The sequence below is a fragment of the Cherax quadricarinatus genome, chromosome 72, assembly GCF_038502225.1.
Source record: "Cherax quadricarinatus isolate ZL_2023a chromosome 72, ASM3850222v1, whole genome shotgun sequence".
In the NCBI taxonomy this organism is placed as follows: Eukaryota; Metazoa; Arthropoda; class Malacostraca; order Decapoda; family Parastacidae; genus Cherax; species Cherax quadricarinatus.
In genome coordinates this window covers 5,421,674-5,491,320 of record NC_091363.1, presented here as the reverse complement: position 1 = coordinate 5,491,320, position 69,647 = coordinate 5,421,674, and the positions used below count along the sequence as shown (strand labels likewise).

General features: G+C 39.0%; 1 protein-coding gene and 1 long non-coding RNA gene across 7 annotated transcripts; one reads left to right on the top strand and one right to left on the bottom strand.

The window, feature by feature from the left end:
- Window positions 1-12,059: 12,059 nt before the first annotated feature.
- Hph (HIF prolyl hydroxylase) lies at window positions 12,060-49,623 on the bottom strand. Of its 4 annotated transcripts, none has more exons than XM_053795047.2 (6): window positions 49,552-49,623; window positions 30,339-30,603; window positions 27,977-28,245; window positions 26,930-27,049; window positions 20,755-20,891; window positions 12,060-17,888 (listed from the first exon to the last, which is right to left on the bottom strand). In XM_053795047.2, the coding sequence occupies exons 1-6, from the start codon at window positions 49,606-49,608 to the stop codon at window positions 17,801-17,803; spliced, it is 936 nt and encodes a 311-aa protein (XP_053651022.1). In that variant the 5' UTR covers window positions 49,609-49,623; the 3' UTR covers window positions 12,060-17,800. The 4 variants fall into 4 exon arrangements, with proteins under 4 accessions (XP_053651022.1, XP_053651020.1, XP_053651018.1 ...); XM_053795045.2 differs by having other exon boundaries at window positions 12,060-17,885; window positions 48,804-49,597; XM_053795043.2 differs by lacking the exon at window positions 49,552-49,623 and adding an exon at window positions 48,804-49,545.
- Window positions 32,836-52,484, top strand: LOC128701356 (uncharacterized). 3 transcript variants are annotated; one of them, XR_008408901.2, is made up of 3 exons: window positions 32,836-32,944; window positions 44,824-44,970; window positions 51,706-52,484. It is a non-coding gene; the product is annotated as an uncharacterized lncRNA (long non-coding RNA). The 3 variants fall into 3 exon arrangements; XR_008408902.2 differs by lacking the exon at window positions 32,836-32,944 and adding an exon at window positions 39,582-39,720; XR_008408900.2 differs by lacking the exon at window positions 32,836-32,944 and adding an exon at window positions 40,500-40,746.
- Window positions 52,485-69,647: the final 17,163 nt, after the last annotated feature.

The following is a 69,647-nucleotide window of genomic DNA, read 5'->3' as shown; positions in this document are numbered from 1 at the left end:
AAGGGTGTGATAAAAGAGAAAAAGATAGCTTATGAGAGGTTTTTACAAAGCAGAAGTGTTATAAGAAGAGCAGAGTATATGGAGAGTAAAAGAAAGGTGAAGAGAGTGGTGAGAGAGTGCAAAAGGAGAGCAGATGATAGAGTGGGAGAGGCACTGTCAAGAAATTTTAATGAAAATAAGAAAAAATTTTGGAGTGAGTTAAACAAGTTAAGAAAGCCTAGGGAAAGTATGGATTTGTCCATTAAAAACAGAGTAGGGGAGTTAGTAGATGGGGAGAGGGAGGTATTAGGTAGATGGCGAGAATATTTTGAGGAACTTTTAAATGTTGAGGAAGAAAGGGAGGCGGTAATTTCATGCACTGGTCAGGGAGGTATACCGTCTTTTAGGAGTGAAGAAGAGCAGAATGTAAGTGTGGGCGAGGTACGTGAGGCATTACGTAGAATGAAAGGGGGTAAAGCAGCTGGAACTGATGGGATCATGACAGAAATGTTAAAAGCAGGGGGGGATATAGTGTTGGAGTGGTTGGTACTTTTGTTTAATGAATGTATGAAAGAGGGGAAGGTACCTAGGGATTGGCGGAGAGCATGTATAGTCCCTTTATATAAAGGGAAAGGGGACAAAAGAGATTGTAAAAATTATAGAGGAATAAGTTTACTGAGTACAGTCACTACTAGGTATACAGATGTATACAAAAATGTGTTCTTTGAATGTTTTGTAATCCAGGTAGACCAGACTCGTGTAAATTATTATTATAATCAAAAAGAAGCGCTAAGCCACAAGGGCTATACAGCGACTCGTGTAAAACTGCACGAAGCAGAGAAATTTCACTCATCAGTGTGTATACAGTGTGAAAAATTATTATTAGCAAATCACCTGCAGGAGGCTTACAGGGCATTACCTGAATTATTACCTGCAAGAAATTTGGTTGAAGTAAGTGGGACTTAGTCACAGTAGGTCACCGAACTGCAACTCCTACAACTGCCCACTTTTATATCTGTTTCACAAAAAACTAGACCTGACATTAAATTAATAATTACAAAATTAAAACCAGCTACTCTGGTACATTGAAGTTTAGTAGAATGTATGAGATTATGTTTGCTGGGAACACCGAATATAATTACTATATATAAATTATTAGTGTTATTAAAAAGAACTTTATATTACCACTTACCATTTAATTACTGGAAGACACTTAATGCTGATGGAACACACCCTAACCTAACCCCTGGCAGCTAGAATTTACGATGGCCAATGCAAAAAATACTGTACATTATGGGTGGGCACTTAGCTAAAGTGTGTTGTTGGAGAGGTTTCATTAAAGTCCTTTATTTTCGTCCACACGCAATTCTTGAGGTCCCGCAAATGTCTTGTCCCAATTCATCAGGAACGTGCCAGCAATTTCTAAATTAAAAAATGAGGCCGATATACACCAGTTTAGTCCTCGGAAAATGCCAAATTATATTGCACCACCAAAGGACCAGCGTTCACATTAAATTTAACATGACGTCTCTACTGGCTGTTCCACACCCCTCCCCCCTTCACTTAAAATTTCTCGAAGGGTCCAAATAGCATCACATTTTAATACGCAATTATATTATTCATTTTGTTCTACATTTAGGAAATTATATAAAAAAATCCCACAGAGCCCATATATAATGAATTTATTTTGATCACTTTTCAAGTAGTTTAAATATTCTTGATTTAGTGCAGATAAATACTCATTTAATTTTAATAAGGAAAAAATGTTAAACCCATAGTCAATGGGAGGCATTCAACCTCCATCCAAGGGAAGGATAAGTCCAATTCCTTGGATCAAGAACGCATCACCGGCTTCAAAGTACCTCTATTGAGAGGTACAGGTAAGTAGCAGTCTCATTAACACTCGTTCACTTTAAATCTAACAAATTAACCATCTTAAGCCAAGAGTTACACTCGGAAAAAATTAGGAAATAGAGCTTGCTTCAAGAGGATTGCTTTGATGCTGGTGAAAGGATTTCAAGCCAAGGAATTGACGCTAACATTTTATTTTCTAAATAACAAAAAGGCACAATACCGTGACTGGAACGATACACAAATAACCCGCACATAAAAGAGAGAAGCTTACGACGACGTTTCGGTCCGACTTGGACCATTGACAAAGTGCGACACTTGAGGATTTAGCGCTCTCTTATGAACATAATTGACTATGAGGGGTAGTTAGTGTAGAAACAGCTGTGATATTTACAAAACACCGTGTAGGTCACTCAACGCTTTTAGCAACAAAAAATTATGTGCAGCAATAAGATAAAATGAAAGAATAGAAGCTAGGAACATGAATAAAACACAACACAAATAAATACTACCATACCTTGGGGCAAGAATAGGCTAAGCAAATTCCACGAGGCTCACGTCAACCGAATACACTCTGCCACCAATTCTCATAACACACCCATCTTTGAGTATGCACCTCTTCAAGGGGGGCTCCTTGGCGTGGTGAAGAGGCTCTTGGTCTGAGGAATTAGCCCTGTCGGTCTTCTTCCTCAGACCGAACCTAATTACCCCCCATTCTCCCCTCCCCTATCCCATCCTCCCCATCCTCCCCTTTTTCCATTCCTCCTCCTCCTCCTCACCCCTCCCTTTTGCCCTTCCTCTTCTTGGCCTTCGTGATTTCTCCCACAGGCGCACTAGTTCCTAGGTAGGGGAAAGGACACCGGGGTCCATCCCATTCCGTTGAGGTTTCTTGGCGGTGGCGTAGTTTGCCGTGGAATCTGGATTGCCTGGGGATGTCCCGATCCCTCTCCGGTATCCCGGAGTAGCTTTGGGTGTCTTTTGGGCGACGGGTGTATCTCTGGAAGCCACCTTTCGGATTCCGGGGGTGGTGGCTGAAGGAGGTATGCTTTGTGGCGGATATCCGGCCGCCCTCTCTTTTGTCCACCGAGGTAGCTCGGCAGATGTGAGGTTGCTATCCCAGATTGCTGGTTTACTGGCATGAAGGGTAGGGTATGGCACGGGTTCCATGCTGCATCTGCGCTACTAGCGGTGTCGAGTCCTCTTGGGCGCGGAGGGGGATTTCCGGCCCTTTCATTCCTCCTGGGAACTATTCCTCCCCGCTCCCCCCTTTTTTTATTCTTTTTTTTATTTTTATTTTCTTTTCTTCTTTCTTTTTTTTTCTTAAAAACAAAAAGCAAAGGAGTAACCTAACCATGGCAGCCCTAGTCCATGAAACCACTACCCCCGGGCCCCTTCTTGATACCGCACCCCATTCTGACCCTGCCTTGTGTTTAGACCACTCTTCGGACACTCCTGATGCCCCTGTACCTCTTGCTGGTGCTGTTTCCTCACCCGCTTCAGGTACCGGGGCTTCGACTGACTCCTTCGATTTGTCTGAACTCCGCTCTCCTTTGACTATGCTTCCGGCTTCTCCCTCTACGGTACGGCAATTTTCGAATCGCCCACCCATTTCCTGCCGGACCAACTCCGGTCCTACTCCTAAACGCCAACGTCAATCTCCTGATGATGCTCCGTCGTTACCTTCCCATTCTACTCGGAAACGACCGACACGTCAAGCACTCCCTCTCCACGCTCAGTTTCGGACCACACAATGGACTAAATTCTTTACTTTAAGACCTACTTCTTCTTCTGCCTACCTTTCTGACCATAGTATTGCCAAAGCGCTCCTGCGTCATGTTGGCAGAGATATTTCATTTCACGCTCTCAAGAGCGGTACACGCATCGTCACTGTCCAGAATGCTACCCAAGCTCATGATCTTTCTCTCCTTTCGAATATCGATACTACTCCTATCACTATTGAAAAACATCTTTCTCTCAATTCTTGTAGTGGTACTGTCATTCTGCCCCATACCATAGTCCAACAGAATTTCCAGTCATGTGGCAATGACATTTTTGAACAGCTGGAACTCCAGGATCTCCCAATCCTCAAAGTAGACACTTATGTCCTTCCTGCCCGGGGGCGGAGACGTTACCCTTGCAATGTGGCTCGTTTAACTTTTGACAGCCGAGAACTCCCGTCCTCTGTATATGTCGCGGGACATCGGTTACAAGTTCGAAAGGTGATACCTACACCGCAACAATGTAGAAATTGCTGGCGTTTTGGTCACCCAGCGAAATATTGCAGATCTATGGCCGAATGCCCAGTCTGTGGTGCCGACAACCATTCTAATACATCTTGCAGTCAACCTCCATCTTGCCTTAATTGTAATGAAGCTCACCCTTCGTACTCCCGCCGTTGCCAGGTCTACTTAAATGAACGTGAAATCCGTTGCCTCAAAGAGGCAGAAGGTCTCCCTTATGCTATGGCAGTTACTCATCTCCGCCTCCAAGGGAGACTACCCCGTGTTTCTTATTCTCGTGTTTCCAAACGTCCCCCCACTTCTGGGGTCCCATCTTCTGCAGCCTCCTCTGTTGTTACCCCTCCCATAGCCACTACGGCATCTAATCCTTTTGCTGTCCTTGGCTCTGACGTCCCGACTACAACTCAGTCTGTTCTCACATCTTCGCGTCCTTCCTCACAAGCCCCAGTATCGACAAGACCTCGTACGACACCTAATACCAATCGCCCCTCTACTCAGAAGTCCAAAAAATCCACATTGCTCAAATCTTCTTTGCCCCTTCCTTCCCTTCTTCCACCTCCACACGTTACCTTTCCAGTCTCTGTACCTAGTTCTTCCCCTCTCTCTGGCTCTATTACAAGTGTGGAGATTCACCCTCCTCCTCGTACCATGCCTTCCACCCCCGTCCCCTCCCAAGTTTCTCCCTCTTCTGTCACCTCCCAGGTTTCTACCTCTTCTGTCCCCCCCCACACTTCATCTCCAGTCCCTTACACTTTTCCCTCCCCCTCTACTTTGGTACAGTCCATTACTGTCCCAATCTTTACTCACCCTCCTCCTCCTATCTCCAATATGGTTTCCCATACATCTTTGAATTCAGAAACACTTGAAGCCATTTCAGAATATATTGCAGAGACTAAACCTTCAATGGACACTGATTCACTTCCTGTTCCTTCTCTTCCCTCTCCTCCATCTTCACAACCCCATTCTTCGCAACGCTCCGTTCCTTCGCTACTTGAACATCTTCCAATGCCACCACACGTTGACTTTTCTAACCCCTCTAGTCCGTAGGTGCCTTTACCTACAGATTCCTGATATTTTCTTCATCGCCAATCATGGCCTATTTACAGTGGAATATCCGCGGCCTCAGGGGTAATCGGGGTGAGCTTCAGATGTTGCTTTCCAGGTTTTCCCCTGTTGGTGCTTGCTTACAAGAACCAAAATTACACTCGGCTGTTTTCCAACCTATCTCAGGCTATAATTTATTGTATTCTTCGGATCCTTTCTCAGATGGGACCTTTAATGAAAGTGCCCTTCTTCTACGCAATGATATTCCGTACTGTCAACTATTTGTCCATACCTCGCTGCATTACACTGCAGCCCGTATCCACTTGAATAAGTGGTTTACAATATGTTCTTTATATCTCTCTCCTTCTCGAGCATTTTCTATCCCAGACTTTGCCTTTCTTGTTTCATCCTTACCACCACCACTTCTGTTACTTGGTGATTTTAATGCCCACCATTTCCTCTGGGGGGGGTCTCATTGTGACTCACGTGGCATTCAGTTGGAGGCTTTTCTTGCCTCTCACCCCCTCCATGTTTTAAATACGGGTACTCCCACCCATTTTGATCCTCGTACTCATACTCTCTCTTGCATCGATCTATCAGTCTGCTCTTCCTCCACTGCACTAGACTTCACCTGGTCTGTTCTACCAGACTTACATGACAGCGATCATTTTCCGATCATTCTTACTTCTCCTTCCTATTCACCACCTTCCCGTAACCCTCGCTGGCAATTTGATCGGGCAAATTGGGATCTTTACTCACACCTCACTGCTTTTAGTGAGGTTCCTTCTTCATCCTCCATTGATGAGCTCCTACACATCTTCTCGACATCAGTTTATACCGCAGCTTCTCATTCTATACCCCAAACCTCAGGCAGGCATTCTCAGAAGTGCGTGCCTTGGTGGTCTCCTGCTTGTGCTCGTGCAGTACGTTTGAAACGTGCTGCATGGGGCAGGTACCGGTACAATAGAACCGCTGAGAGACTTGTTGATTTTAAGCAGAAGCGTGCGATCGCTCGCCGTGTCATCCGTGAAGCTAAACGCACTTGTTGGCGAGACTATGTTTCCACCATCACCTCTGCTTCTTCTATGAGTGCAGTCTGGAAAAAAGTGAGGAAATTGAGTGGTAAATACTCTCCTGACCCGGCTCCTGTTCTACGGGTCACTGGTGTTGATATAGCAAACCCTCTCGACGTTGCCATTGAACTTGGCACACATCTGGTCCGTATTTCCCGAGGGCTCCATCTATGCCCCTCGTTTCTTTCCTCAAAGTCTGCCAGAGAGTTAGTACCCTTGGACTTTTCTTCTCTCGGAGAAGAACAGTATAATGTGCCTTTTACACTTCAAGAACTGGAGGCAACGCTCTCAGCCTGCCGATCATCGGCAGCTGGGCCTGATGACATTCATATTCGTATGTTACAACATTTACATCGGTCAGCCCTTGTAGTCCTCTTACACCTCTTCAATCTTATTTGGGCACAAGGAGTTCTTCCCCAGCTGTGGAAATCTGCCATTGTTCTCCCTTTCCGCAAACCGGGTACTACAGGACATGATGCCTCCCACTATCGCCCCATCGCTCTTACAAGTGCAGTTTGCAAAGTGATGGAACGCCTCGTAAATCGACGTTTAATGTGGTATTTAGAGACTCACAACAGTCTCTCCGCTAGTCAATATGGCTTTCGTAAGGGTCGTTCTACCATAGACCCCTTACTACGCTTGGATACGTATGTTCGTAATGCCTTTGCGAATAATCACTCAGTTATTGCCATATTTTTTGACCTTGAGAAGGCATATGACACAACTTGGAGGTATAATATTTTGGCCCAGGCCCATTCCTTAGGCCTCCGAGGCAATCTACCATCCTTCCTTAAGAACTTTTTAACTGACAGACATTTCCGTGTTCGAGTCAATAATGTTCTTTCCCCGGACTTCGTCCAAGCTGAAGGTGTCCCTCAGGGATGTGTTCTAAGCACAACACTTTTTCTCCTTGCTATAAATGATTTGGCCTCTGTTCTTCCACCCAATATTTGGTCATCACTCTATGTTGATGACTTCGCTATTGCTTGTGCAGGCGCTGACTGTCACCTTATTGCAGTTTCTCTCCAGCATGCGGTCGACCGTGTTTCCACTTGGGCCACCACACATGGGTTTAAATTTTCAAGTACCAAAACTCACCAAATTACTTTCACTAGACGCTCTGTTATCTCCGATCATCCTTTGTATCTCTATGGCTCCCGTATCCCCGAACGTGATACAGTCAGGTTTCTAGGCCTTCTCTTTGACCGTCGGTTAACCTGGAAACCTCACATTACCTCTTTGAAGGCAACTTGTCACAGCCGGCTAAACCTTCTTAAAACCCTTGCTCATCTTTCCTGGGGAGCTGATCGTCGAACTCTGCTTCGCCTACATTCAGCCCTCGTTTTATCGAAACTCGATTATGGTGACCAGATTTATTCTGCGGCCTCTCCTGCTACTCTCTCTAGCCTTAACTCTATCCATCACCAAGGCTTACGTTTGTGCCTTGGTGCTTTTCGCTCTTCCCCTGTTGAGAGCCTCTATACAGAAGCAAATGTTCCATCCTTGTCTGATCGCCGTGATGCCCATTGCCTTCGTTACTATGTACGCTCTCACGATCTACACAATCCTTCCATTTATAGAATGGTCACTGATATTAGTAGACATTCTTTATTCGTTCGCCGCCCCTGTTTGCTCCGTCCCTTTTCTCTTCGCCTACATTCACTCTTGTCTTCCCTTCAGTTACCACCTTTATATGTTCATGTAGCATCTCACTTTTCCCTGCCCCCCTGGGAAGTTCCAGCTGTTCGGGTCTGTTCTTTCTCACTCCCTTGCTCGAAAGCTCAACTGCCTACGGTGGCTTCCCGCTCTCTTTTTCTTGATCACTTCCACTCCCATTCTCATGCCACCGCTGTGTACACAGATGGCTCTAAGTCTTCAGACGGCGTCGGATTCGCAGCAGTGTTTCCTGACAGCGTCGTACGAGGGCATTTACTATCTTCAGCTAGCATTTTTACTGCTGAACTGTATGCCATTCTTGCAGCACTTATTCGTATTGCATCTATGCCTGTGTCATCATTTGTAGTAGTCTCAGACTCCCTTAGTGCTCTACAGGCTATACGAAAATTTGATACATCTCATCCCCTAGTTCTCCGTATCCAACTTTGGCTACGCCGTATCTCTACCAAACATAAAGATATTGTTTTTTGTTGGGTCCCTGGTCATGTCGACGTACAGGGCAATGAACAGGCAGACACTGCTGCGCGGTCAGCAGTATATGACCTACCAATTTCCTATCGAGGTGTTCCATTTCTGGACTATTTTGCTGCAATAGCTACCCACCTTCGCACCCGTTGGCAACAACGTTGGTCAACTCTGCTCGGTAACAAACTTCATTCTATTAAACCGAGCATAGGTTACTGGCCGTCTTCTTGTCATCAGTGCCGAAGTTGGGAGACCACTCTCTCCCGCCTTCGCATTGGCCACACTCGTCTTACTCATGGGTATCTCATGGAGAGGCACCCTGTTCCTCTCTGTGAGCAGTGTCAAGTTCCAGTATCGATTAGCCACATTCTGTTAGACTGCCCTCTCTATCAACGAGCACGCAGAATTTACCTCCAACGTCGTCTTCGTTCTACTACTCTCTCTTTACCTTCCCTTCTTGCTGATGGACCCTCCTTTAATCCTGACTCTCTCATTGACTTCTTGACAACGACCGATTTACTCCACAAACTCTGATGATACTTTTCGCACTCCCCTCAGCCCTTTCTGGCTCAGTCTCTTGCTGCCCTTTACCCTTTCACCATCCACTGCCCCGCTGTTATCCGTAACCTGTTGCTCATCCATCTCCCTTTTGCCACCTGATGCCCTCACTTCCTTCCTGCCCTGCAGCGCTGTATAGTCCTTGTGGCTTAGCGCTTCTTTTTGATTATAATAATAATTTGAGTATGCAGCACCAGCATGGAACCCACATGAAAGACAGCATGTTAAGAATCTGGATACTACACTTTGATCTCAGCCAGAAGAGATATTTAAGAATCTGGAGAAAGTGCAGGGGTGTGCAGACTAGTTTCAGAGGTGCGTGGTGTGAACTGAGGAGAGGCAAACGGAATTGAATCTAACATTAGAGGAGTGCTACCTGGAGTCAAGTCAATGTCTTACCTGGAGGGATAGTAAGATCAGAGTCGGTGTAGTAAAGCTATCACTGACAAAAAGTCAAAGAGGGAGTCTGTGTCAAAGGTAGGGCTGTCAGCGTTAAGAGCGGTGATGATTAGAGGTAAATCCTGTAGGCTCGTTGGTAGACAGGACAGTATATGACGAACTGAAAATGGAACTTTACAATTATCAGTGGCACTGGGCATTTCTCCATGATTATTATAATAAAAAAAGCACAATCTACAAGGGTCATACAGCGCCGCCGGGCAGGGAAGCAAGAGGGAGAGGAATGATTATTAGGTCATGGAGTGCAGCAGGGCAGTGGATAGTGCAGGGGTAGAGGGTAGCAAGAGATTGAGGTAGAAAGGGCTGTGAGTACTAGAGGCATCATCATCAGAGTTTGTGCAGGAAATCAGTTACTGTCCAAAAATCAACGAGAGTCTGGGTTCAAGGAAAGTCCATCAGATACCCATAAGGGAGACTGTGTCCAGTATATGGGGGGGGGATTATTATTATTATAATCATGGGGGAGCGCTAAACCCGTAGGATTATACAACTATGGGGGGGGGAGTAATCTCCCAAACATGACAGCAGATTAGAAAACCAGAAACCTAAATACGGTTTAATAGAATATAATTTGTCATGAATCAGCTCAGACTATCGTTTTTTGCCAACGGCTCTGAAGTTATCCAGAGATTACTGCAAAATAGTCTGAAAATGGAAGTCATGAAGAGCCGACTACACACCAGTCCGCCTGCTTATCTAACATCCACTTGTCCATGGACCCAGCAAAATTATTATTATAATCAAAAAGAAACCGGACCCAGCTAAAAAATTATATTTTTACTAGAAATGCAATGTGGGACAACCAAAGTTGCATACGAAGAACAATGGGATGCAAGATCCAGCAGACACAAAAAGTACTCGAGAGTAATTGATAGGAGTCAAGAACAAGCAGTTTTGATTATTATAATCAAGGGGGAAGCGCTAAACCCGTAGGATTATACAGCGCCTGTGGGGAGATGTGGAAGATATTCAGGTTTAATTTAGGGAAGTGGAGCACGGATCCAATTCCCTAGATCAAGAGCCCTCTCACCAGCATCAAGGAACCTTCCTTGAAGAGCAAGCGCTTTTGAGGGAGGAAACTGTTACGCTGGAGCACAGCTGGTAGACACAAGATGTCAGCAGCACACTAATCGGTCTGACAGGTCAGGAAATGGAGTGATCTTAAAGTTGTGGAGGCAGATTCTTTAATTTTAACAGAAGGTACAACAGGACCCATGAGTGTGAATGAGTATGCTGGCCTACATACATGCACATTATAATGAGTGCTAAACCTGTAGGGATTATACAGCGCCTGTAGGGGGGAGAGGATGGAAGGTATTCAGGCTCAATTCAGGGAATTGGAGCACAGATCCAGTTCCCTAGATCAAGAGCCCCCTTACCAGCATCAAGGATTATTAATAATCAAGGGGAGCATTAATTTATTATAATCTGAAAGAAGCGCTAAAGCACAAGGGGGAGCACAAAACCCGTAGAATTATGCAGCACCAGTGGGGGGATGCGGAAGGTATTCAGGCTTAATTCAGGGGACTGGAGCACAGATCCAATTCCCTAGATCAAGAGCCCCTCACCATCAAAGAACCTCCCTTGAGGGGTGCACACATGCACATGTGCTTTCACACACATTATTATAATCAAAAAGAAGCACTAAGCCACAAGGGCTATACAGCGCTGCAGGGTAGGGAAGGAAGCGAGGGTATCGGGCAGCAGAAGGGGGGAGGGATGATTAGTAGGTTACAGAAAACAGTGGGGCAAGGGATAGTGCAGGGGTAAAGGGTAGCAATTGATTGAGGTAGAAAGGGCTGAAGGTATCATCATCCGAGTTTGTGGAGTAAGTCAGTTGTCAAAAAGTGTCCGGATGAAAGGTGGGTCTATCAGCGAGAAGGGAAGGTAAAGAGAGAGCAGCGGAGCGAAGACAACGTTGGAGGTAAATTCTGCGTGCTTGTTGATAAAGTGGGCAGTCTAACAGAATGTGGCTGACCGATACTGGAACCTGACAATTCTCAGAGAGAGGAGCAGGGCGCCTCTCCATGAGATATCCACGAGTAAGACGAGTATGGCCAATGCGAAGGCGGGAGAGAGTAGTCTCCCAGCCTCGATACTGATGACAAGAAGACGGCCAGTAACCGATACTCGGTTTAATAGAACAAAGTTTATTGAGCAGAGCAGACCAATGTTGTTGCCAACGGGTGTGAAGGTGGGAAACTATAACAGTAAAACAGTCCATTAATGGAACACCTCTATATGAAACTGGAAGGTCATGTACTGCTGACCGCACAGCCTTTTCATTGCCCTGTACGTCAACATGACCAGGGACCCAACAAAAAAAAACAATATGCCGTAACCAAAGTTGGATATGAAGAACTAGGGGGCGAGGCGTGTCAAATTTTTGTATAGCCTGTAAAGCACTAAGGGAGTCTGAAACAACCACAAATGATGACACAGGCAAAGATGCAATACGGATAAGTGCTACAATAATGGCATACAATTCAGCAGTAAAAATGCTAGCCGAAGACAGTAAATGCCCTCGCACAACGCTGTCCACACACACACACAAAACCTACTATATCCATGGACAATCTTAATATTCTTTGCAAATAGCCGTAATTTTCAGTTTGCATCAACACACTCTTTGGGGTTTAGCACTACATTATGATTATAATTTCGGTTTGCATTCACTGGCTGGTCTTACTCTTCAAGGTAAATGAAAAAGCAATAGTGTAAAAGTTTCAATATGTATTCTTTGCACTGGAAAAAGACATTTGAGCTGAGGAAAAGCATGAATGTAAATCATATTTTGCATATGATAATCACAAATACAGTACTCTTAGCAGTACAGTGAATGTATATATAAAACAGTGTAAAACAAATATCCATTGATGAAAGACAAACTTAGGACAATAGTGATTTCTTGACATAATGAGGGCTAGTCGAAGTTTTCTGAGCCAGCAAAATATGCACTAAATAGTTATGTAATATGATCATTTAATGGACACACTATACAAGAAACTGTTGTATACTTATGTTCTCTTGCAGCATTTATGCATTCCCACTATGAAAGTGCTCATCCCAGAAATCACAAATGTTACCCTGCAAGGTAAGATATTCCTTCCATGTGGAATATGTTATTTAACGAAAACTGATACTTGACACTAACTACAGCATGTCAGAAACATGCAGAGTAACAACACATTTTTTGTCATGAATGCATGTAATGGTGGCATTATTATTGTTATTATTACTACATTTACAGAGCTCTAAACCCATAGGGGTCACAGCACCCAGGGGAATGAGATGCATCCTAGTTCTATCAAAGGACGAGGAATAAAGACCCAATTCCTTAGGCCAAGAGCCCCTCACTGACATAAAGGAACCTCCCTTGAGGGGAATTCGGTCTATATGGTATACTGTATATAGTAATTTCAGTATTTACACATTCAAGACATCAACACTACCTACCTTTTTCCTTCAAAGGAGAGGGGGAGGGGGGTATTCTTACTGTTGCAAAGCAGCTCATGATTCAAGACATGGGACCTCATCTCACTTTCCTCAAATCTAACCCTAATGCCCTAACCCTCATTCTATTTAAACTAAAATAATTTTTAGCTCTTCATTCAAGTACTGTGCCCAGGAAATGGTAGTCACCCCAAGCATAATCAACAGAGTACTTCCTCCCATCCCAATGTAAAACTGACCCAGAGAAAATCAGCATGAAGACAGATACATTACACAACAGAGGTTTTTCAACACTTCATAGGGCAGATAATGAAAATAAAGATTATGTCAGCTGCATTAAACAATAAAAGACTGTTGTAGCTATACGTTTAACCTAAGATAATCAGGGTTAAGTTACTCTTTATTACTTTGTCAAATATAAGAGGTGTTATAGTTTACTACTTCAATTTTAATAAACATTGTGAGTCTTAACTAGATACACATCTAATAGTGATTATATGCAATTCACCACAAAAATTCGCGACATCACCCTATGTATGGCTAGTTGCCAGCAGCACCTGTCAAGAAATAAGTAATATAGTACAATACTGTATATACAAACCCTCAAAAAAATCTAATTTTAAACAATACTTAAATTGCAGTGTATGTGATACCATATACTAAATGGCTCTATACAGTACTCATGCGTTTGCAAAATATCCATATTTGCTGTAACAAGAAAATGTTTTAAAAACTGAAAAAGTTGAGGATAGTGTAGTGTTAAGGTAACATTTTCATAATGGGAAATTGCACAGAAAAATCTACAACAGTACTGTATTTGCGAGGAAAGATTTCAGTTTTGACAGATTATTATTGACAAACTCCAATACAAGTGTCTTGTACTGAAGATATACAGTATTAACAATAATTAATAATAAATTAGACTTTCATGCTTATTGCAAACTACTATCTCAAAGGTGTACAATGATAAAGGTCATGTTTGAATGATCATAATGTATGGTACTTACTATGTCACTGTCAAAAGGTTTTTTTTACATAGACTATATGAGCTACAGTACTTCATTTTTGGGAGGAAAAATTTGATGATAATGCTATAACCACTTTTTTTTTTTTTAAATATAATTGTCATTATAAACATCTACTGTGTATTAATTTGCAAATGACTAAAAAAAAAATTAAGTCTGTAAAACAACTTCAATTTTGAGCTTTAATGAAAATTTCCAGATGGACGGATCTAATTACACACACATCACCCATGAACAGGTTGCATAATTTTTGTCTTAGTGCAGCTGAAAGCTTAAGAAAACATTGTGGGATGGAATAACATTAGGCAAAGAAAATCTGAGTATGTGAAAGAATTTAAAAATTAAAAGGAGTATTCAATATTTCAAGCTAATATTAAATATACAGCATAATACAATTAAATGGGAGATTCAAAATATATCCACAAAGATTTTAATTAGAAGTTGTTGAAGTTTGCACAGCTTAAAACCTTGTTATATACATAGTTAAACTATACTTTATCAAAAAAAAAGTAGAGCCTTTTGGTTATTAGATTCTAAATTTTAGAAGCATTGCAGCATTTTTAATTGGTTTGGTACATGAATTTAGTGAATTTTCCTCCAGTAAGTACTTTTGGGTTTAAGAAAAAATAAGATTATAGCTTAACGTCATTCAGTTCTGACTTAGAATGTCAAAAATATTATTGACGGTAATTTCTGAAGCAAACTTAAAATCATACCGGCCTCTAAAGTTGAATACAAAAGTAATGAAAAAGAACAACCACTTCATTCATTTTGTGGCTCAAATTCTTTGATCTGCCCTCAAAATTATTAACATTCATGAAATACAAATGTCATACAGAATGCCTACAAAATACTGGGTTATGTACAAACCAGTTGTTGCCCAGCAATTCATCTAAAATTGGCTGGTACAATGGAAAAAAACAACCAAGACCTTCTCTTCATTTAAAAACTTTTTTTTTTTTTTGGTTGAAAAATTTAATAAGAATGGAAGCACAGTACAGTACTTTTAATATAGTATATAGTGTGTGTGTGTAATAAATATATATATATATATATATATATATATATATATATATATATGTATATGTATATGTATATGTATATGTATATGTATATGTATATGTATGTATGTATGTATGTATGTATGTATGTATGTATGTATGTATGTTACACTTCAAAACATATTTATTGTTAAAGAATATTAATGTATGAATTGATAATTTTGGAAAGTTTCCAGTGCACAAGCCAAATCACAAGATGCATAATGGTATATTACTGTACATGCTATAGCACCAGGTATATGTAACAAACACTTTCAAATTTTCAGGCTTTGAGGCACAATAAAATTCACTGAACATTAGAGTGCCAATAAGCAGCACTGTGCTCTTGATACACTGACTACAAGCTGAAACTTATCAGCAACAATATATGAATCTGAATGTCCATGTGCAAGACTTTTCTGGATCCCCACCAGAAGTGTAACCAAGTTGCACATTTTACTGTTAAAAATAAGAAAATAACTTAATGTCTTCTTCACATACTCATTCTGCAAAAGTATTTGTAAAATATACATAATAAGTTACACATTCGATATACCTCTTTCATCATACACTATCAGACACCAATAGTTTATAGTTTTACCTTAACATTAGCAATTCCATTCTTGCATGCACAGCCATGTCCAATGATTATTAATGCATATCAGACATTAAAGTGAGCTAGTTTCCCTATCAAATGAGTCACCAGCTCTAAACGACCAGATTATTTTTGTATGGGAGAGAGAGAAAGGGAGAAAGAGAGCGAGAGGGAGGGTGAGACTCAGCACATGTGCAAAAGTGTCTAATTACTGGCAACAACCAATTAGCTATTTGTCCAATTACAAGGTAACTCTTGAAATCTACAGATTTCCTACGTTAATAAACGAAAGTTTTGTTTATGAACCTTTCTTGATATATGTATTGTATTTGAGTAAACCATATTAACATGGCTCATCATCAGTGGTGAAAATATTCCGGGCCCTAGGGAGAGGCATGAAACTTTTAATGAGCAAATCAATACATGGTTCGAATAATTCACAAAATACAAATCTGAAATGGAAACTACATATTTCACTCCATCCTGAACCTGATAATCTAGGTAGGACCAAATCTTCTCTACTTTTCATTTCCAGTGTGTAGGTTAGGTGTGAAATTTGCCATTAATTCTTTCAAACAAAGAAGGAAGACCAATCAATGCTAGACCTACTCAGATCTATTCAAGAGGGCAAATTTTTAGCTAGCTATGATTGTGCCATCCAAAGATGACTGGATACATATGCTGAAGGTAATCACCTGCATTAAGAGAAAATGATATTTAACCTGAGTAACTAAAACAAAATGATAACTACAGTATTATATTTTGCCTCAAAACAATCATAATAGACCTTGTATTAATAAATAAGGTCATCAATGCAGATATTAATGACTCCGAAGATAAACAAGTACAGTAAACCTGGATTCAATGGACTGCAATTGTATTTAACGGATAAAATTAATTTTCTGGAGAAAGTCGGAAAACAGTTTAGTCAGTTATATGCAGAATTGTGTGTAATTACGGACAGATGGGTAAATTTATTTTGGACTTGATGGACCAAGTCCATCAAATCCAGACCTATCCATTACTGTTACAATTGTGAAAAATCCTCTTCATTCAGATTTAACCAGCATTGATGGGAACCCTCTCCTATATTAGACCTTTTAATTAGGGTTTCACTGTATTCAATTTAATTAAACCAATGACCTATTAATACAATCCTTATCTGAACCTAAGCCTCTTGGGGCATGAAACATTTTCACCTTCATGAATATCTTTGGTACTCTTTAACAAAATTTGAACCTTATAATACTGAATTTATCACACAATTTGTGTAGACTTATCACAACCACTACTAGTCAATATAAATGGAATTTACACACAATTGCTATGGAAAATTGTAATATAAATCACAATACAGCAACACTGTAGTTATTCCCTAAGTACATGACATATGCAAACCTTGAGACGTTTGTATGAGGTATGACTGTTGGGTTTCAATACTAGAAACTAGTAACCTGACAAACAAATACCACAGAATGCTTTGCCTTAAAAACAGTGTGTGCAGGACTTCTCAAACTGAAAATTACACACCACAAATTTTTGGTATTTCAGGTTTCATGTGTGTTGATACTGTATTTTTAAGGCATTTGCTCAAAAAATATAAAAAAAAAAATGCCAATTAACATACTAAAATATTTATTTCCAATGTCAAATGGGAAGGCCATATAATTAAGTAGCATTTAATGCTGTGTTCAACCCATCACCACTAGTCACACATTATTATTTTACTGTGCACGAGGGTAAAATTTTACCACTTTCCAAGATAAATGCACATTCTCTGATTTGGCAGGGATTAAATCCTCTAAAAATATCCTAAAATAGGACAGAACAATGAAATAAAGGGTAGGAACTCAAAACCCCTGACATAGCAAGAAAGAACAAGGCAATAAAAGGTAGGAACTTGTGTGTTAATACAACACATATTGCCCATTATCTTTTTTGTCTGACAAAATGCACATATGCTGAGGTTGTTTTATTACGGATTTACTTGCTCAAAATAAATGATGCTTAATTAAAAAGAATTATTTATAACCAATCACTTTTAAATATGAGACCCTTTCATTGGGGCTCACAACTTCCTTTTTACCAATAACTTTTAAAATAGACGAAATTGGTTTTCTCTAGTGATAAGTTTTCACACAGTCTAGCATCATTATGGCACACATCACTCACTCTGTCTCAACACCTGTATATGTGATCAGTGTCACTGAATAAGGACCAAGCTTGTTAGTCTGGTAAACCCCAGTGTGACACTATCAAAAGGTTTGCATGACGGGGTAGCCACAGCTGCAGCAATTCAAGTATGTGGCCAGCTGGAAAAGCAGAGTGGAGCAGGATCTCGTCAAGTATTAGCAGAAGCATTATTTACACGAGCCAAATATTCCTCACGTTCTTTCTGGTCAAGGTACCACACAGTGATAGCATATCTGCTGAGAAAAGAAAACACTCCTATCAAATACTGTAGCTATGAACAATATTAATTACTATTTCAAAAAGTATTAGCTTACACAAGACCACTATCATACTGACTAGGCCAATACATATACAACATGTTTCACTTTAAATACTATGTGGTATAGTTGGTAAGGTAAGAGTTTTGAGTGAGGTTGCTAGCTGACCAACATTCCTTAACATTATACTGCCTTCATAATATTGCAAAGTTCTCATTGCAAGTACAGTGGTTCCTTGAGTTGTAATAGTAATCTGTTTCAGAAGATGTATCGTACCTAGGAACTATCGTAACTCAAAGCCTAAAATACAATTTTATGGAAATTTGGTCCAAGACCCATGAAGTGCAAATTTTACTATATTTTGAACTTGCACACTAACATATATAATGTACAGGCAATATCTCTATCTTCATCTGCTTCTTGCTTATCCACAATAACTTTCTTTCAATCTCTATGATAATTTCTCCGGCTTTTCTCACTAGCTTAGATTCGTCAGCCACTTTAATGCTCTTTCTAGTTTGTCTGGAGATGGTCAATTGTGGAAAGTCATACTCTTGTACTGATTTACTACTTCTAACTCCATCAATTTTTCACAATTTCTTGTTTGATGTTCAGAGAAATTGCCTGTTTACTGCACACTTTAGGGGCCATGATGACTTGATAACACAAAAGATGATGTAATTAAATTATTAATGCATATCTAATCTCAAATTTTCCATTGTAACTACAAACTAAATTAATTTATGAGAGCAAACCCTACAGGAGAACTTCTCATTAATGGATATCAGCAATTATAGGCAAAGAATTTGGCCAGACAAATGTTGGAAAACATTGGACAAATTTAAAAACAAATGCAATAATATCAGTAATAAAACTAGGATGAATTTAATTACCTTTTAATAGTTATTATAAAATCAAACTGTAACAAGGTAAAAGCACCAGATTCAAAGTAACAGTTTCAAAATTATCAGTGTGAAAGCAAATCATCAAATCAGTAATTTGATGCACAGCCTGGCATTAAGAAACAGGTGCTGCAACATCAATTGGTAGGAAGATTATACAGGTTGGCCATTACTAATCCAGCATCATCGGGACCTGTAGGGTGCCGGATTACCCAATTTACACCCTATTTTTGGCCCGTTCCCTTGTTCCAGTCTACCAAACCCACAGCTATTTTGCTAGTATTCATTCTGTAGTGCTATTTAAATTCAGCAAGGTTTATAGAAGTGTTGCACTGAACCTTCACCTCAGTGCAACTCTTGCAACTGTATTTGTGTATACCTGAATAAACTTACTTATTTACTTACTTCTATTCTCTCAACTGAGTACAAGACACTGCCCATTCACCTTTTTCAACTACCCAATGAAGTGGTCAGAAATTGGCAATTTGGCCAATTTCACACAAATTTCTAAAGATGCCAATTTCAAAATAGGGTCCAGAATAAACAATGCAGACATTCCTGGCACTAAAATAACATTTTCTCTGTCCATTAGTCACAGCTCCTGGCCCTTCTTATATTACTCTGCTTTCCATTTTGAATTTTTATTCACCCAAAAAACAGAAGATTTACTGTTATGCAGACTATTGCATTATTGTAATAATTGTATAAATAATGTCAACCCATTTGTGACTGTGTATTACACTGGCCAGTCAGACACATATTGGACGGTGACATCATTTGTTTACTCTTGAACATCGTCAAGGAATCGAACATTTCTGTTACTTTGAGCTCAATTTCAAGGTACCTTTCCTTGTGAAACGAATCAAAATCATATCTATTTCTGTAATATATCTTCCATTCTATCAAACGAGACCAAAAAACGAGAATATAACCATAAAAACTATACAAAAATATACTGCAAAGGGGCGACTAATGGCTGAGAAGTGAACTCTTCTTATTTATCGTCCATTACTTTCATTTTTGGTGTACGTTAAGAAGCATCTTTCCATCACATATTGCCCAAGTTTCAATAAGAGAGCCCAACAAATAACTGGGGAAAAAAAATATTTACCAAAAATTATATATGGCAAGCCCAAGCCAGGTACTGGAAATAAATCATTGACTTTTTTGGGTTATCCTAGGTTCTCTACACATATGCTATGTATGATAATCTATGCAGAGAAAATAGCTTTTTTGTTTCAGTTTTATGGTGCAGTACCAGTGCATATCACAGTTAGCCCTGTGCTATACTCTGTTTTCTCAAACATATGCCCCCAAGACAGGGATAGGAGGATGGTACTTGTATCCCATATCCACTTCATACCTCTGTCGAACCGCTCAGTATTATGGCAAATATTATTTCTGGAGTATTTACCATGTTTTTATGTTATTTATATTGTTTATTATGTCATATCAGATCAACTGTGATAGGTAAATAAGCTGTAGTGTTGATATTAGCATAATAATAAAGCATATTCCCCTGCATCACGAGACTGAGCTCATGGCAACCGACAGTGGCTTCAAAGCCACCTTATCTTTTATGGACAATGTACTATGTATGTGCTTTACACAACGAGAAGAATTTCTTTTATTCATTAGAACCATGGCTAGGGCTAAAAGTAAGCAGGTTATAACAATAAATAGGGAAAAAGAAGTTGGAATGACTTAAGCAGCAAGTAGTGACACCAAACAGTAGCAGCAGGTTGGTGTGGCGACCCTGGAAATTTGAACTTATGCTAGCTGAAATTAATGCCGGATAACCGATTGAACAGGATGACTGATTGCCAGATTAGTGAGTACCGACCTGTAATTCTTTTCACCAACCCATTAACACACCTTTCATCATTAAGAGAAAAAGTCAAATAATTTTGCCAACAATGTGTTCAAGCAGTACATGTACACACCTGGTAATTTTAGCAGGCAACACTTCATGAGGGTTGCGACGATCTGACCAGAAAAAGAGCATACGATCAAACAAAGGCTCAATTTCTGCAACTTTGTCACTGCAACCTTCAGGATAGATTCGTAGTACACCACCATCCTGCAGAGTCAAAGAACAAAAATTATTACTGTATACAACACAATTTCTGTTATCATAAGATAATGTATTAAAGAATGCAAAACACCTTTTATACACGTATTTGTTCTTTCATTGCATTGGCCGCATCCCACTGAAGCAGGGCGACCCAAAAAGATAAACAAAAGTTTCTCTTTTTTTAAATTTAGTAATGTATACAGGAAAAGGGGTTACTAGCCCCTTGCTCCCAGCATTTTAGTTGCCTATGATATGCACGGCTTATGGAGAAAGAATTCTGTTCCACTTTCCCATGGAGTTTTATACATATAAATACCTAAACTGAGACAATTCACTTGGATTACATTTTAACTAGTTCAAAACACTAAATAAAAATCTGATCAAAAACTGCAGAATGAAAGGTACTGTTGAACAAGACTTGCAAAGATATACAGAATAAGACTAAGGAATAGGCACAGCAGAATAAAACAGCAAGTGCTGCAGAACGAGCTCAGCAAAGCTGTCTCAAGAGCCTGCACAAGCCATTCTATGGAACTAATGTGTTGTAAATTTATAAATTGAGTAAGACCCTTAACACAGGATAGATAAATGAGAAAATGTAACTATAATAAACATCTTACTGATTACCAAACAATTCCATTGATTGGGGAAGGAGTGGGAAAGAGGGAGGGAAGAATTAAATCTGTAGGGATCATGTAGCACCTGGGAAAACTAGGAGGCAATTGAGCTCAAGCCAAGAAGGGGAGGACAAATCCAATTCCTTGGGTTAAGAGCCCTTCTCCAGTATCAAAGTACCTCCCTAGAGAAGTTTACAAGTATAAAAAATATTCCTCATTTGTAGTATTATCCTCAATATCACATGCAATAGAACTGTAAATGTGGCAATCTGCCAGGTACTGTACAACAGCCTTGGATCCTGTTCAGAATTTAAATTACTATACTTCTGGTGTAAGCAGAAACGTTAATGCAGTGTGTATTATATAAGATATAAAACTAGTCTGTCCCTTAAAAATTTATTGTAGTTCCACTAATTCATTTTGCTATTTTATATAAACATTGTTTACCTTTCACAACTAACATGCCAAGCTGCCATATACAAAACTTAAGAGTAAATTTATGGAACATTTATCCACAAATGTTTAGAACATATGAGCCAGCTGTTAAAAATACCTAATTACAATGTATATTTCTTCTGATGTTTATAGAATACGAATCAAGGCCTAGTTTAAAGTGTCATACACCTTTCAGTTTCACTTTTCTGTTTCTCTACCAATAATTTCCCCAATTACGATAACCACTCAAAAAGTAGAGTTGAAAGCATAAAGAAAGAATGACATTGTATTACTAATGTGCTCCAGATTTAATAATAAACTCATTAAAGGTGTCGGATTTGTACTGCAGCAGCTACACATTTCGTTTTAATAACCTTATGATTTGAAGTTGCTAAGCAATGTTTTGAGCCATTATCACTAAGAGAGCATGTTTCCTGGTACCTGTCGTCCCTTTTCACCTAGCAGCAAGTACCTGGGTGTAGACAACTTTTCTGGGCCGCACCCTAGGAAAGAGCAAAAGTACTTTACTCGAAATAAGGGCCAACAATGGCTTTCGAGAGTTGCCTTGAGTTACTAACCCACGAGTTAATAATCACAAGTATTTACAGTATTTGTGCAAGTTCCTAATTGGAAGAAATGTCAACTGTTAGAATAACGGCTAATTTGACATAGTTATTAACAGTTATACAGGCTTAAATTTATAAATATTCATCAGCATCATTCTGCACGAATATGTAGACATTGCATAAATACCGCGAGAATTAAAAGTATTGTTAATTAAAGCCCAGTTATTTCCGCGGCACCATGGATATAATACCAATCCATAAACCTTATTAACCAACAGGAATAAATCAATACTAGAGTTATTAAAACTGACGAATGGTAAGGAAGGCAGCAACCCCCCCCCCCTCCCCCAAGCCACCCCCACCTTCCTCTGATACTCCATGAACCAAATGAGTCAACACTCTTCTCTCACTTAAGACAAGTAGTTCTCCCACTCACTATCCTCTTAAGATAACGAAAACCACCACACCACTTATTACACAAAAGTTTAGCGCTCCCTCACGAATGTAATAATGCTTGCTCAGTTAAGGTAGAATACACAAATAATGGAATTTTAATGGTTACCTGGAGTTTAAACTCTCTCCAGGTAAACTCCAGGTAACCATTAAAATTCCATTATTTGTGTATTCTACCTTAACTGAGCAAGCATTATTACATTCGTGAGGGAGCGCTAAACCCGTAGATTATACAACTAGGGAAAAATGGAGGCAATCAGGTTCGATCCGAGAAAAGGGAAAGTTAGGTCGAACTCCCTGGTTGAATTCAAGAGCCCCGCACCAGCATCAAGGTACCTCACTCTAAGGAAGGGGGGCGGGGACAGTATCACTAACACAGTATTACTTCAAGGTGAGGCAAACTAATTCAGGGCAAGAGAAGAGCCCACATCATCGTTTTATACAAATGATCACATCACTATTCAGGTCAGTTTCTGAAATAAGCCGGTTACATTATCAGACGACAAATTAACTGCTCCAGCACTTGTCTACACGCGTCTTGGTGCATGACAAAGTAACTAATTTACAATAAAACTGGCTTGCAAAATCTATAAAAGTTTCGGTCATTTAATGAAACATCAATACAATTCTTAGTTGGATAATTAAAATGCAGCATATAATAACATTAAAGCAAACCCTGGATGTGGCGTACGTGACAGGCAGAGAGGCCTCGCACCAAGCATAACGCGGGCCCCTGAGCGAGCACTCACAAGCACAGGTAGTGGGTAAAAGTTGCCGCAAAATTCAAACGCGCCATGCACAAAAACTGTACGTCCTCTAATAAACATTATTACATGCACTTTCTATATTTTATTTCTTTTATGACGCAAAAATGCATTTAAATTTTAGCATTTATCTTTACATATATTTTATTTCTTTTATGATGCAAAAATGCATTAAAAGTTTACCATTTATAATGTTAAGTGTAACAATGTTTAGAAATAAACAAAATATATTTCTAGTTATAAAAGCATCCGTCTAGGAGGATAAAGGTGAATGTTTATTTCTAGTTACAAAAGCATTAAGGGATTTCAGAGGATAACTACAAAGATAGCAATGATGCTGCAGGTGCTTTAGAGGGAGTGGCAGGTGCTCAGTCACTGGGTAAACCTGTTCCTTGTTCAAATCTTAACCAGACAACTTTAGGTATGCCTTGCTTCATTTACTAAGTTCAGCAGAAATATAATATGAAAGTTTCTTAATATCTGAAAGTATGCTTGACTATTATTACTACTGTCACTGTAAAAATCTAAACACCAAAAGGTTCGTTTTCATGTTGGAGCTCATACTGGAAGACCTAGACCTTTATTAGTAAAAAATGAAAAGTACTGGACACTGGTGCATAAAAAAAATATTATCCACCTGTCACCTATTGAATCACTACCCAGCATAACTTTGATAATTTGGGATATTGCCGACTTGTTTGCCTCTTTCAAGGGTCCAATTTTACATTATTATTATAGACCTGTATGCAATATATTAATATAAAGAAATTCCCCACAAGAGCAATCATCCATCATAATATATTGTTAAAAGATGCATCATGACTTCCTTTATTCTTTAAAAAAATTATACATTTTTATCTTCAGTGAGAGTACCAAATCCTAAGGATAATTCAGTGCTAAACTGAAAAGATGGCAAGTAATAAAAAGGTATTAATAAGGAAAGAAAGTACCAAGAGACAGCAAAAAACATAGAACTCTTAGTCCATGCATGCAGGTCAGTCATGATCAAAAGGTCACACACTCTACTTTACTGTGGAGCGCTCAGAGAGAACAATATTAAGCACAGCTGGGAACTAGGTAGTGACTGAAAACAAAGGTGGGTGGGTTCATTTAATTGGGACACTACCAAAAGGTGTGACATATCAACACAATCTGGACTCTTATTTATGTCAGTAAGTCCCCCTCCATGAGCTGATTATGTACAGCCGAGCAGAGTTCCTCTCTCCCCAACCAATAAAGCAAGGATAAGCAGAAATTTAAGATTGATGTAATTAGGTACAACTTGTTAGTAATCAACTCAAACCAATGTCACTGCAATTTATCCCACAAGAATTAAAAAAAAGACTAGATAAGTATGGCAACTGCTTATTGTCATACTCCTACAATTTTATCATTTACCACTCACACATTTAGTGTAATTAGCATAATTTGTTTATGCCAAATTATGGTACTTTAACTTGTTAAATGATACACAGTGTAAATTGCTGCACAAGTAGTTTTCCACTTTGATTTATTTATAATCAATGTCTAGAAAGTTACTTCATTTTTTATCGAACAGTACACTCACCCCTAAAAATTTGCAGTACTGAACTTTAAATTAAATCATTTTGGTTATTCAACATTTTTACTGAAGAGCCTTGAGGATATCCTGAATATTCATGGGATTTTGCATAGAAGAAAATATCTGAAGAAAATTAACTTTTATTTTGCATTTCACCTAAATGTGTCAGATAATATTTTAAGAATTGTGAATAGTATAGCCAAGAAGGAACATTTTGAGGTGGTGTTGATGTAGCCACAATGTCTGAGAATGTGCCCTCCTGATGTTTGTTTTGCTGACCCTGCAATATTTTGGTTCTCGAGTCACAATGAGTTGAATCTCCCTCTTGCCCATGAATGTGATCCCTTTATTCATTTATCTGCTGATAATGGTGGTATTCTAGCACTGATGGCTCCTAAGCATAGCAAGAGTGGCAGAGTCTGCTCCTAAGAGTAAGAAGGTTTTTATATTAAGAAAGAATGAGTTATTAGACAACCTGGCTAAGGAGTAAGAGAAAAGATGTTGGGCAGCCAGACCTCAGCCACTACAGCCAGAGATGGAGGTCTCTGAAGAACAATCATCCAGGTGACTTCCCATGGAGTACAATTTTAATCCTCATTAAGTTGCACACTATTATTTGTACAGTACTGCATTAGTTTGCATACCATATATTGGTAAAAGGTTAGAAAAAATGGAATTATGAAAACAGAACCTAGCAGTACTCACAGTTTCTAGATGCAGTAAAATTTCTAGTAAATTATAAAATATAGAAGAAATAAAAGGCTATTAAAAGTGGCCGAGATTTTTTTGTTTAAAGGTTAGATACATATATGGGTAAAAGGAATAATGTCACCAATAAGGTGTTACAAATTACTGCTTCCCAATGATGCTCCTAATTTACATTACAAGACAAAACAAAATAAATGAAAGTATCTGCCATTGATGCAAATATCCTATGCACAACATGTAATTAAAATGTCTATATTCCTACACTTGATAAATCGAGGAAATGAGTGATGGATGATGGACTTTAATGTAAGCGTGTGCTGTGTAATGGTAATCTGAGAAAACAATTACAAGCCACATCAAGAATATAGATTATAAGGTAAAATATTAAAAGCATTAGAGAGGGATCTAAGAGTTATGGGCAAAAGTGTTACCAGAATACCGCACAATTGAAATCCTGAGAAACTTATACTGTATGTGAAAACTTGAAAATAGTTTTCAGCTCTGAATGGGAATGTACAAACTAAGGTATTAACAATACACAATAGGCTGGAATCTGAATATGATGTGGTGTTCACTTACAGAGATATGTAAAATAATAAAAGCTATTCTAGAGCAAGTTACACATTAGCATCCTGAACTACAATTCAATATCAACTAAACTAAAAAAAAAAAAAAAAAAAGTGAAAACCCTTATAGCCTTCACTGGTTAACAGAAGATAATGGTGTTAACCCCTTTAATTTTTATAAATTATTCAGATGTACCCACTGTGTATCCCTTAATCCTTAATAAATTAGGGGCTGCAGTCAATTCTTAAGTAGAACTCCTGTACAATGTTATATGCTCACATTATGTGTGCATAAAATTCAACAATGGAAATTCCTTGTAAAATAACCTTATCCATACAGTAATCAAATAATGTAGATAAATGATATGAAGTACCTGTGATGTCCAGTGTTTGTTTACATAGTAAATAGCAGTAATGCAGCGTCCATCACCATTTGGATTGTCAATGTGCTTCACATAATGTGCACCTTGCCCAGGGTAACAAGCCACCATAGCCTAAAAACAAAACCAATTTGGTCACATTAGTTACATATAGTGTACATGCATACAAAACATTAAATAATGACAAATTACACAGTCATTTTGTAACAAATGCTTTTCTAAAAACTGCTAATGGTAACTATTTTTGGTGTTCTTATACAGTTTAATTACATTTACTATCATGTTTACTACTGGACGAATAATTTTGGAGACATCCAAGAAACTTCAAAACACTTTCCATAACATCCCATTTACATAACATAACATTTAAATATTTATAGTATTGCTATATCAGGATTGTAGAGCACAGTTTGCTTTCTGAAAGATACCTTCATTTCTAAGTTGTTTTGCCTATTCAGCAACTCAACATACATTTTTTATTAAGCATGTTTTAAATAGAATACCTATTGAAGTGATAAAACTAATGCTTCTCACTTAATGGTTCAAGTTTTACAACTGTTCCTTTCTTTCCACTGTTCTATCCACCACTGTTATTTGTATTTCACATAACACCAGAACTTTCCTAACTCAAATAATGTGCTAGTGCAGTTTAATCGTTAAATTACTAAGGCTATGACTTAATCTCGTTCCTATAAGATTTCTCTGAGCAAAAAGTCTTTTACGCTTTAAATAATGTAACGTGAAGCAGATCATAAAATGCCTCTCAGTTTCATCATGTACTTTGTCAAGTGTACACAAAAATATTGTATCATTTCACCCCTTTGCTATTTCTTGCCCAAAACATTGCTTATTATGTTTTACTGAAGAATCATTTCAATTACTGCTCTACATATTGATCCAATAACCAATTTAACAAAATGCAGTACTATTCTACAGTATACACAGTTTGGATCTAGATAAGTGAATACAACATATAGCACAAGAAAAGCACCAGTGTACAAATGTTAAATTGGCGATCACAAACATGAACAAGATACTCACCCGCGTTCTCCAGGTGATGTTGTAGTGTGCTAGTTTGCCAGCATCTTGGTGTTTATTTGCCTTTGCCACTAGAGAATCCACAGCCGTCACTAACTGGCCAATATTGCTGCAGTTAGGTTCGCTACCCGTAACCCAGGTAATTTTGTCACCACGAATCATTCCCCGTGCTTGGTCCTGCACATGTCTTGAAACCACCTGCCCATCTCGGAATACACCACGTGAGTGCAGTGTCCCTACCTCTTTCAAGATCTGCTCTGCACGCTCCAGACCTGAAAAGTAAACGAAAGAAACATTAAAAGATACCTTTAACAAAATTACTGAAACACTGTTGCTTAAATATGACAACCAAACACACAATGAAATGCTGTATTATACTCTTATCCTTGATTACATGCAAGATGCAATTTATGAATCCTCCTCAGACTTTGATAACATAGGAATGCTTTCTACAGCTTTTCAATAGTTTATTCCATAGGATATTGAGAAAAGGAAGGGTTACATGGAAGGCACTATTATGACATTGAAGAGTACTCGAAGGGCAGATTGTCTGAAATAAAAAGTCTATGTCAAGGATCATAAAGCCAGAAATAAGTAAATCCACAAACTGGTGAACACACATTTGTCCCAGGATTCAGGAGACTGGAATATGAAGAGAAAGGTAGTGTCCTCATTACACACTGAAGGTCAGTGATCAATCCCTAGCACAGGTGAAATGTTAAGCATGTTTCCTTAAAGCTGCTGCTCCTGTTCACCTGTTGTGGGTAGCATCCTGTGAGAGAAAATTAAAGGACTTCAGTAGAAATGAGACAAGGCAGTCCTGATAATGTACCAACTTTCTTGGGTCATCCTGGGTAGCTAACCCTCTGGGTTAAAAATTTTACCTTACCTAATGACAAAGAACAGGAGGGCTGAGGAAGATATGATTACAGGGTAAAGATAAAATGATCAGATAAATTGATAAGGGAGATACTTTGAACTGAAAGGGTCAGGGACAATAGGTCACAAATGGAAGCTAAAAATACACCCAAACTACAGGAACATCAAGAAATATTGCAGTCTCAGTAGCAAGATACTGAAATGGCTTGAATGAGAAGCCATAGCAAACTCTTCACAGTTTAAAGAGAATGCCCCAAAATGCTAGGAACAAAAGGACATGCATTTTCACTACATCATTTGCTTATCATACAACTTCTCCCTAGCACACGTCAAACACTTCACTTCTGGAAGTGTAAATAATGTACTACATACGTATATTGTACATGTAAGTATGAAATTTGAGAATGCTAGACATATGAACACAGGGTATGAATACCCACTGTGCAACTCACTGATAGTGGAATTATACTATTAAGCCAGGGAATATAAGAAAGGCAATCAAAATACCTTTCATTACACTAGTTCTGATACAAAAGCGAGTATTAATAGAAGAAAAGCAATAAGCAAGTAAATCTTCCTAAAGGCTGAAGTCTAAATCAGGTAAATTCTATTATGAAATTTTAGCCTCATTATAAATGTATCACAAAGGAAATAATACACTAATCTTACAAAATTCTAGTGAGCATTTATTAATTTTTTAAACACTCACCCCTAACACCCATTACCCTTACACAATGCACGGGGCCAGGAGCTGTGACTTTACTCTTGCAACCACATTCAGGTAAGTTTACAAACACCACAAACAAGAGTGCTTAACTATGTACACATACCTAAATATGCTTAATGAAAAACCATTTTAAGTAATGTACAAACAATTCAAAACATACCTTAAAGTTTAAATATCTACTGTATGTGTTTAAACATTGAAACTACATACAGTACTGCATAAGTGAAAGTGATCACAGTAACACTGGTAATTGTGGAACTCTATTGTTCAATGCCATAATATTAAACATTTATGCTGTCATAATCTTGAAATAATCATGCTATTTTTCTTTTATCTTAAAATACAATGAACAGGTAAATTTAAATTAAAAAAAATAGACAATAAATGATAGCAAATATTAAAATATTATTACCTCCATAAAATTTGTATTGGTAACGATCAGTGTATCAAAATGAATTTCCTCTCAATTACAGGACATCTAAGTTTAAAATTCTTTAGAAAATTTTGATTTGGAGGAAAGGGTTAAAGATCAAAAGTTTAAAACTCCAAATACAGTACTACTTAATTTTTAATAAAATGCTTTAAAATCATACCTGTCAAGACTAAAATAATAAAATGCCAATGCAATAACCACTTGGTTACCTTAAACAGTATATATATGTAAATGAAATGAAAGCAGGTTCATAAAACAGTTTAAGTACAAAAAGTTGAACAAATCCTATATTAATAAAAAAAAACTGAAAATTTGCAAGCACTCACCAAGGAAATTGTCGACAACGCAGACTCCATATTTATTGAGGTCACTAATAACAGGCTGCATCACTTTAGAGAACCATTCTTGACTAATGACTCCATCCTCGAGTGACCAGGAATCTGGACACACTTCCACATGATCCAGTGAACTGGGCTTGGGGGGGAATAATTGTGCAGAGGTATCCAGTGTGTTGCCAGAGTCAATAGGAGTACTAAAGTCTGGTTCTGCAATTGATCTCCTCCTCGCACCTGCAACTGCACCAGTGCAACCCTGAAATTGCAGGTCATAATCACTCATAACAACATTATGGCCAGCTGTCACTGTATCTAATACCGATCTATCAAGTGAGAACACAGTCTCCTGTGCTTGTCTCTTTGTAGTTTTCCAGTTTTGCATAGCACAACCATGTCTTTCAACATTCATGACACCATTCTTGGGTTTACAGAATGGCTTGTGATGCTTCCAGTGTTGTCTCTGGTGATCAGTACTGCAATACCAAGCTGCTTTACACCTCCCACACACTTTCAACTGGTCATCCTGATAGCTGCACAGCCCACAGACCCTCAGATTCACCCCATAGCTCATTCTTCTAGCATAGACAAATCGCCTGTCTTTATCAGCTTCAAAACTGAAGTAGTCTCCTAGCACGGCACTCATTACAACCACAATTCTAGTGCAGTTCCTTCACTCCACAGAGTACTGTCATAATTTACAAACACGAAAGAATCTTTTTCCCCCAAGTGCGATATCTTCTTTATTATTGCACCATTACTGTTAAAGAACAATCGCCGCAATATCTTTTTTCTTATGTATCAGAGTTTGTCTCAGTTCATCACAAAAGCGAGGATTCTAACACTGGCCAGAGTACTGCCATATTACAATCGCCACAGTCTAACTCTTTTCCAGGTATCCGGGTCTCTCCTCCTCAGCCTGTAATAGTGAAGTCCAGCATAACAGCTACGAGCTAACAACCTCTTGGCTTGGCCTGCCATTCAGTTTGCTCCAGCTTCTACCCTCAAACTCGCTGACATCTACCCTCTACACATCAGGCGAGAGCCGAGAGCAACAAGCAACACACAAGAGAGCGAGGATAACGAGACAAGGTTGTGAGGGTAAGAGAGCAGGTCTGCGAATGGCACGACGGCTGAGACTCTCCCAAGGTAGTGCCTCTCGCACTCAGCTGTTGCCCCACTACCTGTGTTAACTCCCTCACCTTTTGATTATACATTCATTTATACATCTCTATAGCCCCTTCCAGTCACCATTCAAAATCACCATGGACAGCGAACGCTACTAAAGCACCCCATAATTTCATTCATTTTCTAAAACAATATATTACTCAAACAGTAAACTAATACTTATAAAAACGTCATGCGTGGCAACTCTACTAGGTTATCAGATATGCATTTAACATTATCCAAGGAGGAAAGTTTTTAACAATGGAAGAATATTATAATAAATATAACACATTTTATATTCCAGATTAGTTTATAGCTAGCTACAATAATTATCTTATTAACAATTCAAAACTGTTATAAAAGTTACCAAAAGCAGCAGCTTAAGTCCAGCAGAGAATGACAACTCTTCGTGGGGGATATACAAGGTGATGCAAAATACAGGACCCGTCAGTATTATTTATTCATTCTGGTATATTTTCAAATTGAATATTCAGTCCTCATAGTTAACATCACGAAAAAAAAAACGCTTAGTATATTAATCCCGTGGACATATATATCTAAATACGCAAAGTATTTTAATCCTTAAATTTCTCAGTGATTTAAGTCGACTATTATTCTTATCATTATTCTCCAGGGCAAGGAGGGCAGAGGAAGCGTTCGAGCCATAGGGGTCAAACAGCACCTGGGGTAAAGAAGGCAACAGTTTTGATCCAAGGACGTATAACATAGGTTCAATTCCATGAATCAACAGCTCCTCACCGTCATGAGGCGCCTTCCTTAAGGGGGTTCAAGTATAATAAACAATGTAAGGAATACGGAAGCCTTATGACCCTGGCAGTCAATGCGTTATAAAACTTATATAATCTCTAAAATGGTGTCCACAAATTAAACTTGAGAAAAAAGCATGGATGTAGCACGCAAGATGATACGCTGCTCTGGTCTCAATCATGAAAAAAATATTCAGATTATTAACCCCGGAAGGCTAATAAACTAGGATAACTAACCCCAGAAGGCTAATAACCTAGGATAACTAACCTTTGAAGACTAATAACCTAGGATAACTAACCCTGGAAGACTAATAACCCAGTATAACTAACCCCGGAAGGTTAATAACTCAGGATAACTAACCCCGGAAGGCTAATAACCCAGTATAACTAACCCTGGAAGACTAATAACCCATGATAACTAACCCCGAAGGCTAATAAACCAGGATAAAGCAAGTAAGTGAACCAATGTGGTTTATTTCAAATGGATCTTCAGGGCCTCTCCAGGTAAAGATCCACAACATCCGACTAGCTCCAAGATATACTAGTTCCTGCTAGATGGCGGACTGTAGGTGTCAGGAGACTTGCCCGCATGATCCACAGTGCTTGGATTGTGAACTGAAAGCGCTACCTCTGAACTACAAGGTACTCCTTCATTCTGTCAATCAGGTAAGTAATGTTGGTGTCATGTCTAGTTACTTTACGGGTGACAGCAAAGATAACACACCCTAAATCTCAATTAAACAGTACTTAGTATTCCGACACAGCGCTGTACAATTAGCCGAGACTTGCTTTACTGAATATTTAATTAGACGTAAAAAACATCAATGCAGCAGGACATCTTCCTACTTCAAGTGCTGAATCAACTGAGTTGTGATGGCTGCAGGTCCTAGCACAGCCCAGTTGACCAGGAAATCAGCAGGTTAAGTTAAGTTTAATATGTTTATTATGCACCCCATACCCAGCCTGTGGGCGGTAGTCAAAAGATTACAGAGGTACATAATGGGTCCAGGGACTGGGCCTACTTGTAACCCAGCCGGAGCCGGGCAGTAGTGACATCCAAGAGTCTGCTTATTTTGTTGGATGCACCATAAACATGTGGCTCCTCCTGCATGATAGAATGATGATAGATGGACTCACTGGTGTCAATCTCCCTGAGCCTTAAGTCCATAAAATTCAGTTGAAGTTCTTTTCGTATTATTGTTCTCAAACTACTACCTGACAAGCCAAGATTGTAATCTACTCCCTCTTTGAAAGCATACAGCTTAGCCAATTTATCAGTTCTATCATGCATCTGAAGACCAATGTGAGATGGAATCCACAGTATGTGCACTCTGACTCCACTGTCCACAATCCTACCATACCTGTGTCTGGCTTCTGACACAAGCATGCCACAATTTATGCTTAATGAGTTGAGAGCATTTATGGATGACAGAGAATCAGTTACAATTAAACTGTCAATCTTTGATACATAGATGCATTTCAGTGCAAGGAGTATGACAAACAGTTCTGTCTGAAGGGTAGAGGCCCAATTATCAGCAGGGAAGCCTGGATTTAGTTACGTAGATAGAAGAGCCCTTGAAACCGGTCAAAGGTAGATCACAGGTAAAGCCTTAAAGCTGCCTTCGACACAGCAGTTTTACCCTGGAGCAACTGACCATCTTCGATGTTAAAGTCAAACTCAAGACATAGATTAGCAAATATCTCGGTAATATAACTGGCTCTGTTAATGCTAAAGAACTCAAAAGTACCACAATGCTTCTTTTCAGTTAGGTACGCTAATGGGTAGAGTAGAAGAAAAATACTTCATTCGAATTATTAACCTAAAGGACCCCAATGGAAATAAGTCACTCTGTCTGACTTTTTTGGGTTATCCTAGGTTCTCTACACATATGCTGCTATGTATGATAATTCTATGTAACTGTATTTGTGTATACCTGAATAAACTTACTTACTAACCTTGGAAGATTAATAACGCACGATAGCTCAAGAAAGTCAGGCAATGTGGCTTCGTTCATTGTGTGTGGGGCTTACTATTTCCATTGGGATCCTTACGTCCTTCCAAAGGACACATCCATAATAGTCGACTAACTCTTAGGCATTAAATTAAGCAACTAATCAACATTAAACTAAACTTGTTTAATTAACATAGCTGTTCTGCGTCTGGCAACACCCCCCCCCCCTACAAAAAAAAGGAAAATTTTGTGACGCTAACAAACCGACAATAGGAAACGTGTAATATCCATTAAAAATGATCTAAATGAGTGACGAAGCAAAGGCCTTCGAATTTTCTTGATTTTCGTAACATTATATATTGGCATTGCAATCACGATGACACTCACCAGGAAGTTAGATCTCTGCATGTGGCAGGCAGGGGGCAAAAATTAAGACAGTTCACAACTTTAAAACCATATACGATACAGATAGATCACATCAGCTAACAAAAAGATCAGAGGTGAGCCCAAGAGCTTAAGCTCAACACCAGCAAACTTGGCCAATTAATAACATGCATACTGGAGGCCTTCAGAAATCTAGATAAACAAATTCAATTTTTTTTTTAAAGACGTACTTTACAGCATTAACTTCAAAACGCCTCCAGACTGTTGCTAGAACTATGGTGAAGCAGGAAATGTAAGAAAAGACTGGACGAGGCAAATAAGCTGGTTGTCTTCAAGAGGGAGCTGGACAGATACCTAAAGTCGGTGCCGAATCAGCCGGGCTGTGGTTCGTGCGTTGTACTATGTGCGGCCAGCAGTAACAGCCTCGTTGATCCGGCCCTGATCCACCAGAAGGTCTGGTCATGGACCGGGCCGCGGGGGCGTTGATCTCCAGAATACCCTCCAGGTAGACTACATGGACGAACGCAAAGCAAAAGGGGCCAGGATCGCAACATACAAAATACTCTATAGCACAGACAGGGTAGAAAAGACACTTGACCAGTGGGAGGCCGACAGACATCGGAAAGCATCCTTTTCACCGTAAGAACAGTAAATAGGTGAAAGGAGTTAGACAGTGACACACCATAAGTTAACATATATATATATATATATATATATATATAAATATATATATATATATATATATATATATATAATATATATATATATATTATATATATATATATATATATATATATATATATATATATATTAATATTATATATATATATTATATATATTTATATATATATATATATATATATATATATATATATATATATATATATATATATATATATATATATATATATATATATATATATATATATATATAAACGTTTTCGCTTACTCAAGGCAGTTAAATAAAAGTTAAGATCCTGGCCCAAGAGCTGGAGCTGAATTCAAACTCAAACGCTAAATAACAAACACACTTCCTTTTCAGTAAACAGCAGAACGATAGACATACTAAGGGAAGAGACACTGAGACCCTGAACTTCTGTAAAGACAAATAACAAATATCCTGTGCTCAACGTGGTTAAGACTGGCAAGGTCCACCATTTCACAGGTCGTCCCATGACAGACTTGCTTGTCACCCTGATCGCCATTCACACGTTATTCTGCTTTACAAAGTGGCATTACTCATGAGAGTACATTTCAAGGACACATCTTTTCCCCTCTCCCCCTGATTCTTCAAAAATACTTTTTGATGCTTTGATGATCATCGTTTCAGGGGACCAGGTCTCGAACCTTATTTTTTCTTATTTGTTTGATGAACCTATTTCTGTTGTGATGCTGTCTGGGCGAGTATTACTGATAGCTCATATCTTGCATTATAAACTGAGTGTGTAGGTGCAATACTTTCACTCAAAGTAGTTCAAATCGAGTGGTAACAAGTTAACAAAAAAGTAAGCATTGTTTTATGCACTGCAGTATTTTTACTCATGAATGATAACCTAAAAAAAAGCTTATAAATACAGCGATGATTTATTTTACTGTCTAGTTATGCTTCATTTTTTTTTAAATAAATATGAACCTCTCGCTGGAAGAAGAGATGAACTGAGGCACCAGTGAGGTCTCCAGATTGACAAGACTTGATTAACTATGTTAAATAATGACAGGGGAAATGTAGGTAGTATGGCTCATTAACTTCACTATCAAGACATACCACGGGCGGAGATTTCAACTTGTGGCGAATGAGTATGGTATAGTTTGTTTGCAATCGTATCAGTACGATTTCGTGATTCACTATCAAGAAAAATTTTAGATTAAAGACGCACCACCTTAGTAGGCCGTAAATGGACCCATTCTAGGCTAGACCCGCCAATATGACCTTCAGGACCACAACTGTGGCCATGTTGGCCACAGTCCTGGTCCTGACAGTGGCCCCCTTCACCACTGGTTGCGTATTCACTTCACACACCAACATTATATTCAATCACAAGATTATGTTGAAACATTATGTGTCATAATAAATACCACACACAAACCACCTACCAAAGTTAAGCTTAACTTCGGCGTGGACACTTGAATATATATTTTCATGTATAATTTCTTTTCATTAGCACATAAGTCAAGGCACGATGATACTGTTTACAATGACTAGACATGTCAAGAGGGTACGTCATTGCTATATATACAAAATTACGATATTCCCAGAAATTGCCCTTGAAATTTTGAAATTTCCGTCAGAGGATGGTTTCCTGAATATATGATTATGAGATACAGTATTGCATGTGGATTATGTGTATTCATCTATATATGTTTGCAGGGCTGAGCTCTAACTTCTGGGCTCCAACTCTTGACCAACAATCGACTGTGTTGATGACACCCTGGCACCATAGATTTTGTCCTATTTAAATTTGAATAATGTACTGATAGTTTAGTAGATGTAGATTATTATTACGTTCATGGAGAGCGTTAAACCTGTAGGGATAAAAACGTGCCTATTAGAATCAGAGGCAATCAGGTTTGATCCATGGAAGGGGAAGTCTTATCCGATTCCTTCACTCAAGAGCCCCTCATCGGTGTCAAAAAAAACCTCCCTGTGATACAACTTTGATGGGTTACGACCTTTCTTACTCTCGCTGACCGGCCTTGGGCCAAAATTTTCTTGTTGCCAGGTCAACCAGGCTGTTACTACTGGTGGTCCACTGATCCACATATCCATCACAACCTGGTTGATCTGGCAGATGGAAGTACTTGAGTTTCCTCCTGAAGACTTCTACATTTGTTCCGACAGTGTCTCTGATATCTTAAGATTTAAATTAAGATCTAACTAGGGGCGACTAATTAATAATAAAATAATATTTCTTATTCCTATGTTTTGAGAGAAGCATTATACCTGTAACAGTCATATAGACACGGTTTGTTCACTTAGTTGTAAGTAGAAAAGAGGATCTAAGGATCTCAGCGCACACAAGGCATTGCTTAGTTATCCTTGATTAATACGTAACCCAAAGGTATTAATCCAAGAATTGTTTTTTCTTCTGCTTCGACTACTATCTCACAAAATGCGTTTCCTATACTACCCTAATGTGTCCTTTTACATGTGTTGTTGTATCTGCTGGAGGTGAGCTCCATCTCACCGTTAACCTGGTATGGCCGCCTCACGTTTCTTCCTGTCTTTAAAGCTCGGAAATGTATTCACCGTTTTACAGATTTCTGATAATTCCAGTGATATGGTGTACATCTTCACTGGTACCTCCTACAAGGTCCTTGATTATCATTAGCGAGACTATTTGGTTCAATTGCCTTTCGTGGTTTCGGGTGTTGCAAAAGTTGCTTCTCTTCCGTTTCTGATAATTGCGGTTTAATCTGCAAACCACTTTCTGAACTCTTACAGTTATTTACACACTTCCCTGTCATCTCCGTAAATCCATTCCATTTTTTCTTTAGCCTCATTAAGTGATGGTTTATAGATAACTTTTCCCTAATATGACTGTTTAGTTGTTTTTAGCCTTGGTCGCAATACTAGTTTGGGGACAGTTTTAGCCTCAGTTAAAATGTCAGATTTGCATTTTGTGCATGTGTGTATTTAAAGGGATACTAAAAGGATGGACTAATTGTCTGAGGCTCAGTTTGGTTCGCCCTGGCTTAACTGATTACATTACAAGGAGTCATCTGTCATACTTATTAAGTTACTATCTAGTAAGTATATTAAAAGAAAGGCTGAGTTTGGTTGTAACTTATTATTACAATCGAAACTAAGCGTTAAACCCACAAGGGTCATACAACGTCACAAAGTGGGATGTGCTAAAAATGAAATACGTGAAGATCAGATATCAGCGTGAGTTAGGAGTATACAAGACGTAGAGTTTGCAATAGTGGTGAGTGCTAAAGAGGCAATATAATTAAAGTTGGTGTAATAAAGTCAGTCTGCGTCAAAGGAGGGGCTGTCGCCGAGGTCAGAAAAAGTTCATTAAGTTGAAGTTCAAGTCTTGTTTAAATAAAAATAATGATGTTCAACCTTGCTTTAATTAATTTAATCTTTAGGCTGCTTAAACTTGTTTAACTGGATTACAAGCCGAGGTTAAACCTGGTTTACATTAAATACAATGTTTCAACTTCTTTAGTTTACTATACTAAACTTTGGTTTAGTTGGTTCAACAGTACACAGTGGGCTAAAAACACCAAAGTTAAATACAAATATCACTTTATCTGATGCAAGAGACATCTATAAGAATATTTTTATTTTGTAATCGTTATGGTTATACCATTTTTAAGGCAAAGTACCCTGAAAATACGCAGGTCAGATGTGGTCTCAACGAACAAGGCTGCGGTATCTCAAGGATACATTATCTTCCACTCTTATCACTGTTCAAAGGTTTCTCCAATGAACAACTGAGCATAAAAAAAAGAAGCTTACGCTAGCACGTCTCTACTAGACATTATTAAGAACGGACTGGTAAAAACTGGGGAAAGAATATGTGACCTACATGAGCAAAAGTGGCAAAAAAGCAAATGGAAACAGTCTGACAATTACACCAAGAGGGAATATGTAGACGAAATTAAGCAGAAAAAGATATAATCGCACCATGCTCAAGGTTCAAGATTATAATAAGAGATATTACAGCTAAGATTAAGTCACAAGACCATTCCTAGAACAATTTAATGTCGCCCACATACTGGAAATGCAAAACCAGACTACGTTTAGGTCCGTTCTGCACTATATAATACATGATAATAGTCCAAGATGAGCCGAAATATCTTCTAGGTTTTCATTTACAATTTGTGAGTTAGTTGTGAAAGGTGTTCTGGTGTAAGGGACGGGAACCGTACTAAGCTGGGTGATAACTCACCCTATAAAACATGGTACAGAGGGGCCATGAGTTGCTGCAGGCTGATGAAGCAAGTGTAGAAGAGTACAGTGCCACTCTCACGACACGACTAGTAAAAGCAGCCAGCCGGGCTGCCTGGCTCTCCACTGAACTCTTTGCCCTTGCTGCCGCCATTATTGCCGCACTGGGCCTCACGAGCGCCCTCACCTCGCCTCCTACACCCACATAAGTACGCGCTTCCACCACCCCTTATCTCACAAATACTGATCACTACTAGCCCCTGCCAGGTATCACGTACAATACTGTGACTAATATAAACAATGGTACTAGTCTTATGTATTCATTGCGAAACATGCCAAGGATATTTTCGGTGTTAATTAAAAATTTTCAAAATGGTGAAGCCTCCTAGCTGTGAACTCAAAATTTTGAAATATGTCTTATCTCTGTTAGGTTTTGGTTAAAGTCCCCATATTTGCACTTGGGTCACTAACATAACTGCAACGTTACAATTGTACACTGACAAAGTGCAACGTTATTATTGTACAATAACATGAAGCGCAACGTTACAATTATTTTACCTACATTTTTATACATGCTGATGCCCGCGGGTCACTTACAGACCTCAGTAGGAAAAGAAATACAAGTAACCTTTACGAAGTCAAACTTAGGAAACAAACGTGTTCCTTTGTTTCTGAAGTATGAAGAAACCTCAGTATCACATCTTATGATATATTTTTTTTTCATGGGGTGTATCGGTAAATCAGCCTAAGGCCTCGCATCAAAAGGCCATAATATCCACAAAGCGGGTCACCATATGACATACCCATGTCAGAAATTTTCCCGACCAACAAATACTTACTCCCTCATGCGTCTTATATACTTTGATTTTACACTAAATTTAAGGCCCATGTGGGTACTGACAACGAAGGTAGGTGGTTAAGTAAATGACTAAAGTAATCAATATAAGTTAAATGAAGAGGTATACGGGTAAGCATGTGATGCGCGCGCACACCAAAATGGCGAGGATGAAGGAGCAGGTGAACAACATAGAGAGGTGCAGAGCAGCAGGTGACGACTCAGCAGTAGTACAGGTGGTGAAGACGCAAGTCAGAGCTTCTCGAAGAAATCACGAGTGCTGCAAGTCATTTAATCTTTGGAGGCATGCAAAGTCATTCTTCGTCACAAAGATCCTGCAAATGCACGTTGCAGAAGGCACCACACTGCGTATTTCAAGACAAAGGATAGTGTTTTACTTGTAACTATTGATGCTGCCATTAATATATGTAGGTTAAAATAAGCTGCTAATTCTTTGTTAAATGAAAAGAAATTAAAAACATAACTGCACGAGATTGAATGTCACAAGTTTTGTATTCGTTGTGTTCTGGTCATAAGATGCAAAATATGATTGATTCCCTTCGTATATTTATCAAATTCTCATATTATAAATGGATCATTCCTCTGATATAATTATTTTTTCATCGAAACCTGTTAGGTGTAATGTAAACTCCTAAGGCATTCACTCAAGTATATAGCGGTTTATTCCACGAATTTCACTTCTAGGAATTACTTAAAGACTAGTGTTTACCATCGTGTTGCCACTATTATGTACATCTTATTTTGAGATGTACCTGTTTTCAACACGAGATAACATTACAGAAGTTTTAAGTTAGGATTTAAAAAATAAGTGTGCGGAAATTAGTTAAGTAATTAAATTTAAGCATAGAAAACTCGTTTTTTTTAAGGTAACAAATTAAACCTTGCTGATGGTGTATCATACCCGGGACAAAAATTTTGTAACGCTAACAATGTACCATAAATACGTACATGTATGTTTTTTTTTTTTATTTTTTTTATTATCACACCGGCCGATTCCCACCAAGGCAGGGTGGCCCGAAAAAGAAAAACTTTCACCATCATTCACTCCATCACTGTCTTGCCAGAAGGGTGCTTTACACTACAGTTTTTAAACTGCAACATTAACACCCCTCCTTCAGAGTGCAGGCACTGTACTTCCCATCTCCAGGACTCAAGTCCGGCCTGCCGGTTTCCCTGAATCCCTTCATAAATGTTACTTTGCTCACACTCCAACAGCACGTCAAGTATTAAAAACCATTTGTCTCCATTCACTCCTATCAAACACGCTCACGCATGCCTGCTGGAAGTCCAAGCCCCTCGCACACAAAACCTCCTTTACCCCCTCCCTCCAACCCTTCCTAGGCCGACCCCTACCCCGCCTTCCTTCCACTACAGACTGATACACTCTTGAAGTCATTCTGTTTCGCTCCATTCTCTCTACATGTCCGAACCACCTCAACAACCCTTCCTCAGCCCTCTGGACAACAGTTTTGGTAATCCCGCACCTCCTCCTAACTTCCAAACTACGAATTCTCTGCATTATATTCACACCACACATTGCCCTCAGACATGACATCTCCACTGCCTCCAGCCTTCTCCTCGCTGCAACATTCATCACCCACGCTTCACACCCATATAAGAGCGTTGGTAAAAACTATACTCTCATACATTCCCCTCTTTGCCTCCAAGGACAAAGTTCTTTGTCTCCACAGACTCCTAAGTGCACCACTCACTCTTTTTCCCTCATCAATTCTATGATTCACCTCATCTTTCATAGACCCATCTGCTGACACGTCCACTCCCAAATATCTGAATACGTTCACCTCCTCCATACTCTCTCCCTCCAATCTGATATTCAATCTTTCATCACCTAATCTTTTTGTTATCCTCATAACCTTACTCTTTCCTGTATTCACCTTTAATTTTCTTCTTTTGCACACCCTACCAAATTCATCCACCAATCTCTGCAACTTCTCTTCAGAATCTCCCAAGAGCACAGTGTCATCAGCAAAGAGCAGCTGTGACAACTCCCACTTTGTGTGTGATTCTTTATCTTTTAACTCCACGCCTCTTGCCAAGACCCTCGCATTTACTTCTCTTACAACCCCATCTATAAATATATTAAACAACCACGGTGACATCACACATCCTTGTCTAAGGCCTACTTTTACTGGGAAAAAATTTCCCTCTTTCCTACATACTCTAACTTGAGCCTCACTATCCTCGTAAAAACTCTTCACTGCTTTCAGTAACCTACCTCCTACACCATACACTTGCAACATCTGCCACATTGCCCCCCTATCCACCCTGTCAGACGCCTTTTCCAAATCCATAAATGCCACAAAGACCTCTTTAGCCTTATCTAAATACTGTTCACTTATATGTTTCACTGTAAACACCTGGTCCACACACCCCCTACCTTTCCTAAAGCCTCCTTGTTCATCTGCTATCCTATTCTCCGTCTTACTCTTAATTCTTTCAATTATAACTCTACCATACACTTTACCAGGTACACTCAACAGACTTATCCCCCTATAATTTTTGCACTCTCTTTTATCCCCTTTGCCTTTATACAAAGGAACTATGCATGCTCTCTGCCAATCCCTAGGTACCTTACCTTCTTCCATACATTTATTAAATAATTGCACCAACCACTCCAAAACTATATCCCCACCTGCTTTTAACATTTCTATCTTTATCCCATCAATCCCGGCTGCCTTACCCCCTTTCATTTTACCTACTGCCTCACGAACTTCCCCCACACTCACAACTGGCTCTTCCTCACTCCTACAAGATGTTATTCCTCCTTGCCCTATACACGAAATCACAGCTTCCCTATCTTCATCAACATTTAACAATTCCTCAAAATATTCCTTCCATCTTCCCAATACCTCTAACTCTCCATTTAATAACTCTCCTCTCCTATTTTTAACTGACAAATCCATTTGTTCTCTAGGCTTTCTTAACTTGTTAATCTCACTCCAAAACTTTTTCTTATTTTCAACAAAATTTGTTGATAACATGTATGTATGTATATATATATATATGATATATATATATATATATATATATATATATATATATATATATATATATATATATATATATATATATGTATGTATGTATGTATGTGTGTGTGCGCGCGCAAACACATGAACAAATGTATATAACATACCACTACGACCTTTTACATACACGATACAGGAAAAATTTTGTTGGGCGACTCAAAATTATGTATCTAAATGGTTTTATATCATGAAGGGCGAATCAAAATGATATATATAGTTTTTTATCTAATGGGCAATTCAAAAATTATTTATAGAAGTTTTCATTTGAAATTGTTTGGATCGTCTTTTTACACTGAATATAAATAATTTTAAAGCGCAATAAAAAGCGCTAACTTTTTTAAAGAAAGAATTTAGGTGGTTTGTATGAAGGAGCGGGTTGTCTCCCCTGCCCGTTGACAAAACGTCATCCATATCAGTATAAAAAGTTTATTCTTCTTATATGTACTTTTGAAGTACGTAAGCAATACCATCCCGCTCTTATGTCCTTGATAACTCTGCTTCTCGGTAGTAGAAGGGAAAAGGGGGCACCTGAGTACGTGAGACGATGCACACCTCACAACACACCGTCAGACAACTGCCTCCACCTCCATCATATAACTCATTCACCCTCAACCCATCAATCAACTTCCTTGCCCCTCCCTTGGATACTCCCCTCATAATTCATTCACCTTCACTCTAATTAAGGAACTTTATTCCCCTTCGCCACATCAAACAATTCCCTTGCCCTATCAAGCAGCTACTTTCTACAGTATATACACCAAAAGGTGTAGTCTCTTATTACATATACACTGCGTTTAAACCCTATGTTAGAAATTATAAATCTTGTAAGAGTACAGGTGAGCTGAGGTCATAATGACCCACGTGCATCCAATAGGCTTTAATAGACTCACTCCCTCCAACCCCCACCCTGAGAAACCACAAGACTAGATTTAACGATGTTGCATCATGGAGTGGGTGCAGCCATCGTGTAAATATGCTCACACACGGAAAAGTTGTCTCATCTCTGTAACTTATTTTGTATTATTGCATCCCTTCAAATGGGTGTCTTGATGCTGGAGGGCATTTGATCCTAGGAATAGGAGTAACTTCTCTTCCTCGGATCAAATCTGATATCATCCCACTCCCCATGAATATAATAATAATGTATTATCTATTATTAGTAGTAGTGGTGAAAACAATAGTTGTTGTATTAGTATTATTTAGTGTTGTAGTAGGACTTATATTTGTAATAGTGTTTAATGAAAATATTTTAATAATCATTATTACAAGTCGCTAAACCCACATGGGTCTTCCAGCTCTGCATAAAATACAATAACAAATACTATATTATAATTTCGTTTGGTTAGATGTCTTTATGTAAATTTGTTTAAAATATCGAATTATGTAAACGTGTTATTATTTTTTTCCAGATTTCCTTCCGTTACCCCTAATGCACTGTGCCGCCCTAGAAATTTTTGACGAGCACAACCGTACATGAGACGATGCGAACCTGTTGGCGAGATAGATTTTGTAATATAATTTTACTTTTTTTGCGCTCATCTATGACTTCTATCCAGGTTCGTAGTTTGTTTTTTATTTGTGTTCTGCTAATTATTATATTTACCGCACAATTTGTAGAATAAAACTAACAATAGAAAATATATTAACCCTCTTGTTATCCCGGAATTATTTGAAGAAATCCAGACTGAAGTACCAGGTTTAATCGTTAGTGTACGTATTGGCAAGTCTTACACCTGTTGCTTTTGTTCACCCAGCAATAAAAAGGTACCTGGGCGGTCGACTTAAGGGCTGTATGCTTGGAGGGGGAGGGGTAGTAGGTATCTTTTAGGTAGGGTTGGTCTTTCAAATGAGTTGAAATGAAATAATTGTTGGCCTGTATATTCAACGGTGTAAAACAAATTTCAGAGCTGCCCCTGATCAGTTTTCTTTTTTTGTGTGGTTGGGGCTAGTGGCTGTAAGGGAATGGGATAGTACTTCTCGGAGGTGCACGAGTTTGAATTCCTTGATATACACTCGCGGCGTTATTTATAAATGCTGCTTAGGTACATAATCTATAAATCAAACCCGTTTTTATTTTACCTAACCTCAATAGCGAAATGAAATAACACGAAATGGGGTTTAACTTGCTAATGAATTGTGATGGTAAGTAGTGTAGCTGTGGTAAATAAACATTCGTAACTTGTTCCTCTCCCCACCGGGAAGTATACACATGTAATCCTGGTGAACAATGGATGAGCTATTACCCAGGGTACAACAGATATACATCTATGTAAGGAATAACCAAGCGATTACGTAGCCTCACTGCAGACACTCCTTGATCATCTTTTTCAGTTTGGTTTGTACGTACACTTCTGCATGAAGAAACTATGTTCTGTATCGGTTATTTAGCCTGACCTGAGAAAGAATTCCTATGGCTGTGATGTAATGTATCTTCACAATAGCTGCTTTCAGACTAAATCTTGCCGTGACCTCGAAGGCTGAGCCAGTAAAAATGCGTCTAAAGTTGTGATTGCCAGAGCAGAACAGAAAATTATACTTCCATGAAGCTCTGGTGTACCAGATGTTCCAGTGAAAGCATTGTCATCTGGGCAAAATGGACTGATAATAATAATAATATCTTTATTTACTACAAGTACATGTACATGGTATACAGGCCTAGCTGACAACAATGGCATACTACTGCATAGAAATCCCCTTGTTATGCTCAGCATTTCGGGCAAATTAGGTCAGTGTCCCAGGATGCGACCCACACCAGTCGACTAACACCTAGGTACCCATTTTACTGATGGGGAACATAGACAACAGGTGGAAAGAAACACGCCCAATGTTTCTACTCTGGCTGGGAATCGAACCCAGACCCTCACCGTGTGAAGCAAGAGCGTCAGCCACCAGGCCACCAGAGCCTAGCAAGTTAGGACCCTAATGGTAATAAGTCAATAAGTCACATTAGCTTGTTAAATCTTCATAATCTTTTCCCCTAAAGGCAGCTGCCTTGATTCCGGTAAGGAGCTCTGAATCCCAGGAATTGGACCTGTTTTTCCTCTGCTTTGGATCAAATTCGACTGCCATCCATTTCCCAGGGGCTGTATGACTCCGATGGGTTTAGCCCTTCCTTTCCCATAATAACAAAAATAATAATAATAACAATAATGAAATCATTTATCACCAATGTATGTCTGTGCTTAATGCAACCCTCGTATAAATTTACAGTACTGCCCATAAATAACCTACTTACGTGAATAGGTTTATCTTAGTTTACCGTAGCTTAATACAATTAGTAGTAACTGATGCATTTTCGATAGTACGATAGTACTAACTGGAGTGGTAGACTGTAATATGAGTAGCAGTAGAAACTTTCTGTTAACAGGTTGACCGTAGTATAATAAACCATTCAAATGATCACCCTGGACTCCTAAGTGACTGCATCCTGTAATCCTCAGGATATCCTGTGGGCGCGAGCTACAGACATTAATTAAAGTTTAGTAAGCTAGGTATGGTTACAATTGGTTTTTAGATTTGCAGGTAGAAAAGTAATGAAACGAGTTTTCTAGTAATTGAGGCACTTGTTATTCACGGAAATAATGTTTACTGCTAGACTGATAATTCAGTGATTATTCAGCAATTTTTAAGTGTATACCTAACTGGAAACCTCATGGCTTATTGAAGTCCTACCGCGAGAATGTGAGTACATTACAAATGTTCTACATTTGTTTTATACCATAAATAAGTTAAATATTTAATACCACTCTGTTGCAAGAGGAAAAAATGGCGTGACATGTTATCACGTATCATATTTTCATACAATGTTAAATTTTTTACTAGGTAAATCCTACAATATAACGTCAGTGTTTTCATATAGATGTCCAAGTACCGCAACTACTAAATGCGTTTTATTATTATATTGAAGTTTGCAAATTTCTGCTATGTAAGACCTAATTCGCCATTTATATTAAACAAATAGAGATATTGGTTTTCCTGAACTAAGAAGAAAATGCCTCTTGATTGGCCTTAAGCTTTCAGCTCTAGTGTATATTTTACTTAATGAAAAATTTGGATTGGGTTTGGGGCTGCTTCGGAACAAATTTGCTATTTTTATTAAAGAAATGGGGTATTAGTTTCGACTAGCATCAAATAATCAACGCTAATATTTAACTAAATTATGAACTCATACCATACTATCCCTTTTACTTGTAGCCGTTTAGTTTTTGAACGGATTGCGGCCTTCGTGCTCCTGGCAGCATATACGCAATAAATAAACAGTACGAATTATTTCCATACCTGGATTGGAGAGATTTCCATAGGATCAGCGCCTGATCAACCAGGCTGTTGCTGCTGGCTGCACGCAAACCAACGTACGAGCCACAGACCGTATATCGAGGCCCTGAATATTTTAGTATTAAAAAGTGAAGCTCTCGTAAACGTACAAGGTGGTACCGCTGACAGACGAGGAGGTTGTGTAAGTGACCTGAAGAATGTCTCACTACTAAACCACCACTAACTGGAACAACGGTGAGAGGAACGAGGAAGATGGGAAAGGAAGAGGAGGTGGGGGGGAGAAGGTGCAGGTGGAAGCAAGAGGGTATAGGGCGTCATTCAGTTATGCGCGTAAAACCCGTGCTTACATAATGGACAAAGAATGCTTTCACGCGCACATGCTTTGGTACACACGGTGAGAAATTCTACCTTTACAGGCACAACTCAACGAATACCGTGGATTATGCACACAATGGTGCATAAATTGTAACTCATGTACCTGGAATGGCATTATTATAAGTGAATATGAATTGATAGGAATTGTGCTCCAACTTTAAAATAGTTATGAACATAATGCACATCCCTGCTTTTCACGGGAAACTTGAACTGAATAACGAATAGAAGGCTTTGGCCCCCCTTTTATCTATAAATGTAATGACACGGAGATTTCAAAATATTTTTGTGCGTCTTATTATCATGAACACTAGCAACGTAAGCCTGTCTGCCTCCTAAACGAACATTATTTGTAATGTTTTCCTCCACTTAACCCATCATTATCTACATAACACACACACCACTATCATCAACATTGATCGTTCTTTATACACACCACCCATAACAACCTGTATATAAATTTCACATTCCCACATTCGTCATAACTGCCATACATGTAAGATTCCTCTCACACGGTTGAAATTTCAGTCACACAATAGCTATGCACTTACACAATAGAAATTTCACACAATAAAAATTCCGTTTGTCACAATATTAATCTCACTCAAAAACATACTCACAATAGGAATACATCGTGTATTTTATATGTATATTTGCAAATTTATTACATAGCTCATCCATACATATTTGACTATATAAACATTATACTGCATAATTATATTTTAAAATAAAATTAACTTACCCATTTGAATTTAGGTATAAGGAGGAGATCGCCGTATAAATAAAATAAAGGGATATTTTCTCGTGATTGTGCACCGCTTATTTGTGTTTTTCTCTTCCCTGTTAATAATCTTTCAGCCTCTCCCTCACTCACTTCCTCTTCCTCATCTACCATTTTCCTCTTTCGAGTATTGCCAGGAACATTTTCAGGGCAGGTACAGTTATGTTCATCGCTCTGTTCAGTGATGCACTCTGTTTGCTTACTATAATCAGTCTGTTCAGGACTGTACTGCTCAATGATGGGTGATGACAGCTGTGAGTCTGTGACCAGGAGGTGCAATGGCAGGCGCTGGTGGTGCTGTAGTGATGGAGGAGGACTGCTGGGGACGACCCTAGCTTGTTCCTCAGGCAAGTTACTCTGACTACACAACACCACCTGTTGCAATGACTGCAACTGTTCCGCCTCCCTCGAGTTATACTGGCTTCTGGTTGTTAGTTGCATAGTTTCTCACGCTCAAAATACCTTATTTCGTAAAGGAAGGCACCACGTATTGTAACTAGTTTTTTATTATCTAATAATATATACAAATCACAGGGTAATCTTTGGTTATCATTTGTACTACTAAGAGATCGGCAAAGTGACAGTGTCACTCACGCATTATGACAGTCGATAAAACTCATGAAGTTCAAGTACCACGAGAATAGTCCCAAGTTGCGCTATTTATAAACCACTCGAGACTCGCTCAACACTGCATAAAAGCTGCACACACACTGCCTGTCATGATCTGGGAGCTGCGGACACGTGTTACACTCCCTGTGTCGCGCATTGGAATGGCTTAAGAGTTGCCTGGCTGGAGTTATATGCCTTCTAAACCACCCGCCAGAAGGTGCTCCCATCTTGCACACCTGGGCGCATGCGCACATCCGGATTCTATAGTTTTCTTCAGAATAAAAAAGTGAAATATTATTAAGTGCATCGAATACTTTATATGATAATGGGAACGTAAGGACGAGAAGAGGAGACGAGTTATATCGTAGGAATAATAGAATGAATAAGAGATTGTGGCAGCATGTTTGGTGACCGGCGGTGACATTTCAGGAGGGAGTTGCAGTATGGCGGCGAGGAAGTGTGTACGTGACGGGCCCAACGTATGTGGCCCCCGCGGCCTCGTCCCACTGTAGTAACACTAAGCTACAAAATACTCAGCCTGACCCCCATTGTCACCCCCGCACCTCATACAAATTTGAATTAGAAGACCAAGACTCGATTTTCCTGGAAGCAGACAAGTCTCACCTGCTCGGCTGTAGAAAGCTAGGAAGCTTTCTCTCCTACTCAGACGGAATTTATATATGTAACATGTTACCGGATGGTAAATATGAGCGTTGCCACATTCCACTACGTTAGCCATATGGAAACTGGTAGGGGTTATAAGGAGAGACATCCTAGAGGAAACGATCGTGGTAACCTTTCATTGAATGTCTGATAAAGAATTTATTCTAAAGTAGGTTATGTTATACTATAAAGCTCAGGGTTACTATGGCAGCCACTCACTCTCTTGTCTCTTGAGGTAGGTCATCACAATGTTTAGCTTTTGTTTTATCTTTATTATGTGACTAATCATGTGTGATATATTTGCACTGCCACTTAATTTTACTGCAAGGTGAGCTCTAGCTCTTGGGCTAATCTCAACCTTATGATGAGTGACGTGGTCTGTTTCTACCTGGCGTGATCTGTTAAAAATACCTAGCGTGACGTTTTTACCTGGCGTGTTCTTATTATGTATTTGTTTTAAAAGCTGTATATTGTTTTAAGTCCTTACAGTATCGTTTTCTAATCCGCATCGCATTATTGTTTATATAAAAAATGCCTTTACATTTTTTAGTTTGCATTCATGTGTCCGTATTATGTATTTATGTTTACAAACTAGAACGTACTTATGTATTAATGTCCCCTCAAGGGAGGTTCCTTGACGCTGGTGAGGGGCTCTTGATCTAGGGGATTGGATCTGTGCTCCAGTTCCCTGAATTGAGCCTGAATATCTTCCATCCCCCCAACAGGTGCTGTATAATCCTACGGGTTTAGTTCTCCCCCATGATATAATATGTATTAATGTTCATGTGTATGTGAGTCTGCCTTCAAGGTAGTTACTAACAAAGTATCTTCCTCATTGAATGCGCTCAATACAACAAATACGAAGTTGGGTATGTTAGGGCCGCGTAAGAGATTATATGGACGAATCGCGCTGAAGATCCATAACTTTCACATATCTGTATATAAACATAATGGTGGGAATTCTAAATGCGGGACAAACACGTTGAATTTGATGATCTACTTCAATAATAATCTTGCACTCTTAAATTGAAATAAGTGAAAATATAGGTCTAGTTAAATACAATAAAATAATGTTAGTTATTATTTATATTATTATTATTATTAGTAATAATATTATATCTAAGGTAAGAATAAAGGGAACAATACACAAATAACTGGTCAATGTGCGGCTGGTTATATTGGTCCGAGTCGGACTGAAACGTTGGATTAATTTTCAGTCTCCCATTTTTGTATTTGTAAAACAACATTGTACTACATATAAAAATAAACAGTAAATGTAGGCTGGTTTATTAAGCTTTAAGCTTATGATTGCATGAGAGTCATTAAGGTTACATTTCATTTGGACACCAGTCAAAAATTCTTCAATCCCTAAAATAGGAACTGAAATAAAATCATAACGTGTGTGTGTATAATATATATATATATATATATATATATATATATATATATATATATATATATATATATATATATATATAATATATATATACAGTATTATATATATATTATATTCCTCGGAATATATATATACCATGTGTTTTAAAAGGAGGAAAAGGTCAGTGAAATGCAATATAAGGGTATTTTCTTTCAGTTGACTTCACTAGCTTATTGGATGATGTGATGGAGTCAGATAGACAGTGGGTGTCAAGTTGATCTGGAAGACTGTATGGTCCGCAGCGCTGTATGACCCATTCAGGTTTAGCGCTTAACATGATTCTATTGTGCGTATGCTTAGTCCACCAAGCTCAACAGAATGGGCTTTCTTTGAAAGGACGTCGTATTAGTCTTGTTTCCAGCAGTGAGGGTGCAGAATAATAAGCTTTATTCAGCTTAAATTTTGTGATTTTAGACGTCTGTTTTAAATTTATACAATGCATTAAGAACATTATTATAGGCATACAATGATGAAAAGTTTGAAAAGGGATTGACATCTAGTAGGAAGGTAAAAGGCATTATTGCTGCTCGAAATGCTGTACATTCTATGGGCTTTGTATTAATACGGTACTCATCATATTGTAATTTTTTTTTAACCATACCCACAATGTACAGCTTTAATAAAAATAAATTGTTTACCTCCCATACTGTTTTTCATTCTTAAGTATTAAAGTCGTCCTTATTTTTTGCTATAATCTCGTCGACAGTGTTAGACCCAAGAGAAGGGCTGAGTAGGGTTCTGTCAATGGGATCAATAACATGTATTCCTGGAAGACTTGACATAATCAATAATGTGTTGGGTGAAGGAGACTAGTGATCATCTTTGTTTAAGAAGATGTCTATGCTGGATTTAATCTGCTTACCTCCCATTAATTATATGTTGTATGAACCTTAGGGGGCTTAGCACCTCCCATTAATAATAATATAATTGTAATAATAGTAATAATAACAGACCACCTAAAAAACTACTCACCTAAGGAAAACAAATTCTTAAGGTTAAGCATATTACTTTTTTTTTAATTTTGTGTAAATTTGTACAAGGTTGATTCAGATCGTTACTATATTTGTTATAAAATAAATACATAGTTATATTTCACTGCATTCCTTGAAAGAGGGATGATGAAGCTTTAAGGTATTTTTTTGCGAAATGTTTATTGATTCCCGGAAATCAGTATAGTTCACTTTAGTTTCGATAACACTGGGAAGAGCTCAGGCTATATATTCCACTACTCGGAGGCCTGGTCTTGGACCGGGCCGCGGGGGCGGTGACCTCCGGAAGCGACCCCAGGTAAACTCGACGCAGAACGTCTAGCTTCTCCAGGTTACACGGAGCCCATTCTTGAATTACCCTTTTTTCCCCCGGAGATTCCCTTGACACGATGAGGGGATGACTTCTACCTTGGATCGAACCCAACTGCCTTCCATTTCTCCAGGCTCCTACGAGTTTAGCGCCCATCCCCTTTATGAAATGTAATATTTGACCTGCCCCCCTCTCCTGTTTATGCCACATCTCTGCTCATCTGAGCTCTTAAACTAAATGACAATAATGCAATGCAGTAACATATGGAACAAGTTTTCAACAAAAAATAGAACTTAGCCCCAGACTCCTTGAATCAATTGATGATCCAAGGAACTCCATCGTCCTTTTCCAGTTCCTCTTAAGTGATGATGCAGCGCTGTATGACCCTAGTGGGTTTAGCGCTTCTTTTTATAATAATCTAATGATGATACGGAAGGGAATAGCCCTCTTAAACTTGAAGTTAAAATTTGTTGTCTTTTTTTTTTTTCTCTCTCTCTCTCTTAAATCTCTCCACATTATTCTTAAATCACAAAACACCAATGGTGGTTATAAAGGAAAATATTAACATAAATTCAATGAAAACCTTCAACATTCCATAATATCCTATTCTTTTCGCAGGGACTAATTAATAGGCTTTCCCAGCTGAACCTAGGAATTATACATCACCGATGAAATTTCCATATATAACATAGTGTACCTGGAAAGGTGCCTGAATTGTTAGTGATTGTGAACATCCATGGGGAGCAGCATAGCAAGGGTTTCATTGGTAAGGCATCATGGGTTCATCCGATATCAGGATATCGGAACACTGCCGGTTCCTCAGGCCGATGTGACCCTTAAACCCAAACCACAACACTGGGAGCATCTGATATATAACAAGGCTGTCGACCACTGTGCTACATACGTTCTCCTTGGTCAATTTCTAGTACATTAAGTGTTATTTATATTTCCCATCAAGCGAGCTGTTATTGTTTTTAAGTCACAGAAAACCCCAAAGTTTACCTTCATCTCAGCTATCCAGTTCTTTTTCTCGCACTTAACTCATAATATTTATTAAATATCAGGAAATTATTCCATGTAATTATGCTCGCAATGAGAGTCCAATCACATACGTGTGTCCTCGTCTCTTACTAATGGCTGCATTCAATGCTAAAAATATCCATTGTGTTTACCTTGACTCTGCATACACGGGTCTGCTACTTGGCGGCCTCCAAGTGCTTGCTTGCATCTTACCGTGGAGAGATTCAACCTCCCGGTATATATTTATACCGGAGCTTCAGGTTGTTTAACGGAGCACGAATTCATTTTAACACACCTACCGAAGCTGATCATAATGAAAATTAACTGCAAGTACTCTTAATTTTAATTTGTACTGCGAAGCTTGTATTATGCATGAAGGTTAGTGATAACATTGATCACCTTCAGTGATAAATACAGTAGTGATAACTTGTTCATAAAAATGAATCTAGATTTTATTTGTTGGAAAATGACATAGAATAGCCTGAGCTGCAGCTCAGGGTCCTCCTTCCCAGTTACTGCTGTAAGTTTGTAATTATAGTATGTTATTACATCACTTATATGATGAACTGTTGGCATTATTTTTTGATAGAGATTTGAGAGTGGTTCCCTGTAAGGAGCCCCTCACTGTACGTATTGCCCAGGGCCCTACAAAAATTTAATCCGGCTTTGAAATAGCGTATGAACATTTATAACGTCGGAATGAGACTGTTGGAGGTGAGGTAAGGATCACATCTTAACAATCGGAGCTCATTGTTTTACTTTATACCCGAACTCTCAAATTACGAATTTGTCAGCAAGATAAGTTCTTGAAATTAAAATATCTGGCAACAACTTAAAGATCAAGTTTTTGCCTTATAATAAATGCTAAAGATATCTAAGGTAATCAACTTCTTACTGTTCATATGCAACCCACTACATCACGTCTATGTATTCTGAGACATTGTCTGCCCATAATTTACTGAACCAGGAACTACTTTAATAGTCTGCATGAGGGAAACAAAGTGGACGTGAAATACATAGGGATGATTTGGTTGTGGGCTGATGTGAAATATAAAGCGTATAGACTGTGAGTCTAAGATTGCATTTAATCTGTACACTAACATCATGAATACTTTAGTGACTTATTCCGTAGAACAGTAAACTCCGGTGTATATATACGGAAAGATATGTACCACTCTATATACCGCCTGATGAGGGCTTAAATAATGTGCTGGAAGGAGTAATGTCAATGAGACAGTTGTAGGAAAGTGGAAGATGGTATAAAAAAAAATAACACTTGGTAACAAAGGACTGGTGGGGTAGGGAAGGGGAATTCGCGTCCCACACACACACAAAAAAAGACAGTGGTTGAGCACGTAGCTAGTGAACTCAGCGACCGGCCCAGTCTTCACCACCTGCGACCACAGCCTAAATTTGCACTCCTCACCTACCAATTCTCAATCAGTCTGAGCCCTTGGTTAAAACCAGTAGTCTAGCTTCTATTCTATGTCATCTTTACTAAACTCTGAAATTATATCAAGATGATTATCTTACATAGCCCAGCCCATAATTTCTCCTACTCTAAGCCATTTTACGTATTTTTATTCTAGCCTTTGTATTACTTTTATCTTTGTCTAACCTTCAGTAAATCCTAATACCCTGACTCCTAATCTCTTTCATTATCACTTAATCACTAATTATAGCCCATTATATACTTCCTTTTTTCTGTAAAACTCACATGCTTTAACTATTATATTATGTATATCAGGTTCAAACATAACATTTCTCACCATTCATCGTGCAGTAATTTGCACCTTTTCAAGGTTAGTGTTAATGCGAAAACCCTGATGCTTAATATTTCTTAGCTAATTTTAGTAAACAGCACAGCTGTGTTTCGAATAGACATATTTTCTCCATGTTTTCTTGCTATATTACGAGTAAAGTATTGTGGAAAATACTGTATATATTTTCCAGAAATACAGTAGTTATATGTAAACAGATGGTCATACTGTATTTAATAATATTTGTCATAGAAAACGGAAACCTGCGGCTGGGGAGGACACTCGCCATCTTGGTTTTGAATTGGATACAACGTTAATATAATGGGGAAGAATTTTTCGTGCTCTAGAGGTTAAAATTGGATTGACACCTCTCAAATAGGAGGCGAAATTGTTGGATGTGCATTCCTGCATAACTTGAGATATCAGACGACTGGACAAGACAGCTCCAGGAACCTCAGATAAGCTCTCTAGATTTGTGTATAGTTCTGGCCAGTGTTTTCATAAATTTAGTTAGTGAGGTTTTTCTGAGTATGATACAACTTAATATCCAGTCAAATTGGTGAGTGATATTAAGATATATTTTCCTTCTGTTATGTATATGTGAATTTATATATAATAATTTTTTAATATACAGTCCACAAATTTATATATTTACCAGTATTCCTGGTGTATGTATATTTAATTTAATTAATAGGTCCAGAGCAACTTGTGGTTATGACAGTGGTAGGTATCGAAGGGGGACTTTTTTGCGACCTAGGTGTCCCAAATTCCTACTTGTCTATGTAACATTGATAAATAATAATTATCTTTGTTATCATTTACTGTTATGTACACAATTAGTTACATTCAGATAAATGCAATTTTCCACAATTATGTTATTATTATTATTATTATTATTATTATTATTATTATTATTATTATTATCGAGCCACAGAAAAAGAGGGTCAATCCAGTTGTTTTGGTTAAAAAATCTGCACTAATATCAAGGCACCATGAAGGGAGAGTACAGCATGTACACCATGAAGGGAGAGTACAGCATGTACACCATGAAGGGAGAGTACAGTATGTACACCATGAAGGGAGAGTACAGTATGTACACCATGAAGGGAGAGTGCAGTATGTACACCATGAAGGGAGAGTACAGCATGTACACCATGAAGGGAGAGTACAGTATGTACACCATGAAGGGAGAGTACAGCATGTACACCATGAAGGGAGAGTACAGTATGTACACCATGAAGGGAGAGTACAGTATGTACACCATGAAGGGAGAGTACAGCATGTACACCATGAAGGGAGAGTACAGTATGTACACCATGAAGGGAGAGTACAGCATGTACACCATGAAGGGAGAGTACAGTATGTACACCATGAAGGGAGAGTACAGTATGTACACCATGAAGGGAGAGTACAGCATGTACACCATGAAGGGAGAGTACAGTATGTACACCATGAAGGGAGAGTACAGCATGTACACCATCAAGGGCGAGTACAGTATGTACACCATGAAGGGAGAGTACAGTATGTACATCATGAAGGGAGAGTACAGTATGTACACCATGAAGGGAGAGTACAGTATGTACACCATGAAGGGAGAGTACAGCATGTACACCATGAAGGGAGAGTACAGTATGTACACCATGAAGGGAGAGTACAGCATGTACACCATGAAGGGAGAGTACAGTATGTACACCATGAAGGGAGAGTACAGTATGTACACCATGAAGGGAGAGTACAGCATGTACACCATGAAGGGAGAGTACAGTATGTACACCATGAAGGGAGAGTACAGTATGTACACCATGAAGGGAGAGTACAGCATGTACACCATGAAGGGAGAGTACAGTATGTACACCATGAAGGGAGAGTACAGCATGTACACCATGAAGGGAGAGTACAGCATGTACACCATGAAGGGAGAGTACAGTATGTACACCATGAAGGGAGAGTACAGCATGTACACCATGAAGGGAGAGTACAGTATGTACACCATGAAGGGAGAGTACAGCATGTACACCATGAAGGGAGAGTACAGTATGTACACCATGAAGGGAGAGTACAGTATGTACACCATGAAGGGAGAGTACAGCATGTACACCATGAAGGGAGAGTACAGTATGTACACCATGAAGGGAGAGTACAGTATGTACACCATGAAGGGAGAGTACAGTATGTACACCATGAAGGGAGAGTACAGCATGTACACCATGAAGGGAGAGTACAGTATGTACACCATGAAGGGAGAGTACAGCATGTACACCATGAAGGGAGAGTACAGCATGTACACCATGAAGGGAGAGTACAGTATGTACACCATGAAGGGAGAGTACAGCATGTACACCATGAAGGGAGAGTACTGTATGTACGCCATGAAGGGAGAGTACAGCATGTACACCATGAAGGGAGAGTACAGTATGTACACCATGAAGGGAGAGTACAGCATGTACACCATGAAGGGAGAGTACAGCATGTACACCATGAAGGGAGAGTACAGCATGTACACCATGAAGGGAGAGTACAGTATGTACACCATGAAGGGAGAGTACAGTATGTACACCATGAAGGGAGAGTACAGCATGTACACCATGAAGGGAGAGTACAGTATGTACATCATGAAGGGAGAGTACAGCATGTACACCATGAAGGGAGAGTACAGTATGTACGCCATGAAGGGAGAGTACAGCATGTACACCATGAAGGGAGAGTACAGTATGTACACCATGAAGGGAGAGTACAGCATGTACACCATGAAGGGAGAGTACAGCATGTACACCATGAAGGGAGAGTACAGCATGTACACCATGAAGGGAGAGTACAGTATGTACATCATGAAGGGAGAGTACAATATGTACACTATTAAGGGAGAGTACAGTATGTACACTATTAAGGGAGAGTACAGTATGCACACTATGAAGGGAGAGTACAGTATGTAAGGTATGTGAATATGAGTCCTATTTTCTAAGAAACTATTAGCAGAAGCAATGGAACATTCGTGGCCATATGTGTACTTGCTACATATATATTTATATAATTAGCCTACTCTTAGCCATGCTGTTGACTGGTTTTTTTCAGCTAATATTTAGTTTAGGTGCTCCGCCATACTAACCCTTTATTTTCATTTTAATAATAAAAGTACTCTATTCATAGTCTGTCAAAAATAGTTATTTCTTGTGAAATATTTTTTGGGGAGGGAATAAAATATTAGCAGCAATTTTTTTTTTATGGGAGGTTGGTTGTATTTGGTAAAATATTCGGTTGAAGGGGAGTCAACCAATCAGCGATTGGTGTTCAGTCACGTGACTCGCCGGGTCTGTGAGATAGAGAGTTCCAATAATACCAGCACCAGGGCAATTTCTTTTAAGTGTAATAAATATGAATTTACGTTTTACGCCAAAATTCGCAACTTTGGTGGACAAGATGAACGTGCATTGCTACTGTACAGTAAATGTAAGTACCGCTGTTGATTAGTTACTTAATGAATTAAGTTTCGGGATGTTTGGTTGGGTTAGTTAGACTAGGTTATGTTGGTTTATATGCCTTCCACATCCCCCCCCCCAGGCGCTGTATAATCCTCCGGGTTTAGCGCTTCCCCCTTGATTATAATAATAATAGGTTGGTTTATCTGTAATAGTTAAAAATGAGCCTCTTTCATGTTTATTCTTTAGTCAAAATACACCCCAAAAGTTTTTTTTAATTGACACAAATTAAAGCTACCTCCAGTGAGCATACCAATAAATATTGGACAATTTCAGTTATATTTTTTCCTAAGCTGGGTGGAGCTTCTAACATAAATATTTAACCCTTTTTTTCTCGCTTTTCTCGTTCACTGGTACTGCTTCCCTCAACCTATCTGTCTCTGTCTTGTCTCTATCAGTCGCGTCCTTCCATTCTCTCGCCTCTACCCTTGACCACAACTACCATGGTTAGTTTTTGTCCCTCACGAATTGTTCCTGTTGCACACATTTAGATGATTCTGTTGTTCCTCTCACACTCCAGGGTGATGCTGCTGCTATGTAACTAGTTATACCTTCACCTTCTCACTCTGCTGCCCTCTCGGAAATGATATTTAATTTCAGTGCCTTCAGCCTTCCCGTTTCTGCCATACACAAACAAAAACACATATCAGAATCAGAACCAGAAAATAATAGCCTCATTACCATTACTCCGTCCTCTGAGTTTTCTTTTTGTTCTCACCTTGACGGTCCAGCGTGTTCGTACCCACATATGCACCTCACCTCAGTATGTATTTATAGTGATGCACTGGACACCTCGATTGGAAAGGTCATACCCAAATATAAAACTTTATACCATCATCTGTTTGTCCAACTACTTAGTGAAACGTTTATAACCAATAAACTTTGTTTCCCTAGAGAAAACAGCAGCAGATGCAATTTCCTACTTGGGTTCTTATCCTTGTCCTCTTACCCAATCTTTTTTTTTTATCTTGTTGTCGGTCTCCGTCTCCGTTTGCACAACTCTTACAATTACTCCACTTACTTACCATCAACCAGTTTTCTCAAAATTATTCATATTATTCTGCATGCATTTCACACACTGCTCACTTTTCTCAAACTCTCTATCGTTTACTTTGTCCGCTCTGTCAACCTCTCGTCAACCTTCAAAATATCCAATAATCTAGTTAGTCTAGACTCAAGTTCTTAACCACTGGCAGAACAGCTCCTGCTGTCTGTATCCGTTTCATTCCCTATTGAGATATTTATACTTAATTCCTCCATCTTCGCTGAACTTCTTGAACGTATATCTAGGATGCTTTAGACTCTTAGCTTCTTCATTCTTTCTCAAGCTTTTAAATCATTTGTCTTTAAAAACCCTTCAGGAACGGAAGGGGAGGGGAATGATGGTGAAAAGTTGTGATTCATAGAACTTAAGATACTCGTCCCTTCCTTGAATCGAACCTGATCTCCCATTACCTGGCGCTGTATGATCCCTACGGGTTTAATGTTTCCTCATGACTAATATTAATGATGGCCTAAAAAAAAGTGCTGCCAACTTTTGATAATGTATGCTAGAGCGAAAACCGTGGCTAATTGCTTGAAATTTTAGTTAGATCGAAACTAATTGCCTCCTATTCCCCAGGCGCAACATGATCCTTTTGTGTAAAAATACGCACTTTGTTGTGATTTCTTCTATGACTTATGGATTGAGCACTTTCTCATGACTGACATAAAATAAAATGCACGAGAGTGAAAAAAAAAACTCAATTTCAGCCCTTTTTTTTTCGCATACTCGAGAATCTTAAGCAGAGGAAGCTAATTAACTAACATAAAAGCAAGGCCAACAGTCCACTTGGCAACATGACGCTCATTTCTTATGGTGTGAGGACGGGCAGCCCCAACAGCTCTTAGAAACCTAGAAACCCCTCTAAGAACGTGCTTTGATTCCGATGGGGGCACTTGATCTAAAGAATTTGATCTGTTGGTCCAGGGAATTTGATCTCTTTACCCCTTCCTCGGCTCGAACCTGATTGCTTTCCATTCCGAAGCGCTGTATAGCACTGGGTTTAGCACTTCAACTACTAATTAATAATAATAATAATAATAATAATAATAATAATAATAATAATAACTGAAGAAAACAACAACAGCCAAGAAAACCATCTAAGCTGGAGAATGGAAGACACAAATACAGTATAATGTGATTCTTTATTGACAACATTACGGCCAAACCATGGGCCTTATCAATCCCACTTTGTGGGCGAGGCGTTGTCAATAAAGGATCCCCATTATACTGCATTTGTGTCTTTTTCCCTTTGTGTCGGTATTTTAAATCATTCGTCTTTAACCGGAGAAAGCTAAAATGCAGGAGTGCCGACCAGAGAATGTATAATTTTTATGTTTATGGAAAGAACTTTAAGCATAAGTAGTCATACATTACGCGGGAATAGGATATAATCAGATTGAGTCCAAGGAAGAGGAAGGCGGCTTCACTTCCTTGGAACATGAACCCTTCACCAACATCGAGGCACTCGAAGGATGAGAATCTTGAGAAATGCATGAGGGTTGAATCTTCAAATTGAAAACTTAACCCTGACACTCAAAGATTTATATCTCCCTCTTCCTCGCATATATTAAGTCAGTCCTCCACACTAACAATGTGACAGTTAGCGTTCCACCCCCCTCCCTTACCTGAATGATTAACATAGGTTTAACATTGTGAATATATTCCCTTCTAATATCCTTCATGTATACGTTAACAGCTTAATTGGCTACTCCCAACTTCCAGTTGAGACATCAAAACAAAATAATAATAACAATAATAACAACAACAACAACGATCATAATAATAATAATAATAATAATAATAATAATAATAATAATCACTGAAATGTACAATAAAAGCTTGTCTGCAACTTTTCCTCTATCTTTTCAGAGACTTGTCCTGAAGTATCATATAAAGACCAATGGTTTCAGAAGTTACTCACTTTACTACAAATGTTGTGTGCAGTTAAATAACATAGTCAGCTTTATAACAGCAACCATTAATCATGCTGAGTAATCCTGATATATCGCCCAAATATACGAGGCAAGCAGAGGCAAACAAAGATGTGAAGATTAAGGTAAGCTGAGGTAAAATTAAACAAACGATTTTTAATGAACTAAGATGCAGGACATGACACGAAGATTTAGGTGAGATACGCGTACAGACGGTGATGCTGCTCTCCAATCTCATCCATGTTTTTTTATCTTGAACAGGAAGGCAGCTTGGAAGATTTTGTTACTATTGGGTCTCTTAATGTAAATAAATATGCAGTGAATGGCTAAAAATTTAGCTATCCCTCTAACTATATCTTCTTAATGTATTTTTAACATTATCATTATAGTCATGGATCCATGGCCCCTCAAGAAAGGTGCCTTGATCCATGGATCAAACTTGATTGCCTCTCATTTCTCACGTATAACTACTTGATTTAGCTCTTCCCTGTAAGGAGTACACAGCGCTGGGAAACACGAGGATTAGGTTTGATTCAAGGTATTGTTGCTGTATAATCCTACTACGGGTTTAGCACTCCCCCCCATAATTATAATAATATTCAAGGTGTTGTTAACATACGGCTAGACTAGATTTAGATTTACTATATCCGAGTTATATTAATTTTTGCCTCACATGTACCTATAGTTGTGACTTGTAATTAGACCATAATGCTGAGTTAGAAATATTCAATGTGTTGAATACACTATTTGTTATTTCTGAATTATAATATTTTTTTTAACATTAACAATTCAAATAATTCATATTGTTTGGCTTTGTTGGTTGCTTATTACTACTTCATACCTATAAAAATAGTGCTTAATATGACCATTGTAGAATTTAAAAGCAACTACATAAAAAAAATGAATCTCAGCGAAGCTCAATTAATTTAAGGTAGTACTTCCTTTCCAAATCCTTCATGTACAACCTTATCACTGTCCTGCCCAAAATGCATCGCATCCTAGTGACCTTTTTTGTGCTTAACATTTTATTACATGTAAACTACATTTTGTATACTGGAGAAAGAAATAAAGTTTGTTTTCTACACTTCATTTTAACTTTCACTATCTCCTCTAGTAGAGCGTCCTCTTCCCCTTTTGACCTCCATTCCGAAGGTACAAGATTAAGTTAGCCGGGGGTGTTCTTCTCCGGACCCTCAAGTTACCTTCCCTTCCCTCACTTCTCCATGCCCCCCAGGTATTATTTCAGATGGAAGAGCCAGTTGGTTGTACAAGAGCGTGGTGTAAGTCACGTAGTCAGTTGATAATGATCCAGGATTAACCGAAGCGTCATCTAAAGTTTCCTCTCTGTGTGTGGATTATTTGTGAGTGTTTCCAGCCGTGGTATTGTAACTTTTATTCTCAGAAGAGGTGTAGCGACGAGTCGCGGCCACACCTTGCCGCAAACCTGTTGCTTTTCTAGGTTATTGCTGCTACGTTTTCCTCTGCCCGCCTGAGCTTCTACTACCCGTCACGATCCCCACAGTTGACGTGGTCTAACGCACATCCTTCCACACTAGCTCACCTCATGGGCGGGAGAAGGGATGGGGGGAGAGAGGGAAAGTTGAATCCACGCGGCACGCACACTAAAGCCGTAGCTGCGGTGGTGGTATGGGTGATATTGCACACGTACACACTTTGTGGCACACTCACCTAGGTGTACTCACCTAATTATATCTGCAGAGGTTCAGTTCTATCTTGTAGGGTTTAGTACCTGGGCTGCGTCATATCCACTCTTAAATCCATATATTGAGTTAATCACCTTTCATATGACCCTTTTGAACATCTAGTTTCCAGTCAAGTCTCTTAGTTCTTTTTCTGTCTCAGATACGTATAAGGAAACAGAACCATTTTGTGTCTTATAAGATAGGATCATGACACGGCACTGCAGTCTTCTAGTAACGTACAGTATCTCTCTTAACCTATCATCATATCCCAGTCCTTGCAGTCCTGGGACCAGCCTTATAGCAAGCCCTGGAACCTTATTACATGTTTCACTTATCGGTTGCAAGCAAATTTAGGATATTTGTTTAATATGTCTGGTAACCTATTTTAATTAATGAGATACCTCAGGTTATTATACTGTCTATATCTATATTAATCAATAAGTGGGCAATTAAACAATGCTTAAGTGGCCATAAGGCTGACCATATACTTTGCATTTAGTTTGATCATCAACTGTGTGTCTGCCAAAACTGCGAGAAGTACGTGTAAGTAAGCCTAAGCCTGGATACTGCAACAACAATCAGTCTGTTCACATTGCAAGTTGCAACGTGAACGGATCTACTCAGGCTTCTAACTGCATTCCTATGACATTCAGTTTCATATTATTCCTAATGCTAGATACAGACACGTTAAAGTTAAGACATACCAAAGTACACTTTTTCGCAAAGTACTTTCCTTAACTAACTTCTCAACTTTATCATGAAGGAGTAATTCAGTGTGTGTGATGGAATCCGTGAAAATTGTGCATTATTTTTTTCCGGATTTAAGTATCTATATCTAGGTTTTCCAATGAGCATATTGCAAGTCATTATGTGAGTCAAGAGCCTTCAGTGATGTCATAGAATCAATAAAAGTCAATGAGTCAGGCTCAGTGTTATAAGTAAACTTAAGTGCCATTGAGATGGCAAACAATTCAGTTTGCATTGTAGATGCCCAACTGTTAATTCTTATGCTCCTGAACAGCCGTGGTCGCAGCATTGATTCCTGGGGTATCTCGTTCGTTACTCCCTCCTGTGCCGTTACTGTCAGTTTTCTGTTCTTTAGGTATTCATAGATCAATGGAGCACCATTTCTTATATCATTTTTGTTCTAGTTTGTTCGTCAGTACATTTGTTGGAGGTACAATTTTAAGTACTTGCCCTCACCTCAGAACTGTCAATCTACTGACAATACACACTTTGCCTCTTGGGTAGTTTCGATATTGTGTATGTAGTTTGCCTTGTTATCTGGCTAGTTCCATCTCTATGCAGCCATAAAAAGAATAATTTCTTAATATTCCTGTTGCTCAATTAAGTATTGAGCTTCCATTTATGTCCCTTTGTTCTGGTCTCTCCCATGCCAAATTTTCTGTTTGTGTTCGCTCTGTTAGTGGCACTAAGTACTTTTGATCTTTCCAATGAAATTAGCCTCTTATACTATAGCCTTTTTCCTCGTAGTTCACTCCCCTCAGCTTCAGTACAGGAGAAGCGCTAAAACCGTAAAGGTCATAGATAATTTTTGCAAACTCGTTTTGTGTGTACTCACCTATTTGTGGTTGTAGAGGTCGATTCGTAGCTCTTGGCCTCCGCCTCTTCGCTGGTCATTACTAGGTCCACTCCCAGCTCCAAGAGCTTGATCGTACCTGTGTGTGAGTCGGTGGTACACATGTCAACAATTGTTGCTGTATTAGTGCTATCTTCAACCTTGAAGGATAGAGTAGTCTTGCAGGTTAAGCCACTCTACCTGGAGGGTGTTCCGGGAGTAAACGCCCCAGCAGCCCAGTCCTTGCTCAGGCCTCCCGGTGGATAAGGGCCTGATCAACCAGGTTGTTACTGTAAGCCAAACGTTATTATAAATATATTCATGAAATCTAATACTATAAAAATTGTTAAAAACGATAGCAGAAAGTGAAGAAAGAAAAGTGGAAAAAAATGTAAGAGTCCAAAATAGAAGAGAGTATGAACAATAATTCAAAGTTTTGATGCTAGACGTGAGAGAATATAAATCGTAACGCAAAATTACCAAAGTTTTGAAGGTCTGCTCCTGGCAGATGTAATATATTGTTATTATAATAATTGATGCTGCTACCCAACACTATGTATACACACCTGAAGATGCACATGATGAAAGTCGTAATAAATCAGTTTTTTTATGGATTCTTTATGTGTTTCTGAGCAGCACCGCTTCTCCCTTCTTTCGTTGCTTGGGCAGAAATCACATAATATAATTTTTAATCTGCTTATCTGTGTTAATGCAGCACCCGCTGCTAGATGGACACGGGGTTACTGACTCTGGTCTCTGTTTATAAACATGACTGGGCCTTCATACCCGGACTTTACTCCTGAATTAGTGCGTGTGTGTACTCACCTAATACACCTAATGTGTGTGTGTGTATGTTGTGTATTCACCTATTTATGGTTGCAGGGGGCGATTCATAGCTTCTGGCCCCGCCTCTTCACTGGTCACTACTAGGTCCACTCTCCCTGCTCCATGAGCTTTATCATACCTCTTCTTAAAGCTATGTATGGATCCTGCCTCCACTACATCACTCTCCAGATTGTTCCACTTCCTGACAACTCTCTGGTTGAAGAAATACTTCTTAAAATCCTTGTGACTCATCTAAGTTTTCAGCTTCCAGTTGTGACCCCTTGCCTGTGTGTGTGTGCGTGTGTACTCGCCTAATTGTACTCACCTGATTGTGGTTGCAGGGGTCGAGACACAGCTCCTGGCCCCGCCTCTTCACTGATCGCTACTAGGTCGTCTCTCTGCTTCCAGAGCTTTGCCATACCTCGTCTTAAAGCTATGTATGGTTCCTGCCTCCACTACATCACTTGTTAGGCTATTCCACTTCCTGACGACTCTATGACTGTGTGTGTGTGTGTGTGTGTGTGTGTGTGTGTGTGTGTGTGTGCAAGCAATCAAGCGTGCCTGCGTGCGTAGGAAAAGGTGGGGTGAAACTGCTACTAAACAGGTATAATAAAAATGTATGACAAATTAGAACAGGGTTGGGCAAAACATAGCCCGAGGGACACATCCGGCTCGCCAAGGAATTCCATTATGCCCGCCACTGTTTAGCACTTTAGGAAAATTTATAGCCTCCGGTATAAGAAATAATTAATTTTTATTTGATTATGTCCTAAAGAGAAAGGATGTTGGGCAGTCATAACAGTAAAACCAAACAACTCTCGATGCACGTCATGTAACCTTTTAGATTAATTCCAAGGTGAGAGTGTATGTCAGCGCCACCTGTATTCCATCTTCCCTACCTTCACATGACAGCCTTGGAGAATTTTTTTTATTCTCTGCTTTCTTTGTTTATTTCTGGTCTAAGTGGGTATAGGGCACTTCAGTCGCCCACCTCAGACGCTGAGGTGTGTTGCAGGTGATGAAAAGTTTACGTGAAGCCTTTAATGACGTTGTGTAGTCGATAAACTTCAAAACTCCCTCAATTAACCTGGGTCACCTCACCTACAGTCTCATTTCACGTCAGTTTGGAAAAAGGCCTGTAAAAGAGCATGTAAAACTGGACATGAAACAAAAACATAGATTTTCAGCAGCTAAATGTTATGAATTGGTTCTTTGCCTCACAGTGTGTCTACCACATCTGCTAGGAAAATGATAGGCTAGATAATGGGAACCTTCAAAACTAGGGATACCAAGTCAATGATGATTCTCTTCAAATCGTTAAGTGTGTTATCCTACCTCAGCTCATTTCATAGCCCAGCCCTATCAAAAGTATACTACCCCTCCCCCAGGATGCTACCCACAACAGTCGAGTAACACCAAGGTACTGCTTACTGCTAAGCGAACAGGGGTAGCAAGTGTAAGAAACTATAACCTATGTTATAACAAAATGACTTATTTCGTTAGGTAGCCTAACCCTTAGCCCACTTTTCAACTTTACTGTAGATTATTCACCAAACATAAAGATATTGTTTTTTGTTGGGTCCCTGGTCATGTCGACGTACAGGGCAATGAACAGGCAGACACTGCTGCGCGGTCAGCAGTATATGACCTACCAATTTCCTATCGAGGTGTTCCATTTCTAGACTATTTTGCTGCAATAGCTACCCACCTTCGCACCCGTTGGCAACAACGTTGGTCAACTCTGCTCGGTAACAAACTTCATTCTATTAAACCGAGCATAGGTTACTGGCCGTCTTCTTGTCATCAGTGCCGAGGTTGGGAGACCACTCTCTCCCGCCTTCGCATTGGCCACACTCGTCTTACTCATGGGTATCTCATGGAGAGGCACCCTGTTCCTCTCTGTGAGCAGTGTCAAGTTCCAGTATCGATTAGCCACATTCTGTTAGACTGCCCTCTCTATCAACGAGCACGCAGAATTTACCTCCAACGTCGTCTTCGTTCTCCTACTCTCTCTTTACCTTCCCTTCTTGCTGATGGACCCTCCTTTAATCCTGACTCTCTCATTGACTTCTTGACAACGACTGATTTACTCCACAAACTCTGATGATACTTTTCACACTCCCCTCAGCCCTTTCTGGTTCAGTCTCTTGCTGCCCTTTACCCTTTCACCATCCACTGCCCCGCTGTTATCCGTAACCTGTTGCTCATCCATCTCCCTTTTGCCACCTGATGCCCTCGCTTCCTTCCTGCCCTGCAGCGCTGTATAGTCCTTGTGGCTTAGCGCTTCTTTTTGATTATAATAATAATAATGTAGATTATTCATTATAACGAAAATCTTAACAAGTACTCTTGGTTACTGTGAATATATGGGTTTACAAATCCGACACTGATAAATGAGACACTTTTTGCAACATTTAGGTATATTCTGGATACGTTTCTCCACACAATGGTTTCTTTAATCCAATGCAGAAAAGGGTAGAATAAGAGGAGTTTGAGGTAATCAGTCCCTCAGCATATTCGCGCAGACTTGGCCTATATACTGCTGAGGTGGAGCAGTGGTAGGCGGAGTCACCAGAGAACAAAGACTACTGGAAGTAGGTCGTGTCTATACACAAGTTTTGAAGAAATCCCTGCATCAAGATGCCAATATGTTGCTGTGACTGACAGGAATAAATGGTTTACAGAATAAATAAATGGTTTGCAAAACTGACACGTTGATAAATGAGACATTTTTTGCAACATTTCCCCTCAAGGAAGGTTCCTTGATGTTGGTGAGGGGCTCTTGATTTAGGGAATTGGATCTGTGCTCCAGTTCCCCGAATTAAGCCTGAATGCCTTCCACATCCCCCCCCCAGGCGCTGTATAATCCTCCGGGTTTAGCGCTTCCCCCTTGATTATAATAATAATAATTTTGCAACATTTGGGTCTCTTTATTCTGGAAAAGTTACTACTGGACCTAACGGATTTATGCGTCGATTATTGGAAATATAAACACATATGCAACGTTTCGCCCACACAGTGGGCTTTTTCAAGTCACAAACAGATCTACCTGGGTGGAAGGTACGCGATTACGTTGTCAATAAAGGATCACATTATACTGCATATGTGTTTATATTTCCATTGTGTCGGTATTTTATACCATTGATTTCCACGCGTCGATTATTATTATTAGGAAGCGCTAAACTGGTAGGTCATACAGCACTTAGGGAATGGGAGGTAATCAGGTTTGATCCAAAAACAGGATAGGGTACCTCAAACTCTTTGGATGGAGAGCCCACACCAGCATCAAAACATCTCTCCCTCCTGAGAGGTATCCTTGGGTGAAGTGACCTGCAGAAATACTCTGTTCAGATTAAGAACAATAACTCGCTAAACAGTTAAGTAAACGGAAGAAAGTGCAGTCTGCAAGCTGAAAAATATTTCAGCTTTGCTTTACCCAGCAGTTTTCTGATGTGGAAAA

Bases quoted from the DNA above. Each gene is read 5' to 3' on its own strand.
- Hph (XM_053795043.2), bottom strand. From the start codon at position 49,283: ATGCAACTAACAACCAGAAGCCAGTATAACTCGAGGGAGGCGGAACAG. The intron at 27,050-27,976 runs GTGAGTATCTTG...TTTTGTTTTTAG, and splicing joins ACATCACCTGGAGAACGCGG to GCTATGGTGGCTTGTTACCC. The intron at 17,889-20,754 runs GTGTGTACATGT...TTCTTTTCTCAG, and splicing joins TTGCCTGCTAAAATTACCAG to CAGATATGCTATCACTGTGT.